The 72,089-nt window shown below is 47.3% G+C and overlaps 1 protein-coding gene across 5 annotated transcripts; it reads left to right on the forward strand.

Moving 5' to 3' along the window:
• Positions 1–35,735: 35,735 nt before the first annotated feature.
• LOC125510004 lies at positions 35,736–39,868 on the forward strand. 5 transcript variants are annotated; one of them, XR_007284436.1, is made up of 4 exons: positions 35,736–36,434; positions 37,041–37,216; positions 38,048–38,309; positions 39,554–39,868. XR_007284436.1 is itself a non-coding variant. In XM_048675088.1 (4 exons), exons 1-3 carry the CDS (start codon positions 36,081–36,083, stop codon positions 38,270–38,272), a joined length of 735 nt encoding a protein of 244 aa, XP_048531045.1. In that variant the 5' UTR covers positions 35,737–36,080; the 3' UTR covers positions 38,273–38,309; positions 39,528–39,868. The 5 variants fall into 5 exon arrangements, 4 of the variants coding, with proteins under 4 accessions (XP_048531045.1, XP_048531046.1, XP_048531044.1 ...); XM_048675088.1 differs by having other exon boundaries at positions 35,737–36,434; positions 37,041–37,196; positions 39,528–39,868; XM_048675089.1 differs by having other exon boundaries at positions 35,737–36,434; positions 37,041–37,196; positions 39,567–39,868.
• The last annotated feature ends 32,221 nt before the right edge of the window (positions 39,869–72,089 follow it).

A 72,089-nucleotide genomic window follows, 5' to 3' on the forward strand; every position in this document is an offset into this window, starting at 1 on the left:
AGATATAGTTGAATAGGTTGGATTACTCCTTCGTGGACCCCTTGTGGGTGAGTGTCGTTTTGTGGTTTGTTCCTCTATGGAATCTAGCAAACAAGATCCTTGTGATCTTAGATCCATCATGGATTGAAAACATCCATCAAAGTGGATGTAAGATTCTCTCAACTTCGCCTTTTTATTGTGCACTTGCATGTCTTTTATTTCCGTTGCCTATTACTCTAGACTTGCATCTGTAGAGTGTTTTATAGATTGTTAGAAAATCTTAAAATATGCTAATAAATTAAAACTTGGGAAAATAGTCAATTATTGTGTTTAGTAATCTATTCACCCCATCTAGACATACTTATCGATCCTACGGTCATCCTACATGAGTTTTAGTTTTGAGGTCCAAAAAGTGATGCAGAAGCCAACAATACACCAAATATTTTTGGCAGCAACCTTGGGACATGTTACTTCAATCCCAAGAGAAGCATTGGAAAGTTATAAGTCACATCTGTTTGGAATGTAGGAATATCATTAAATTCTACATGGTTCCTCACATTACCTTGATTGAAGAAAAAAAAATAACCCAGACTCTTTCACATTGCATCGATTGAAGCAACAAGTGGATGACCAAGAGCAAGCAAAATTTGTATTATCATTAGACAAAATGCTTCCAACGGTTGCTCAAGGTGCTATTAGAATAGGTTGCAACAACAACGAGATGACAAAGTGGTACTTAGCTAATGTGTCCTTAATTTAATTACTCCATGACCTCTTATTGTAGCTCAACTTTGTACCTCATTCCTCAATTACTTTGCCTTACATTCCTCAAGCAAGTGACTAGATAGAAACTTTTGCTTACACAAGGAATTATTTCTCATATGAACCACCATGACAACGCTAAGAAACGGTGGTGCCTAAAAACAACGGTGCAACGCGTTTCCTTGTAGTAATTTGTTGATATGACGAATCAGTAGAGGCATTCCTTCGGACTCGAGCCAACTACCATGGTAAATATGTGCACCACATGGCGCCAGCGCAACTGTGCCCAGGTACCCTAAACCAAATTAGTAAGGAATTTTCTTTAGGAGAGCTTAGATTATCCTCCGGTCTTCCCCCTCCACCCACGCAAAATTTTCTCTAGCTCCATCACTCACTGCTTGTATATCCTACAACTATAAAGGGATGAGTCGGTGACTCACTGTTGACATCATATTCGTGCACACACTTGAAAAGTGAAGATTATATTCATGCACACGTGTTTTCCTGCATGAGGAATTCTGATTAATTAATCGATACACATGATTAAGGCCTTCAGGGGGGATCTGAGATGGAGGCGACTGGGCGGGTGCTACGTCTTGAGCTTGCGTTGGTTTTCCCCGAAGAGGAAGGGATGATGCAGCAGAGTAGCATAAGTATTTCCCTCAGTTTTTGAGAACCAAGGTATCAATCCAGTAGGAGGCCACGCTCAAGTCCCTTGTACCTGCACAAAACGATAGTTACTCGCAACCAACGCGATTAGGGGTTGTCAATCCCTTCACGGTCACTTACGAGAGTGAGATCTGATAGATATAATATTTTTGGTATTTTTGGTATAAAGATGCAAAGTAAAAAGTAAAGGCAAAGTAAAAAAGCAAAGCAAGATTAAAATGATGGAGATTGATATGATGAGAATAGACCCGGTGGCCATAGGTTTCACTAGTGGCTTCTCTCAAGAGCATAATTATTCTACGGTGGGTGAACAAATTACTGTTGAGCAATTGACAGAATTCTGCATAGTTATGAGAATATCTAGGCATGATCATGTATATAGGCATCACGTGCGTGACAAGTAGACCGAAACGATTCTGCATCTACTACTATTACTCCACTCATCGACCGCTATCCAGCATGCATCTAGAGTATTAAGTTAAAAACAGAGTAACGCCTTAAGCAAGATGACATGATGTAGAGAGATAAATTCATGCAATATGAAATAAACCCCATCTTGTTATCCTCGATGGCAACGATGCAATACGTGCCTTGCTGCCCCTTCTGTCACTGGGAAAGGACACCGCAAGATCGAGCCCAAAGCTAAGCACTTCTCCCATGGCAAGAACTACCAATCTAGTTGGCCAAACCAAACGGATAATTCGAAGAGACTTGCAAAGATAACCAATCATACATAAAAGAATTCAGAGAAGATTCAAATATTATTCATAGATAGACTTGATCATAAACCCACAATTCATCGGTCTCAACAAACACACCGCAAAAAGAAGATTACATCGAATAGATCTCCACAAGAGACACTAGCACCCAAATCACACAAAGCATAAAACTCATGATCTTTAATTTTAATTTTAATAGTTGGTTCCCACTCATCATAGAGTTTTCTAGGGATGGAAACTTTTAACTCAAGTTTTTCTTCATAAGATTGCATCAAGGCATCAACAATATGTTCGGTGAAGGCTTTATTTTGACTATACGCATGTGAAGAATTTAGCACGGATTGCAACAAGGAAATACAATCAATTAAAGAACAACTTTCATAATTAAATTCCTTGAAATCCAATATAGTGGGTTTAGCAACATCTAGATTTTTATTTCTTTCAATCCCACTTTCATCAATTTCATCATTAAGATCTAAATACTCCGAATTTTTAGAACGCCTTCTAGGTAAAGGGAGATCATATTCAGTTTCATCAAGATTCATATTGCAAAACAAAGATTTAATAGGGGACACATCAATAACTTTTAGATCTTCATCTTGATTTTCATAGGAATTGGAGGAACACGCTTTAATAAAGGCATCTTGGAAGCACGCATCCTAGCGGTTCTTTCCTTGCACTCATCAATGGAAATTCTCATGGCTTTGAGAGACTCATTGATATCATGCTTAGGAGGAATAGATCTAATCTTTAAAGAATCAATCTCAAGAGAAATTCTATCAACGTTTCTAGCCAAATCATCAACTTTAAGCAATTTCTCTTCAAGCAAAGCATTAAAATTCTTTTGTGAATTCATAAACTCTTTAACACTATTCTCAAATTCAGAGGGCATCTTATTATAATTTCCATAAGAGTTGTTGTAGGAATTCCCATAATTATTAGAAGGATTACTAGGATATGGCCTAGGATTAAAATTCCCTCCATAAGCGTTGTTACCAAAATTATTTCTACCAACAAAATTCACATCCATAGATTCATTGTTATTCTCAATCAAAGTAGACAAAGGCATATCATTAGGATCAGAAGAAACACTCTTAGTGGCAAATAATTTCATAAGTTCATCCATCCTTCCACTCAACACATTGATTTCTTCTATCGCATGCACTTTTTTATTAGAAGATCTTTCAGTATGCCATTGAGAATAATTAACCACAATATTATCTAGGAGTTTAGTAGCATCTCCTAAAGTGATTTCCATAAAAGTGCCTCCCGCGGCCGAATCTAAAAGATTTCTAGAAGCAAAATTCAATCCGACATAATTTTTTTGTGTAATCATCCACAAATTCAAACCGTGAGTAGGGCAATTACGTATCATTAATTTCATTCTCTCCCAAGCTTGTGCAACATGTTCATGATCAAGTTGTCTAAAATTCATAATATCGTTTCTAAGAGAGATGATCTTAGCGGGAGGGAAATACTTAGAGATAAAAGCATCTTTGCACTTGTTCCATGAATCAATACTATTTTTAGGCAAAGACGAAAACCAAGCTTTAGCACGATCTCTAAGCGAAAAAGGAAATAGCTTCAATTTAACGACATCATTGTTGACATCTTTTTTCTTTTGCATATCACATAAATCAACGAAGCTATTCAGATGAGTAGCGGCATCTTCACTAGGAAGGCCGGCGAATTGATCTTTCATAACAAGATTCAACAAAGCAGTATTGATTTCACAAGATTCAGCATCGGTAAGAGGAGCAATCGGAGTGCTAAGGAAATCATTATTATTGGTATTGGTGAAGTCACACAATTTGGTAGTATCTTGAGCCATCGCAGTTGTTAGTACCGCTGAGCCTGGTTATGAGGACCGGGGGGAAGAACCTAGTAAACCAAAGCGCAAGTGGAAACGGAAGATTTATCCCGATTCTGCAGTTCGTAGGAGTGCTAGGATTCGGACTACTAAAAAATTTCATGATGAATTATGAAAGGAATCTTTTGGAATAGCAGAGCTCTGAAAGACTTGGCTAAAAGAAGGTTTCTTGCTGAGGCATCTCTGGAGCAGCGTTTAGATTTTATTGCTCTATCGGAAACTGGTCGAGAAAACTTTGCGCCCCAGTTTCTTACCTCTCTTGCGGGCGGTGTTGATTTCGATTGACATTGTCTTCCTCCGCGAGGAAGATCGGGTGGAATCTTGCTTGGTGTGAGATGCGATTCGCTAGAAGTCCGAAGTGTAGTGATGGGCGACTTCGCGGTTAAGTTTCGAGTCAGGTCTAAAGCCGATGGTTTCAACTGGGCTTTGGTGGCGGTATATGGTGCTGCACAGCCCGAGCTTAAACCGGAGTTTCCGGCGGACCTTGTTCGAATCCGTGGGTCCGAGCAGCTTCCAATTTTAGTTGGGGGTGATTTCAATATCATTAGGAGGAGAGAGGAGAAGAATAATGATAATTTTGACGGCAGGTGGTCATTTATGTTCAATACCATTATTGAAAGCTTGGATCTGAGGGAGATAGAGCTTTCTGGTAGAAAGTTTACCTGGGCTAATGCTATTGCAAACCCGACATATGAAAAGCTTGATCGAGTTCTCGCGAGCGTTGAGTGGGAACAGAAGTTCCCTCTCGTAACGGTACAAGCCCTCTCGCGTGGAATATCCGATCACACACCCTTGTTCGTGGACTCAGGGGAGCCGAACCACGTGGGAAACAAAAATACCTTTTCCTTCGAGATGGCCTGGTTCGAACGCGAAGGTTTCTTGGACCTGATTGCCAGGGAATGGGCTAAGGGTGTAGGAGGTAGGACTTCTGTCGAGCGTTGGCAGAATAAGATTAGGTATTTGAGAAGTTTCCTACGGGGGTGGGCTAAGCACCTTAGTGGGGTGTATAAGATTGAAAAGGACAGACTCCTTTCTCTTATTCAGACCCTAGACTTAAAGGCTGAATCCACGATTTTGCAGCCAGCGGAGCTTCAGGTTAAAACTGAGGCGGAGAAGAGGTTGAAAGAACTTCTCCGCGAAGAAGAATTGAAGTGGGCATTGCGGGCTAAGGTCCGCAAAGTGGTCCAAGGGGATGCGAATACTCAATTCTTTCACTTGATTGCTAATGGTAAGCACAGAAAGAAGAGGATCTTTCAGCTTGAACAAGATGAAGGAACTATTTTAGGACAGGACAACCTAAAAACTTATATAACCGAGTATTACAAGCAGTTATTTGGATCTCCGGAGGATAGTTGTGTGTCTCTCGATGAGTCCAAGACTGAGGATGTGCCTCAACTATCAGCCGCTAATAATGATAATCTGGTTGCCCCGTTCTCAGAGAAGGAGGTGTTTGATGCTATTGCACAGATGAAAAACAATAAGGCTCCCAGACCGGATGGATTCCCGGTCGAGTTTTACAAAAAGTGCTGGCACATTATTAAGGGGGATTTGTTACCTATGTTTCATGATCTATTCTCTGGACAGCTTCACTTATTTCACTTGAATTTTGGAACAGTCACACTGCTTCCTAAGAAAACGGATGCTGTGAGAATAGAGCAGTTCAGGCCGATCTGCCTTCTCAATGTTAGTTTCAAAATCTTCACCAAGGTCGGGACTAATAGGCTCACACAGATAGCGCATTCTGTGGTGCAACAATCCCAAACTGCTTCCATGCCGGACAGAAACATCCTTGAAGGAGTGGTCGTCCTTCATGAAACGCTCCATGAAATCCATTCAAAAAAATTAGATGGAGTAGTTTTTAAGGTGGATTTTGAGAAAGCGTACGATAAATGGCCATTCCTCCAACAGGCATTGCGTATGAAAGGTTTTGATGAAGCCTGGCGCCGCCAGGTTGAATCGTTTACGCAAAAAGGGAGTGTTGGAATTAAAGTGAATGACGATATTGGTCATTACTTCCAGACACATAAAGGCCTAAGACAAGGAGATCCGATGTCCCCTATCCTGTTTAACATTGTGGTTGATATGTTAGCAATTTTGATAGGAAGGGCTAAGGAGAATGGTCAAGTAGGTGGATTGGTACCTCATCTTGTTGATGGAGGTGTATCCATCCTGCAGTACGCTGATGATACAATCATCTTTATGGAGCATGACTTGGCCAAGGCGAGAAATATGAAGCTGGTGTTATGCCTTTTCGAACAATTGACCGGGTTAAAGATTAACTTTCACAAGAGCGAGTTGTTCTGCTTTGGTAGAGCCAAGGATGAACAAGAGGCTTATCGGCAATTGTTTGGGTGCGATTTGGGGGCTTTACCTTTCTCTTACCTAGGTATACCAATCCACCACCGTAAGCTGACAAACAGAGAATGGAAGTGCATCAAAGACCGATTTGAAAAGAAACCGAGTTGCTGGAAGGGCAAGCTCATGTCATACGGAGGCCGATTAATTCTGATAAATTCGGTGCTCACGAGTATGCCTATGTTTCTCTTGTCGTTCTTTGAAGTCCCAGTTGGAGTCAGGAAAAGACTGGACTTTTATCGATCGCGTTTCTTTTGGCAGGGTGATGAACTAAAAAGAAAATACCGGCTAGCTAAATGGGATATCATCTGTAGACCGAAAGACCAAGGGGGGCTTGGTATTGAGAATCTTGAAGTTAAGAATAGATGCCTTCTCAGTAAGTGGCTGTGGAAGTTGTCTAGTGAGACTGATGCCACGTGGGCGCAAATCCTTCGTAGCAAGTACCTTCAGACCAAAACTTTGTCCCAGGTGACAGTCAGGCCGACCGACTCGCCTTTCTGGAAAGGACTGATGAAAGTCAAACAATCCTTGTTTAATAGGACAAACTTTATTATTGGCAACGGTGCTAGTACACGTTTCTGGGAGGATACTTGGCTCGGAGAGACACCCTTGGCCATTCAATACCCGTCATTATATCGTATTGTTCAACGACGTGAGGTGTTCGTTGCAACGGTATTTCAATCTATCCCCCTTAATATTCAGTTCAGACGGTCGCTAGCGGGCAATCGTTGGAAAGAATGACTCCGTCTAGTTAGGAGACTGATGGAGGTTCAGCTTTCTCAACAACGCGATGAATTACGCTGGAAGCTTACTAGGTCTGGAGTATTCACAGTTAAATCAATGTATATTGATGTTATCAATTCGAGCTTCATTCCTACCTCCAAGCATGTTTGGGCTGTCAAAGTTTCATTGAAAATAAAAGTGTTTATGTGGTTTGTCCATAAGCAAATTATTTTAACCAAGGACAACCTGATAAAGCGTAATTGGACAGGACCTACTAGGTGTAGTTTCTGTGATCCGGATGAGACGATCAAGCACCTTTTTCTTGATTGCCCGTTAGCCAAAGTTCTTTGGCGGACGGTCCACATTGCTTTTAATATTACTTCACCGAATTCTGTCAACACGTTATTTGGGACATGGCTTAATGGAATTGAGCCTCACTTAGCGAGACATATTCGTGTTGGAGTATGCGCTTTGCCGTGGATTATCTGGAATTGCAGAAATGATTTGGTTTTTAACAGAACATCACGTATTCATTTTTTGCAGGTTATTTTCCGAGCCACGGCATTGATCCGTTCGTGGTCGCTACTCACTCCGATGGAGGCGAGGGAGCATTTGGTTACTGGATCTGTCCGTTGAGAGATGTTAGCTTGGGATATCTTCAACCGGTTTGGATGGCGGTCATGTAATAGGATAGGCAATTAGTTTACCTATCTCTCTTTAGCCAGCCGGTTGTGCCGTCCTTTATTTGGCTAGTTTGTGTTTCTAGCCCATTTTGGCTCTGTGTGAGCTTTTTTTCACTTTTTCCAGTTGAAGACTTTGTGACCTTGTTGGAACCTTTTTATCTGGTTAATAAGATGGCCGTATGCATCGCTCTGATGCAGAGGCCGGGGAGATCCCGTTTTAAAAAAAACACATGATTAAGGAGAAAAAAGGATAATCTCCTCAAGAAGAATGGAAGAAAAATCGGATAATTAATCATGTCGAACAGAAACTTGTGACCAAAACTTGAGCTCATCCACTGTTTTTGGGCCAACAACTAGCAATTACTCCAAAGTGAAACGCCAGAGTGATCACCAACTGAATGCTCAAGGGATTATTATTTTGGCTAGACAAGGCCATCGTGGGCGCTTGACCTGCAGGGACCAAAACACCACATATATAGATGTGCGCCTAGATCCCTGCCGTGAGCTCGTACCGTCGTACTACTACCAGCTACACCAGTGCAGCTCACCCATGATTGATCTGCCCGGCCCCAAAATCCACACGCAACGGTTAAAACAAGAACCGGAGCCGGGAAAATCAAGGGTAACCTCACCGCGCGTGTCCGGCATGCACACCGTGAGCCGCCCTCGACAGTCATCATGGCGCCAACAGTACGGCCCTGGGTTCAAATCGAATTATTCCGTCTCCAGGACTAGTAAACAAGCACACTGGCCGAATGTTTTGATTTATCAAGCGCGAATAATGGCTCCGTGGAAAATGCTTTTGGTACGTGCCTGATGAAAAGCAGCTCAGGGGAAATTGTTAGTACTCCACTTGTACCGGTGCTGTGTCAAAAAAGTCAAGAAAAGAAATTCGGACAGTTGAGCCCGGAGACGCTCATGAGTGTGGCTTTAATCAGCGGCCCCTACCTGTTTCCCCTCAAACTGCTACGCTGCTAGATGGAATTAACAGTCTAGTCTAGTCTAGTAGCTTTTCATCTGGCCTCACTTTGCTTCCCCGGAAATGGCCGAGGGAGGGTTTGTTTTTTGTTTGTTCCTTACAATAACAAGCGGCCAAATGACATCTTTTGTCTTATAGATAGAAAAATCTAGGAAGACATGTCACCACTATTATCAAGTGCCGAATGTCGTCCAGTCATTAGATCCTGTGGGAAATTAACAAAGATATTACTTACTATATTTGGGGAAAATACGTGTGCACGTATAATTGGTCGTCCACTCTTAGTTTGTGATGTCCATGTTGGAGTATGATGGGACCATATTTGAACCCTGGCTGAACTCAATTATTAAGCGTGAGCGATCATGCATGATAGTGGTCTTTTTCATTGCTCTTGTCTCACCTACTACTACTCAAGTAAACTAACTATAGCATAATTGTAGCGCATAATTAAGTGAACTAGTAGTACTAGTTAATTTGTGTGGCATACAATCTATCTGAACTTATATTTAGCTATGTAGCAATGTCAACACAATCAGTATTCAGTAAACACCTCACTCATCCCCCGGGCCCCCTCTACCATGATCTCCAACCTGCATAATTACATGCACTCGCCTGCCAGATATGCGAATCTATTTCGTCCAAATTTACTAAAATAACTTGGCCGCACGCTGAATAAACAAATGGAGGATTTATCTGTGTGCTTTTGTAAGGCGTCAGCAGCTTTTGCAGCTCGTGATGACCAAGCTAAACTAATCTAATACTAGCGGGCGCAAAGAGTCGGCAACCAAACCGGGCAGGCACGTATAGATGCGGCGGTATATACTCCTACACTGACTTTTGGGTAGGAATTGTGGGTGCACTGCACAATCAGGGGTGGACGGACGGGACTGCGACATGGATCATTGCGGCCCCTCGTCGTCTCGACTTTCTAGTGGGGTTGCCGCCCACTTCAGTTCAGTTCAGTTCAGAGTTTCTCCTCGGTCTGTTTACTTTGTACTGTAGCTGATTCTGCGACTGTCAGGTTATTTTTCTTCTGGGGAACGTAGACGAGTACGTACTGGAAACTGCGAGACATGCAGGCGTGGGCAATCAGTTGAAATTGCGGAAACCCACTCAGAAAGAAGAAGAAATGTGGAAACGTGGGGACATGGTGACAGAGACCGCCGCTGCTGGTCCGAGGTCTGAATCCTCTGTATGAGGATGCCACCCCCTTTTGGGACGGCAATGATGCCTGCACGCCGCCGGTGTCCGCGGCGTGCGCACCGCACCGCACTAAACTACAGCCTCTCTCCCTTGCCGACGCCCGTGGATGCTCGCTCGCTCACCGGCGGTCACCGGAGCGGCGAGGACAAGGTTTCCCTGTCAGGTCTCAGTGACAGTGCGCTGATGGTCCTAGTGTTAGTGCACTGACCGGGTCCCGTTACACACGTTCGTTCAGGGACGGCTAAGCAGATGAGTGACGGCATCGAGGTTTGGCGAGCAGCAAAGTCGACGAGTTAACATCTGCTTATACCGACGGCAGCAGAGACACAGACGCACAGTTATCCAAGGAATCTCCCTGTTTCTGTCTCGCTTTCGTCCTCTGCTGCTCTTCTTTTCATGCTTTGTGGCCATCCATCCACCTGACCCGGAGAAGCTTGAGACCAACGTCTCGTTCTCTTTTGCCGACGCAGGGGCATTAGTCGAGTCGTACCGGCGCCGCCTAGTTTAGTTGACTGGTTAATGAGGTGTTGTTGCCTTCAATCAACGGTAGCTTGGCTGATGCAACAGACAGTCAGACACTCTGGATAAGCAAGCCCTTGTTTATTCCTCATGAGAAAACAAGCCGGTGCTTGAAAACTTTCCTAGTAGCTTCGACGCCTTTGGACGCAATATTGTGTGTGTGTGTCTCCATGGTGACGCAGGAGATTGGATGGTAGCGAGAGCAGAGAGACCACTGGTCCTTACATGCGCGAGAGACATGGAGTACATAGCAGGTGCTACATGATCGAAAACAAAGCCAAGAAAGATGAGTTGCTGTCAGGTGTGCGTGTGCGTCCGTGTGACTGACGCCAACTCCACCGCGTGACCCCAAACGGACGTCCGTTTTGTCCGGATTCTGTCCGTTTAGGTAGCGATTTGGGGTCGTGTCCGGGCGTGTCCTAGGATGCGGTGGCCGTGCGCCCAGCGCGCGGCTGCATCCATTTGCCCCATCCTGTCCGCGTCTATTTAAAAAACCAGTAGCAACGTTTCAAATGCCAAGCCTAGTTCAGGCCAGTGGCCCCGGTTCATCACGCCGGCAACAGAGCCAGCGGCCTACATGTCCATCGCCGGCATCAGCCAGCGGCCGGCAACACAACCAGCCTCCAAAATGATTAGTTGTCCTCGCCAGCAACACAGCCGGCCACCAAAATGAATGTTTTCTCGCCGGCACACAGCCAGCGGCCCAGCGGGCGGGCGACACCCATGCCAGCCTCCAAAAAGAACGGCCACGGCCGATCGGACGACCTAGTTCAGGCCTTCGGCTTCGAGCATCTCCTTCTGCTTGGCCTCGAACCAGGCCCTTGTCTTGTCGCTCATCTTCGACAAGTCCATGCTCATGATCGCAAGGGCCACCTCCTTCGCTTTGGTGGCGGCGTTCGTGGCCTCGATGTCGAACTGCCTCTGCTTGGCCTTGACGTTGTCGGCCTCGATGTCGAGCTGCCTTTGCCGGGCCGCCTCCTTCATGTCGATCTTCCTCCTCTTGGCCGCCTCCTCCATCTCAAGCTTCTTTGTTTGAAGGTCTAGGTATTGCTTCATTTGCTCCTCCTTGCTTTGCCGCTTCTTCTCGTCCCTCACATCCTTTTGGGACATCATGCCATGCAAAGTGTCATGCAATGCCATGGATGAGGCATCACGTATGTCATCAACCTTGGAGTTGGTCTTGCCCCTCGGCCTCTTCAAGGCCTCGCCATCTCCACCTCCGGCGTACTTGGCCGTCTTTAGTCCTCTCTTCCTTTGTAATTCACGGTATTGGTCCTTGAACTTAGGGCAATTGTTGATAATCGTCCAACAATGCGTAAGAGTGAATGGCTTGTCATTGTGCCGGGCCTTGAATGCCTCCAAAGATTGAAATGCCTAAATCACATGATCAACAACAAGTGAACACGCAAACATATACACGGCCAAAGTGTCATGGCCGTAGCAAAGAAAGGGCTAGGAAGAGGAGAGCATACCATGTCCCCAACGCCGAGACCACTCACGGGCCGTGCTTCAACGCTCTCTAATGCGGTGCAATACTTATTGCACTCTTGTTGGATGAACAACCATCTCTTTTGAATCGAGTCGATGCCATGGTTGCTTGTAAATTGGTAGGGCTCAAACATCTTCCTTTCATGGAATGTTTTGTGGACTCTCGTCCAAAAAACAATGCCCTTTTGTTGCGCGCCGGTCCTTGGATCTTGGCTAATCTCCATCCAAGCTTGGCAAATCAACTTGTCCTCATCTTGTGTGTATGAACCCGTGCGAATGCTCTTCCTCTTCTTTTGTGCTTCCGCTCTTTGGGTGAGCTCGTCGATGAACAATGGCTCGCCACTAATATCAACGTCATTGCCTTCTTCTTCATCACCTTCGACATAGATGTCATCGTCTTCATGCCACGAGTCACCATGGTCGTAGTCAGCATGGTTGTCGGCCTCTTCATCGGGCACGTACTCGGCGCGGCCATCCTGACTTTGGGTCTCCTCGGGGTCGTAGGCACGGCCATGCCCACTCTCGAAGATCACGTCCTTCATGTACTGGCTGTAGAAAGGGTCGTCGACCGTTGGCGTTGGGGTTGGCATTCTGTCAAACAAGACGCGCGGGGGGGGGGGCATGGTGCCCGTGAACGGTGCCCGTGCCTGCTTTCTTTGCATCTCGACGGACGGCCCCCCGCCGCTGCTGTACCCAGGCGTGACGTTGAGGTCGATGACGGTCGCGGGGCGCGGTGTGGACGGCGCGAACAAGCCCACGTCCGGCGACGCCGAGAAACGGGTCTGGCCGTTGTGCCTTGGCGGAGGAAAGCCGGGCGACATGGGTGCGGTGCGCGACGTCGGCGACTGGCAGTGCGTAGGCCGGGCGACCGACGAGCCTGTGCTCGCCGGGCCAACGACCGCTGCAGGGAACCCGGCCGGACGGCCCATGCCGCCAAGCATGAGGATGGCGTGCGCTTTGTTGACGAGGTCCTCCTTCTCGTCGGCAGCGGCCTTGCGCCGCGCGGCCTCTAGCTCCTCGCGGCCTCCAGCTCCTCGCGTTGGGCGGCGAACTTGGCCGCGGCGGCATTGACCTTGACGGCCGCTCTCCGTTCCCTCCTCTTCGCCGATTCCGCGTCCAACTTGGCAATCTCCTTCGTCGTGCACTCCGACCGCGGCTTCCTTGGCGCTTTCTTCTTCACCTTTGTGGACGGGTCGACGGCCAGGCCGCCGGAATTCGGCGGGGCGTCGGCCATGGCCGGGGGAGAGAGGGGCGGCGGGAGGGACGTGGAAGGGTTTGGGGGAAATGGCGGCAAATGGGCGTGGGTGGGTTTTGGTTTCTCCCACCGACAGGCGGGCCAGGGGAGGACAAGCGTGCGCGTCCCGCCCGTCCGCGCGCTGTCCGTTTCACCCCAAAACCGGCGCAAACTTGGGCCGGGGATGGGTCGAAAGCGGACACAAAGCGGACAAAAGTCCGTTTGCGTCCGCGCACTGGGCCATCTCGTTTGTCCGTTTTACCCCAAACGGACGGGGGCAGACAGGATAGGGTCACGCGGTGGAGTTGGCCTGACGTGAGGGGTTGATGGATGGATGGCGTGGTGGGCGGCCAGATGAGATGTCGTCGGCATCGCTGTCGCCCAGAGCCAGAGCCTTTTCCTTTGCCGCGGCAGCATTTGTATCTGGATCTTGTTGCACAAGAACGGCATGATTTCCATCGTAAACATCACACTGGTTCGCCGTTTTTTTACGGTTCAAACCTGAGAGCTTTTTCTGTTTGATTTGTGACTAACTTTGTCAAAGATTGCCACACATATGGTTAGGCAAATTTGACCAACTTAGATGAGTGTTTGGTTTAAGCCACACTAGGGCCTTACATGGCATACACACAAAAAGTGTGACAAAATTCCCTTAGACTTGCCAACTTGTGACTCTCATTTTGATGAAATAACCTTAGGCAAGCCTGGTAAAAATGTGTGGCGAAGTGTGACAATGCAATACCTAAAACCAAAAAGCCCCAAAAGAGCTCCTGGCATTATCAACCGAAAGGCTTGTGAGCAGGAAAGGGGTCTAGTATCGGTCCAACTTTCGGTAACCATCAGCAAGCAAACATGCTTAGCACAAAGATGGACCGGAACATTGGCTGACCTGTGTACATGTTGAATACAAAAGGAATCAAAAGATAAAGCTACCTCTCCAACTTCTACTAGTATCGGTGCCACAACAGAACGACTGCTATGATGAGATTTCCGGAGGTTCACCACCTCCAGGCAGTCTGTCTCCATTATCGCACATGAGAAACCGCATAACGAAGCATATGACACCATCTCGTAGAGCTAGCGTCTCGCCAATAAAAGGATCGGTAACCCCAAAGTGAGGTTTGCACCATGCACCCAACAAGCGAGCATCTGATCGAGCTACCCCTCCCGCTCCACACTTGTCCGACTCCATGCTCATCGCCGCATCAGTGTTAATCTGAACCATGCTCGGACCCGGAGGTCTCCAGCCATGGCCCGGAAGGACAGCCGCACAAGCACGCGGGATCTCCAACACGGCCAGATCTTCCTTGACGCGTCGAATTGTCGTTACCGGTCCAACATTTCACCATCGTGCATAAATTTGTTCCGTGAGTGCCAAATAGCCCACATGATAGTTATCATCTGTGACCGCTATACATATGAAAGCTGCTCATCACACAAAATGTCCCTCAACCAGGTGTCCGGATTAAGGCGTGGCCAACGGACCCCTAGCCATGAGTAGGCCTCCTCCCAAAAAAGTTTAGCATGTGAACAATGCACTAGGGCGTGCATTAGATCCTCCTCCATAGCTAAACAGACCTTGCATCTAGCAAGTTGTTGTATATGTCTTCGCCACAATGTGTGTTCATCTAGAAGAATTTTCCGAATGACTCTCCACCAAAACACACACACTTTTGGCAATACATTGAGCTTCCATAATCGCTTTCACATTTGTTCATCGATCTGTGAGGTGTTGGTAACCGCCCCTTCCTCTAGAGCAGCACGCTCTTTGCCAGTCACGAAAGCACGGTGCGCTGATTTAACAGAGTAGTTGCCATTTGTTTCATGGGCCCAAGCAAGCAAATCATCACCGCCCCCATTACGAAGTGGTATGTTGAGGATGGCATCAGCTTCAGGAGGGATAAACACACCCCGGATCAAATCGTATTTCCATGTCCAGTTATCTTCATCAATCAACTCACTAACAAGATGGAGCATAGTTCCTCCTAGCTGAACCGTCGGGCACAAAGTAGACAGACCCGAGATCCATCTATCGCCCCAAATAGAGATGGTGTCACCCGCACCAACACACTTTAGCAAACCCGTCTGGAGAGCTTCTTTACCTGCCACAATTGCGCGCCACACTATCGAGGAGGAGCGAGGCACTTTAGCATCCATGAATTCACCATCAGGGAAGTATCATCCCTTCATAAGACGTCCACACAAAGGGAATTAGGGTTTGGATGAACCTCCACCCGTTTTTCCCTAGCAGGGCCAAATTAAATAGTTCAAGATCACTAAATCCCGTTCCACCATGGATTTTTGGAGATGCGAGATTGTCCCATGATACACAATGCAAAGACCGTCTATCAAGAGAACCACTCCACCAGAACTTCGCCATGCTAGATATCAAGCTCTTGCAAACTTTCTTTATCAGGCGAAAGCAACTCATATTGAAATTTGGGATGGCTTGTATCACTGATTTCAAAAGAGTCTCTCTCCCTGCACAAGCTAGAAGTCGCCCTGCCCACCCGTACATCTTGCTCCTTGATCTCTACCCAATGTGATCAAACGTGCCACTGGTAATTCTCCCAACCGCTATTGGGAGGTGAAAGTGCAACTATTCCTAGGTGGTTTTGGTAATTCCTAACAACATATAGCTCATTGAGCTAATGCTATTTCAAGATTAATATCTCAAGAAAGCTCAATGATTGGCATGGCATGGATGAGAAAAGTGGACCCCTCAAAATGCTAAGGACAAAAGGATTGGCTCAAGCTCAAAGCTCAAGACTCTACATTTTCTATTTTAGTGATCCAAGATCACATTGAGTCTATAGGAAAAGCCAATACTATCAAGGAGGGATGAGGTGTTGCTTAATGAGGCTCTTGCTCAAAATGCTTAGTAATATGCTCCAAAACCCTCAACTACTTTCTCACATCCACATATGACCTAAACCAAAAGTCAAACTCGGCCCCACCGATTCTTTCTATCTGGCGCCACCGAGTTTCAAATGTCATAGCCACTGCCACAAACCCTAGGCAAATTGGTCTCACCGATAGGGATCTCAGTCTCACCGAGATGGTATTGTAATCTCTCTGTTTCCCTTCATAACATTTCGGTCTTACCGAGATGAGCGATCGGTCCCACCGAGATTGCAATGTAAACTCTCTTTTTTCCCTTCGTAACATTTCGGTCTCACCGAAATGAGCGATCGGTCCCATCGAGTTTACCTGACCAACTCTCTGGTTAGCTTATTACCAAAATCGGTCTCACCGAGTTTGTGTAATCGGTCTCACCGATATTACGTTATGCCCTAACCCTAATTAACCATATCGGTCCTACCGAGTTGCATCTCGGTCCCACCGAAAACCCTAACGGTCACTAGCTTTGCTGAATCGGTCCGACCGAGTTTAACTATTCGGTCCCACCGAGATTGGCAAGTTGTGTGTAACGGTTAGATTTTGTGTGGAGGCTATATATACCCCTCCACCACCTCTTCATTTGGGGAGAGAGCCACCAGAACAAACCTACACTTCCAACTTACTTTTTCTGAGAAAGAACCACCTACACTTGTGTTGAGGCCAAGATATTCCATTCTTACCATATGAATCTTGATCTCTAGCCTTACCCAAGTTGCTTTCCACTCAAATCTTCTTTCCACCAAATCCATATCATGTGAGAGAGAGTTGAGTGTTGGAGAGACTATCATTTGAAGCACAAGAGCAAGGAGTTCATCATCAACACACCATTTGTTACTTCTTGGAGAGTGGTGTCTCCTAGATTGGCTAGGTGTCACTTGGGAGCCTCTAACAAGATTGTGGAGTTGAACCAAGGAGTTTGTAAGGGCAAGGAGATCGCCTACTTCGTGAAGATCTACCGCTAGTGAGGCAAGTCCTTCATGGGCGACGACCATGGTGGGATAGACATGGTTGCTTCTTCGTGGACCCTTCGTGGGTGGAGCCCTCTGTGGACTCGCGCAACCGTTACCCTTCATGGGTTGAAGTCTCCATCAACGTGGATGTACGATAGCACCACCTATCGGAACCACGACAAAACATCCATGTCTCCTATTGCGTTTGAATCCTCCAAACCCTTCCCTTTACATTCTTGCAAGTTGCATGCTTTACTTTCCGCTGCTCATATACTCTTTGCATGCTTGCTTGAATTGTGTTAAGATTACTTGACTTGTCCAAAGTTGCTAAAATCTGTCAAGAACTAAAATTGGGAAAATGATAAGTTTTTATTTGGTCAAGTAGTCTAATCACCCCCCTCTAGACATACTTTCGATCCTACAGGAGGCCCAAGTATCTATCATTGAAAGCTTCTACCAGAACTCCACACACTTGTTTAGCTGCCGTCCTTCTACTCTCAAGTGTGTTGGGGGAGAAGAAAAACTGCACTCTTCTCACGGTTGACGGACTTACGCGGCTTGCCGCAGAAGCTCTATGCTACGCCGTCACATACACGACGCAACCGCTCAACCACGTACTGAGTACTACTACTACTACACCCTGTCCCTAATCCCATACAAACTAGAAAATGGGGAGAAACCACAACAAATAGGGCATGGAAGCAGCAGAGCTACGCAGAGGAAGCTACGGTATTGGCCTTTAGGCTAAGACATCTGATCGACGGGAGTAGTTGAAGTTGCTGCCCTAGCATCACCGATGGAGTTATTTTCGGCCAATTCCTCGATATGGTACTCTGGCTAGACGAGTAGATCGAAGATGGTTTACCCAGGTTCGGGCCCTCGGGATGGAGGTAAACCCTATTTCTTGCTCGTGCCATATTTGCTTAATGTGTAGGGGTATACAATGGTGATCAAGGAGTTGAGTATAAACTCAGGGTTATTCTCTTTATCAACTAGACTAGCCCTGACTTGTATAAACTCTAGTGTCAAGGGTTTACATGTTCCTAGCTGGTTAGGGTTACAGAGGAGTCGTCACGACCATCGGTTTCCTCGTCATATACTTCAAATCTTCCAGATCCTTCTCTCTTTTGGGCCCATAGGCCGAGACAACGGCCGAGGACATAAACCGACCTAGGGGGCCTCGAACTGGTCTTCGGTATGATGAGAAACACCTTGGCCGTAACACTCCCACATATTGTTGCCGTGGTCCAAGCTTATAGATAGGAGCGCATTGCTTTGCTTGTTTGGCATGCCCGAAGATTTTTGCAGCCGTACAACTTGAGTCCGGTTTTCGGTGCGCAGTTTGTGCTCATCACAACAAATGTGGTTAATATTCTTGGGCTGCATTCGCCCTTCGACTGCTTCCTTCTGGGCCAACCTGCCAAGCCTGAAGATCTATCAAATAAAGGGAGGAAACAGTCTAGTAAAAATTGGGTGCTCCTATTGTGCGTAGTGCGCGTCGGAAAACAGGGAAACACGCACCCTCGCCCTTGCTTTTTCCTTTTTTTTCTAGTTTTTTTATTCCTGTTTGAAATAATTTGGGATTATAAAAAATGTTCCTGAATTTTGAATATCGTTTCCAAATTTCAAAACATGTTTGTTGATTAAAAAACTTTCATGAGTTCAAAGCAATGTTAAAAAATGTTCGTGAATTTATAAGAAAAATGTTTGCGAATTAAAAAAATGTTCATGAATTTGTAAAGAAAATGTCCACCTATTCAAAAAATGTTCATGAGTTCATAAAAATGTTCAAGAAATCAAAAAATTGTGTATTAAAAAAATGTTTGGAAATTTTTAAAAATGTTCAAAAAGTGTAAAAATGTTTGTGAATTTAAAATTTGTTCCCGAATTTCCAAAAAAAGTCCAGAGTAGAATAGTAACTCAACGCAGGAAAGTAACAGCAGAGGGCGCTGAAAGTAACAACAGAGGACATACTGGCTCGACCCCAGCGCGACACGCGCGAGCTCCAGTGTTCAAATCCCACGGGTGCCATTTTTGTCGCAACATCTTTTATTCGCAAACAATGGTCGTTGCGTGATTTAATATAAAGTAAGGGAGTTTTCTGTGAAAGAACATGACACGTCGGTCCCTGCCAAGCGGGCCCCGCTGGTCAGTTTCCCTGTCAAAATGCGTTTAAACGCGGATCAGCTTGATTTGTTGCCGCCTGGCCCAGACATTGACTTGTAAAAAAAAAGAAAGAGAGTCCCAATTGTGGTACCAACATGCAATTACGATACGTGTGCTCACACACTAGCTGCTGTCCTTGTCTCAAAAAAAAAAAAAACTAGCTGCTGTCCTGGTTAAGCTAAGCGTAAGCTAGGTCCTCCGGCTCCGTGACAGGTCCGTCGCACTCGAATGGTGGTGAGCAACTTCAACAAATTTTTTCTGAGACAAACTCCGAAGCTTTTTATTCCGACGTCACAATGTTTACAGGGACGAAAGAGAGACCGTCCGGCTGTCCCAACCAAACTTGTCGGCCAGCCGGAAGTGATAATGCATGCTTCGCGAGCTTGTGAGCTTCGATATTCGAGCTCCTAAATTCGTGAGAAATATTACAGACTTGGAAAGATAGTGTATGCTCTATTATTTCATGTATGATCGCACCATACTCTGTCGGGTTCTTCTCTTGGATATCTTGTACCACCACCTTCGCATCGGAGGCCACCTGGATGTTTGCCACGTTCAAATCATCAGCTAGAGCTAGAGCCTCCCTGATCGCCATGCATTCAAGAGTCGCAGGTTCTGATATACCTCTGAAGACCACTGCCAAGGCTCCCAAGAAGTGTTCGCCTGGATCTCTAGAAATCGCTGCTACAACTCCATGTCCTCTTCCTCTCCCCACTGCAGCATCAACATTAAACTTTGCGAGCCCTCCAGGTGGAGCGATCCAACCTGGTCGTCGTGGCGCAGGTCTTGCACTCTGCGTCGATTTGATGGACTGCAGTGCGTTGAGTTCATTCACGTATGAGTGTACAAATGCTTGAACAGAAGACGGGCTTTGATAGATATGCTCATAAGTAGCCTTGCGGCGTGCTCCCCACAGTGCCCACAGAGTGACCACAAAGTTTGTAAACTCATCATGAGATAGCGCCTTTTGCATGAAGAAAAGCCACCTCTTCGGATCCGGTTCCTCGTTTCTGTTCAGCACATCAATTATATGTTCAGAAGACAGCGCCCATGTGCTTCGAGAAACAGTGCAGTTTAACAGCGCGTGTCTCCAAGTGTCTTCGGCTCCGCATAGGCAACACGCGGCCGAATCCGCCATGTTTCGGTGATGCAAAAGTGCAGCTGTCGGAGTGGTACGCCTAGCAAATCTCCATAGGAAGACCTTGAGCTTCGATGGTACCTTGATTCCCCAAAGTTTTGTCCAACCATCGCCATCTGCGTGTGTGTGAGAAGACCCATCTTGTTCATATAACCAAGCTTCAAGACTTAATTTCCTCTGCTGAATCATCCTATAGGCGGTTCTCACCGAGAATATCCCCCGCCTATCTTCACTCCATGCCCAAAAGTCGTCAATCTGTCTGGTACAAAGAGGGATCTACAAAATTGCCTCCGCATCAATTGGTATAAAGGTTGACCGAACTAGCTGTTCGTTCCACGAGGATGTAGCGTGGTTGATTAGTTCTGAAACTCTCTATGGCGGATGTTGGATAAGAGATGTGATCGATCTCTTCATAAGTGAGCGAGGTAGCCAATTGTCAAACCATATGTCGGTAGTTTCACCGTTGCCAATTCTCCTTACTAGTCCTTGCACCATAATGTCTCTCCCGTCCAGAATAGCCCGCCAGATCTGTGATGGATGGTGGCCCAACTCTACTTCAAACAAAGATATATCTGGGAAATAAACACTCTTGAGAATGCGTGCGCTCAAGGATGTAGGGTGTTGGAGCAGAAGCCATGCCTGTTTGGATAGTAGTGCCAAGTTAAAAATTTCCAAGTCCCTAAAGCCAAGGCCACCAAGATGTTTAGGCTTCATCATCTCGTCCCAGGATACCCAGCTTGGCTTACACTTCCCCTGCTTACCCCCCCCCCCACCAAAACTGCCTGATCAAGGAAGTGACACTCTCACATAAACCCCTTGGCAGGCGGAAACATGACATAGAAAACACCGGTATCGACTGCGCAACTGACTTGATAAGCACTTCCTTTCCCGCAGCTGACAATATTTTTTCCATCCAGCCTCTGATCTTTTCCCATACTCGGTCTCTCAAGTATCTGAAAGTGCCATTCATTGAGTGCCCAACATCCGTAGGCATCCCCAAATACCTGTCGCTGCGGGATTCATTCTGGACATCCAAAGTGGTTTTGATGCTTTCTCTCATACCGTGCGGACAGCCTCTACTGAAGAAGATAGATGATTTCTCGTGATTTATGCGTTGTCCTGAAGCCAAACAGTAGCGGTCCAACAAGTTTGATACTGCAACAGCCCCTTCAACACTCGATTTAAACATCAGCAGGCTATCATCAGCGAAAAGGAGATGGTTCACGACGGGTGCCGTGGGAGCCACCTTGATCCCTTCTAGCTGAGACGACGAAGAACTGGATTTCAGTAGGCACGAAAGGCCCTCTGCTGCGATTAAAAAGAGGTATGGGGATATTGGATCTCCCTGCCGAATTCCTCTAGACGGATAAAAGGTGTCAAGTCTCTCACCATTAAAAAATACTGAGAATGATACTGACCGCACCATGTTCATAATGATTTGTACCCATGCTGGAGCAAAACCCAGCTTGATCATTATCGCCTGCAAGTAGTCCCACTCTAGTCTGTCGTATGCTTTCATCATATCGAGCTTTAGGGCACAAAAACTATTAACCTTGGCTTTGCCGCGCTTCATAAAGTGGAGACACTCATAAGCACTGATGATGTTATCTGTAATATGTCTTCCAGGCACAAAGGCCGACTGCTCGTCTGAAATAATCTCTGGGAGAACCTGCTTCAACCTGTTTGCAATCACCTTGGACGCGATCTTGTATAACACATTGCATAAGCTAATCGGCCGGAATTGAGTTAGCACAGCTGGATTCATTACCTTAGGGATGAGAGCCAAAACAATATCATTAATACTTTCTGCACTCTCCTCTCCCGAATTATCCTTAGCACAACCTCCGTCACATCGGCGCCACATAACTCCCAATGATGTTGATACAAATGAGCTGGAAAACCATCGGGGCCGGGCGCTTTGGTTGGAAACATCTGAAAGAGGGTTGTCTTAACTTCTTCCTCCCTGTACGGTGCAACGAGAAGATCGTTCATCTCTCTTGAGACCTTAGTTGGTACACAATTGAGAACCGTTTCCATGTTGCTAACTCCCTCCGAAGTATAAAGAGATTTATAGAAATCGTGTACCATTGCTTTGAGTTCCTCCAGGTCATCAGTCAGAGTCCCTAGAGAGTTTTGCAGGGCCTTAATCATATTTTTCTTCCTCCTAATGCTTGCTCTCAAGTGAAAGAACTTCGTGTTCCTGTCACCCGCCGTGAGCCACTCAACCCTTGACCGTGCCTCCATAAGATTTCCTTTCGATGATAAAGCTCTATTAGATTTTCATTAATCTTCAGCTCAACATGAGAAGGTGCAGTTCTGCATGGGTCCGCCCGAAGTTTCTCCAACTCCCCTTTTAACCTTTTAATTTCTTTCCGCACATTGCCAAAGGTCTCATTATTCCAGCGCCCCAAATCAAGTGATATCGCCTGTAGCTTAGCTCGTAAGCCTTCTGCTCCATTACTAACTCCGCCTCCCGCCCATGCAGATGTAATAGTATCGCTCCAGGTTTCATGCCCTTCCCACATGACTTCATACTTGAAGGGTTTCTGCTGCCGACTACTTTGTCGATCTCTATTCAGGCGCATTAAAATTGGACAGTGATCAGAAGTCGCCGCCGTCAAGTGTGTCAAATCGGCTAATGGAAATCTTGCTCGCCAATCACCACTGACTAGCGCGCGATCCAGTCGGACCCTAGTGTAGGATCCTCCCCTTACCTTCTTTTCAAAAGTCCAAAAACGGCCATTATAGCCTATGTCCAGGAACATGCACACGTCTACTACCTCCCGAAAACTCTGTATCTGTGCGTTGCTCCGTTGTCCCACTCCCTCATGCTCCTCGGGATGCAAAACTTCATTGAAATCACCAAGGCAAAGCCAGGGGAGGTTGCAAGAAGAGCTAATGTTTTTCAGGGTGTCCCACATTTTGTAACGTAAGTGGGTTTGTGCTTCGCCATACACTACCGTGGCTCTCCAAGGATCAACCCCCTCCTCCACAATAGAGCAATCTATATGGTAATCTGAATAGCCAAGAATTTCAACTTTTATTTCATTGTTCCAAAAAATACCAATACCTCCACTTCTACCTCGACTGTCAATTGCAAAACTATTGTCATAACCAAAAGTGCCAGCTAGTGATTCTACCCTCGAGCCTTCTATCTGAGTTTCAACGATACATAAGAGGGTAGGGGTAAATTTGTTCGCAAACTCGCGAACCTCTCGAACTGTCGCGGCTTTACCCATGCCCCGACAGTTCCAACATAGAACACTCATTGGACCCGGCGGTGCTCCTCGAAGGAGCCTGCCAAATTCTTCACAGTTGATGCTGGCACGTCTGAGTCTTCTCCCGCCTTCTTGGTTCTCTTCAGGTCCCTATGTGGTGGGGGGCTGGCTGCTGTTATACCTGCAGGCACAATCGCAAGTGAGTTAGCATCTGCAGGTGCCATTTCTGAATTCTGGCGAGGCATGGGGTGTTTGGCTCCCAGCTCGGCTCCCACGTTCCTCTTCCTGCTCCAGTCCTCCATCTCTGCGTCGCTAGCCGCCTTGCTTGGGTCATAATCCTGGGCTGTTCCATGCACCTGTCTCTCTGTCATAACATCTCTGCCCTCCTCAAATCGGCCTCTTGAGCGCTCCCCAGCACGACCACCTCTGCGGACACCTCGCTGGCTACGGCCTTCTCCCGGGCCCCTTCCATTGCGCATGACCCACTTAGCTCGGAGATCCTTGAACACAAGGGCTGACGGAGGGTGAACACCACTGACGTGTTCCTTAAACTGGTGACCAAGCATACCACATACAGCACACCAGTCGGGAAGCCTCTCGTACTTGACTCTGTATATCTGTCTCTTCCCCTCCCTAATCATAGAGACCGCATTCTTTAGAGGGTTGTTGACGTTGATTCTAACCCACACTCAGTGGAAGTTGCCGACAAAGTCATGTGAGTTAGGTTCAGAGAGGAGAACCTCTCCCACTTTTGCTGCCAAAGGAGCCACTAGATGGGCATACAACTCTGGTACATCATGGATTTGGATCCATATATTGATTGTCTCAAGTTTCACAGTGGACGGCTTTGTTATCCCATCATATGGCAGCAGAATCACCGCATCTCCCCTGAAATTCCATGGGCCGTCGTTCATAACTCTCTCCCAGTCACCTAAGCAAGTGAATGTGACCGTATACAAGTTGTCCTCCAGAGGCTTGAACCTGGCCTCCTGCGCAGTATCCCATGCCGATCTCATGTTTCTGAAAAACCAAGGCTGGCCATAGGTTTTTGAGGTGTTAACCCTAGCTAGGGCTACCCATCTTGGCCCCTCCGGCAGCGCAGATTGCTCATCGAAGACCACGTCGTCCAGGTCCTCCTCCTTCAATCCCAACTCCTTCATCAACTGCTCGACATCACTGATCCCGGAGGAACTAGCTCCGGAATTCTCCATGGAAACTCTCACCTGAAGAACATATCGGGTAACTTGATGGGGACCCCTAGTTTCCGCTGGCCCCTTCCTCGCCATGGGTGAGACGACAGCCCTGAGAGGCCGCCCCCTCCTTGCCGTGTCGAGAACGGGGTTTGATCGGTGGTAGGGAAAAAAGCTCGACGGCGGCAAAGATCGCCCCGGGAGAATTCGGCGAAACCCTAACTAGAGGGAAAATCTCGACAACAACTTCAACAAATAGACGGGGCACAGAAACAGCAGGCTTCTAAGTTCTGACAGGCCGGAGCAGCTGAAGCTGCTGCGTGCAGCATCACCGCCGGTGGACGTTGGTAATTTGGGAAAGCCTATGTATATGTAATTTGGGCTTTTGCATTGACTTTGGCGTCAAGGTGGATTATGGAGTATATCTACTTGGTTGAAACATGTTTTCACCTAGGGGCGGAGCCAGGGGGACGAGCAGGGGCCTGCCCCCCCAACGATCGATAATTTTAGTAGCAGCGACGAGTAATTACCAACGAGATTAGATCAATATATGTACTCGCCCCCCTATACTCGAATTCTGGCTCCGCCACTGTTTTCACCTTGAGATTAATCGGAAATAAGAGCGAAAATTCTATAAACCTCATGCCTACATTGTGTGGAAACAACAAACTGAAAGAGTGTGTGCTTCAGGTGACGAAGGGTAGAAGTTGAACAGAAAAGAACCTTGCTGCGTGTTCGTTCATGCACCAACCATGCATGCAACTCATCTGCTTGGCATGCATACCAAAACACAAAGTGAGTGAGAGCTCTTTGTCATGAACTTGACGATGACCGATGCCTACATAAATCCTTGCCCTGGGCCTTTCTCCATCGTCCACTCGGTAGAGGTCGAAAGTGGATATATGTCTGGTATATCACACGTCGCAACAATTATGTGAGATATTGGAGATAAACTAACCAGAACAATGCCGATAAATCTCTCGGTCGATTGCTGTAGGGATGAAAACAAGGGTGGAGACTGACCGCTGCTGTGAAGTCCGCTATCAAGTGAATCAAGGGTTTGCTCCCGACATCCATATTTGTACCCTATAAGTGTTCAAAAATAGTGTCTTTTGCCAAAATGATGCTCTTTGGGCCGAGAGTAGTCATCTCTTGTATTTCTTTCACAATGTGTAAATATTCAGAATCATCCCCCTTTCCTGGTAACCTTTCAACTCGCTTCTCTCTTTCCCTTCCTCTGTGCTTGTAGTAATCGGAGGCTGTTGCAATACTTGGCAATGGTTATTTCCGTTGAGGAATTAATGAAAAGGGGTTACCCGGTTGATTTTTTTTGTTGATTGCCAATCTCTGGTTAAAATTATAAACTTATAATCAACGCATTATCATGAGACTCTAACAAAGAGCAAAAAGTCCACCACCTATAGAGCAACTCTATCAGATAGCACAAAGAACTTGAACGAGAAGAGAAGGGAAGAAAGAATCTCCATGGAAGCGGATTAGGAGCCCTCGGGTGCTCCACCCCCGTATATTCAAAAATAATTTAGTAATAAAAAAGGTCAAAAGATTCCGGAACTTTTTGGAATCAAATATGACCAGGCATCGTACCTATATAAAAAGTTTGGCTAAGGAATGATTCCTGTTGATTTCAGGGCAAAAAACACAAATTTATGACGACAATATAGCATGAATAGTACTTGTTTATAGACTCATTTGGCAAATCTTTGACCCCGGATACAGTGAAAGTCATTCTCTGTTTAATCTTTTTTGTACGAGTGCAATACTTGGTCATGTTTGATTCCATAAAAGGTTCTGCGGTTTTTTTTGACTTTTTTTGAATTGCTAAATTATTTTTGAATATAGGGGGCATGGCACCCGACACGTCATGGTCAATACTACACAAGCAGTGACGAGGGCAAAGTGATTCTCTCATGCATCCTTCATCCTCCTACCAAGTGTTTGCTTCCTATCACAAAGTGGAACGTCACGGGTTGGTTCCGTCCCCAGAACCCATTCCCGCGTTTGGATCATTGAAGGAATTAGAACCAATCGATTCGAGAGAATGGCATATTCCATGTTTATACTGTTTTGACTGGTCTCTCCAAATCGGACGGACCATGCGAAACCGCCCGCCTCCCTCGCCTCTCCCTCAAATCCGTCACCGGCCTGCCTGCTCTTGTTCAACCGGCGCCCGTCACCGAAAAGCACCGCCATTCCAACGAGCTCCTTCCCCATCATCGTAGCCCTTTACACCTCCTCGGCCTCCTCTCTAGCGCATGCATGCCTCTCCATGCAACTATCGTTTGTGAACTTCCGCGCCCCGGCCACCCGAACTCTGGATACCGCATGCCTGGCATGCCGCCGCCTAAGCCAATGGGACATAGGTCTCACTTCTCGTCTCCATTGCAGCTGTCTGGCGGGTACTCGCTCGACCAGGTGCTCCTGCTCTCCCATACACAACTCCCCGCCTGATCCGCTCGAGCCAGCGGGGAACGGCCGAGGTGGGGATGCCTCCCATGTGGAGGCACGTGATGCCCGCAATGGATTCGTCGAGGAACACGAGGCAGACGAGGTGGTGGCGGGAGAAGGAGACATAGCCAGAGGAAGACTGCGAAGCTGAGGCCAGAGACGTCCTACGCGAGGGACGCGGCTCACACTCCTCATCGTCTGTGACGCCCGGATAATTAGGCTACAGTAATTCCATGCTAATGATGCCACGTCACCTCGGTTATTGTTGTTAATCTCGCGTTAGTTCGAAACCGATTCAAATTCAAATTTGAATTAAAGTTAAACGATAAAAGTTTTCAAACGTTAAAACTAAAATGTTCATCATGTGGAAAATATTCATTTGTGAATATTTGTGGTGAACCAACATTTTTTAAATAAATGTTTAGATGCCCTCAACTATCCGAAACTGTGGCAAACAACCCCAAATTTTATCATTTCTATTGAAACAAAATTCCAAATGAATTCAAATATCTCTCAAACTTTTTGTGGCAGTGCCTAAAAATGTAACACCAATTTTGGACCAAGTTCCATATTTTGCAAAAATCATTTGATGGCTTAGTTAAATACAAAGAGTGCATATTAAATGAAAAGGCATAAAATATAAAAGTTTTAGAAAGGAAAATAGGTTGAGGAACTGCTACTGCTGCACTGGGCCCTGGTGGCCACAGTGCAGACCCAGCCCACCAGGAGCTATCCTCCTCCTCCCTCTTCACATGGGGTAGTGGCATGCATCCGAACCACCATGGCCGCGGCTGTGGATGCGTGGCGACCATCCCGCGGTTCCCTGTCGCGCATAAGGGCAGCCCCTGCCCCTATCTCCCTCCCTGAAACCCTAGACCACCCCACTCTTCCTCTCGCCTGCTCTCTCTCTTGATTTCGGCGGCGCCCGAAACCTCCGACGCCATGGCCAACCCCGTCCACGCGACCACCGCCGCCCCCGCGTGCTTGGAGCTTGACCAAGAGCTTCGTTCGCCTCCACTGCATCGTCCACGAGCACGGTCCCGAGCCAGGACTCCTCCAAGCCTCACCATCATCTTCTTCTTCCCGTCTGCACCGCCATAGACCTTGCCTCGATTCGCCGCCTCCCGAGCTTCGCCGGCTTCCCCGACACGCCCACAAGCTCCACTGTGAGGCCCTCCTCTGATCCCCCATTTCCCCCCTCGTTTCCGTCGCCATAGTTGCCCGTACTTGCCGAGGCCGCCGTGCTTGGAGCTCCGCCTCCGAGCTCCGCTCGTTGTACCCCTGGTCATGCTCACCGCGTCTCCGTCGTGCCCCGCCTCACGCTCGCGTGCCCGCGCATGGCCCTGCCGCTGCTACTGTACATGCGCGCGCTCAATCCCATGCATGCGCCCTCGCCCCACTGCCCGCTACGTTCGCGCGCCTCCTCCCCTGTCTGCTGCTCGCGCTGCCCGGTTTCTCGTGCTGCTACAGCCGCTGGCGATCGCTCCGCCTGCGCGCATGCGCCGGCCGCGCCCTGTCCTGGGCCCGCGCCTCCCTCGCTTGCCACCACCGTCATCAGCTTCTTCCCATCCCCACACGCGAGCTCCGCCACCGCCGCTTGCTCGCACGACCGCTTCTCTGCCGTCGTCGCGGTCGCGCTCGCCGTCGTTGATTTCGGCCGCCCCGGTACGAACCGCGGGCACCAACCGTCTCTCGTCGCCGCGGGCTTTCGAACGACCCTAACCACACGTCCGGCACCGCCACCCCGCGTGCCCGCGTCTTCAGTCCCCTCCGCCTCCGCCCATCACCAGTGCCGTTCCCGGCCACCCCCATCCTCTCGCGGTCGCGTCCGTCGCCGTCCCCGGCGGCCCCCACGAGCCACCCCGCGCGCGCCCTAACCCCCGTCAGCTTCCTGGCCGTGCGCCGGTGTGCGCCGTGCCACTTCCTGGCTCATGCCACTGGCTCTCTGCCAAGGGCTGCCGTGCTCACTCGCGTGCGTGCCCAGCCGGCTGGGCTCTGCCCAGTAAGGCCGACCCCTATTTGGACTTAGATTAGGATTAGTTAGTTTCTAATTAGCTTAATAACAAATGACATGTGGGACCACTGCTAATTTAAAATAGATAATTAGAACCTGTTAAAAATTTAGTGTATGACAAAGGGTCCCACTGGACCGTTGACTAGTCAAACGAGGACCAGTCAACTGCTGACTGGACAGTTGACTAGCCCCACCTGTCAACCTCATTTACACTTTGGCTGGGTACACTTTTGGGTATCCTTATCCATTTAGCTATTTACTCAATTATTAAACGAATCCAGGAAATCCTAGAATATAATTAAAACTTTTAAAATTCATAGAAATTAATCCATAGCTCGGATGGGAAAACTTTGTACATGAAAGTTGCTCAGAACGACGAGACAGATCCGAATACGCATCCCGTTCGTCGACCACACATCCCTAGCATAGCAAACTCGCAACTTCCCCCCTTCGGTTCATATGTCCGAAACCGCGAAACACCGGGAATACTTTCCCGGATGCTTTCCCCTTTCGTCGGTAGCATCTAGTACTGCGTTAGGTCACCCCTAGCACCGCGTATTGCCATGTTATGCTTTGTGATGTTTTGTTTGCTCTGTTATTTATTGTGTTCCCCCTCGTTACTTCTTTCCGGTAGACCCCGAGACCGTTGCCGGTACACCTGTGATCGACTACATTGACGACAAACCCTCCTTCTTGCTAGAGCAACCAGGCAAGCCCCCCCCCCCTTGATCACCAGATATCGCCTATTCTTCTCTACTGCTTGCATTAGAGTAGTGTAGCATGTTACTGCTTTTCGTTAATCCTATTCTGTTGCATAGCCTGTCATTGTTGCTACAACTATTGATACCTTACCTGCAATCCTAAATGCTTAGTATAGGATGCTAGATTATCATCAGTGGCCCTACATTCTTGTCAGTCTGCCATGCTATACTATCGGGCCGTGATCACGTCGGGTGTTGATCACGGGTATATACTATACATACATGTTATACATGTTGTGACTAAAGTCGGGTCGGCTCGTTGAGTACCCGCAAGTGATTTCGATGTTGGGGGTTGAAGGGGCAGGTGGTTCCACCCAGGTAGTGGTGGGCCTAGGTTCCCGACGGCCCCCGACTGTTACTTTGAGGCGGAGCGACAGGGCAGGCGGAGACCACCTAGGTGAGAGGTGGGCCTGGCCCAGGTCGGCGTCCGCGATTATGTCAAAATAACACGTTTAACGAGATCTGGGTATTTGATCTGAGTCTGGCCACTGGCTTATACGCACTAACCAACTACGCTGGAACAATTATGGGCACTCGACGTCGTGGTATTAGCCGAAGCCTTCGTGACATCAGCGACTGAGCGGCGCACGCCGGGTTGGACCGCGTAACGCAACTTCCTTCGTAATGGAGGTTGCTAGGTCTGCTCTCCGGCCGCCCTCGCAATGTGCAGGTGTGCAATGGGCGATGGGCCCAGACCCCTGCGCCATAGGATTTAGACCGGTGTGCTGACCTCTCTGTTGTGCCTAGGTAGGGTTGCGACGTGTTGATCTTCCGAGGCCGGGCATGACCCAGAAAAGTGTGTCCGGACAAAGGGGATCAAGCATGTTGGGAAGTGTGGTGCACCCCTGCAGGGAAGTTAATCTATTCGAATAGCCGTGATCTTCGGTAACAGGACGACTTGGAGTTGTACCTTGACCTTATCACAACTAGAACCAGATACTTAATAAAACACACCATTCCAAGTGCCAGATACAACCGGTGATCACTCTCTCACAGGGCGACGAGGAGAGGATCGCCGGGTAGGATTATGCTATGCGATGATACTTGGTTAACTTATCATCTACTCTCTTCTTCTACTGCAAGATGGAGGCTACAAGAAGCATAGTCTTTGATAGGACTAGCTATCCCCCTCTTATTCTGGCATTCTGCAGTTTAGTCCACCGATATTGCCCCTTTACACGGATACCCATGCATGTGTAGTGTAGATCCTTGCTCGCGAGTACTTTGGATGAGTACTCACGGTTGCTTTTCTCCCTCTTTCCACCCTTTCCATTTCTTCCTGGTTGTCGCAACCAGATGCTGGAGCCCAGGAGCCAGACGCCACCGTCGACGACGACTCCTACTACACCGGAGGTGCCTACTACTATGTTCAGGCCGCTGACGACGCCCAGGAGTAGTGTAGGAGGATCCCAGGCGGGAGGCCTACGCCTCTTTCGATCTGTATCCCAGTTTGTGCTAGCCTTCTTAAGGCAAACTTGTTTAACTTATGTCTGTACTCAGATATTATTGCTTCCGCCGACTCTTGTGTATTTGAGCTTATGTATTCGAGCCCTCGAGGCCCCTGGCTTGTAATATAAAGCTTGTATTATTTTAATTTGTGTCTAGAGTTGTTTTGTGATATCTTCCCGTGAGTCCTTGATCTTGGTCGTACACATTTGCGTGCATGATTAGTGTATGAACAAATCGGGGGCGTCTCAAGTTGGTATCAGAGCCAACTGCCTATAGGAATCCCCCTTCCACAATCCTTGGCCGAAGTTGAGTCTAGTCAATGAAAGCTGTTTTACTAACATGGCTGTGCGTCCCATGGGCCCACATCGCCATTGGGTGGTATTAGAATCTTTTACTCCTCGTCTATACTCTGGGATCACTACAAGAAATATGTCAACTAGTGACCTTCTGTCAGTGACCCTGAAAGAATTGGTCATAGATCTATGACCATTTGAGACCAATTGGTCAAAAGCTGTTCGGGGGGCTCCAAACCCTAAACCATTGCGACCATTTTGGTCAGAAAGGTCGTAATTTCCTTACACGAAATGGTCATAAAGCAGACAACACTAGTCCGCTGCCTTATTTCTAGCTGATCATGACCAATATAGATGGTCATAACCTTGTAAATTGTGGTGGATTGGTATGACTTGGCGCCACCTCATCAGTTTTGCCTATGTGTCATGTCCATGTGTCAATTTTTGCCCTAGGTTGTGAAGCAACCTATATTTCTGTCATTCCCAAAATTTCCAAAAGAATCTCATAAATTCTTTGGGTCATATCTTCATCAAATATGTAAAAATCCTTCCTTGCCTAGTTCAAAACTAATTCAACAATATTCATTTTCCTATTCTGTTCACAAAAACACTTTATGAAGGAAGTGCTATTTATATATTCTTGATTGCCCTCGGAATTTTTGGGCACTCTTTCCTATCCAAATCATTACCGCATGACAAAATCCAGCTCCATTTTCCTAGCAAATCTTCCTCGGCAAATTTGCAAAGTTTTTGTCCACCTAGAAGCATTGTGAAGGAAGTACCTTTTTATATATCTAAATGACATGAAATTTATACAGTTCCTTCATATGCCCAAATTATCACCCTCCTCCAAATTTCAGCTCAGTAAAATCATCTATGTCAGCCCAGGTTCAATTTATATTTTATGGCCAAATTGGCACGTTGCAAAGCAAGTGTTATCTAGACCCCTCCTATTACCCTCAAACTTTTTGCGCACTCTTCCATACCCAAATCATTGCCACATGATAATATTCAGCTCAATTTTCCTAGTAAATCTTTCTCAGGAAATTTCCAAAGTTTCTACCTCGGGAGAAGCTTTGTGAAGTAAGTACTAGCTAGGATTACCGAAATGATCTGAAAATTTACCAGCACATGACCATACCTATGTAACTTACCTACACCAATTTTTAGCTCATTTCATTTATCCAATCTCTCTCACTAGTTTTCCCAAGTTTCTGTCCATAGAAGAGCATTGTGAAGGAAGTACTACTTTGGCATGTTCAAATGGTATCAGTTTTCCACAATGCTTTCCTATGCCCAAATAACCATCCTCCACCAAATTTCAGCTCAATCCATTCATTATTTTGAGCCTAGCTTCAACATTCATATTTTTGTCCAGCGTGGTACTTTGCAAAGCAAGTACCACCTAGGATCCTCCTTTTGAGCTAAAAATTTGTGAAGACATTCTCCTTAGTAGATGATCACCCTCAGCCAAAACTCATGCCCATTGGCCATGTGCATTTCCCGTAACGCTAATCAAACGCTTGGCTGCTAATTCATCTTTGAGCATAGGTCAGTCTCCTCGTGAGATTTTTCTGTTGTAATTTTCTTCCTAGCACCTACCTGGGGACTGCCCAACCCACTAGACATGCCTAGGCCTCCCAGAACGCATGTCAATGCCAAGCTCACGCGATGACCACACGGTGGGCATGCGAGTTTACACGCTTTGGAGTTGGGGCCCTGGGCCACATCCAAACCTCGACGTATCGCCACCAAACCATGTATTTATGATTAAATAGATACTTATGTAACTAGAAATGATTTTTTGAAAAAATAAAGAGCAAACAATAAGGTAGATGCAGTTCAAAATTGACCCGCTTCCTACTGAATCGGCAGAAATTTGTCTTTTTCACAAGTGGTGGATCAAAACTTTTGACACCAAACCATTTTGTCAATTATGCATTAAATATGGCCTAATATTTTATAAAAATGATTTGGTCCAATTTTGCAACAAATATATGGTAGGTCCTTCACAAAAAGAACTCAATTCGGGCACTCGGAAAATGGAAAATGAATTTTCCGTGCAAAGAAAATAAAAAGTCCCTTAGGCAACATTGTTTGGAATTCCAATATGCACCCTTGTGTACAATATGAGATCATTTGAACAAACTATGCCATGAATGTGGCCATAAGATTGATCATTTGGCTTGAAAGCCATGAATCTTCACACATGATAGCTCATTTCTGAGAACACTTTTTAAAAATAATTGTCGTATTACAAGTTTATTATTTTTCCTGGTAACTTTGCCACATATAATGACACAATGCGAAGGTTTTCCAATTTTTTGATTTTTTTTTGAATTTTTTATATCCGTTTCAAAATGCGGTCAAAACAGCGGGAATGACCGTTCCTAGCTAGTGGTTGAATCTTGGAATTTTTTTGATGTTTCTCTGATTAAATAGATACTTATGTACCCATAAATGATTTTTGGAAAAAATAAAGAGCAAACTACAAGACAGCTACAGTTCAAATTTGACACGCTTCCAACTGAATCGGCGGAAATTTGTCTTTTTCACGAGAGGTGGATCAAAATTTTTTACACCCAACCATTTTGTCAATTGTGCATTAAATATGTCCTAGTATTTTATAAAATTGATTTGGTCCAATTTTTCAATAATTATTTGGGAGGTCCTTCACAAAGAAACCTTCTTTTGGGCACTCGAAAAATGGAAAATGGTTTTTTCGTCCAAAGAAAATGAAAACTTCCTTAGGCAACATTGTTTGCCATTCCAATATGCACCCTTGTGCACAATATGAGATCATTTGAACAAACTATGCCATGAATGTGGCCATAAGATTGATCATTTGGCTTGAAAGCAACTGATCTCCACGCGTGATAGCTCGTTTTTGAGAACACTTTTTAAAAATAATTTCCGTATTACAAGTTTGTTATTTTTCCTCGGAACTTGACCACATATAAGGACACAATGCGAAGGTTTCCCAATTTTTTGATTTTTTTGAATTTTTTATGCCCGTTTCAAAATGCGGTCAAAACGGCGGGAATGACCGTTCCTAGCTAGTGGTTGAATCTTGCAATTTTTTTGGTGTTTCTCTGATTAAATAGATACTTATGTACCTAGAAATGATTTTTGGAAAAAATAAAGAGCAAACTATAAGGCGGCAACAGTTCAAATTTGACCCGCTTCCAGCTGAATCGGCGAAAATTTGTCTTTTTCATGAGAGGTGGATGAAAACTTTTTACACCCAACCATTTGGTCAATTGTGCATTAAACATGGCCTAGTATTTTAGAAAAATGATTTGGTCCAATTTTGCAAAAATTATTTGGGAGGTCCTTCACAAAAAACCTCCTTTTGGGCACTCGAAAAATGGAAAATGGTTTTTTCATCCAAAGAAAATGAAAACTTCCTTAGGCAACATTATTTGCCATTCCAAGATGCATCCTCGTAGACATATAACCACACAATGCGAAGGTTTTTCATTTTTTTGTGAATTTCCTATGCCGATTTCAAAATGTGATCAAATTTGCCCGCATGACCCTTTTTAGTTAGGTGGTTAATAATGCAAAACTATTGGTTTGTCTATGATGAAATAGCTACTTTTGTATCTAAAATGATTTTTTTAGAAAATAAATAGCAAACTATAAGATACCTGTAGTTCAAATTTGACTCGTTTCTTGCCGAGTTGGCTGTTTCTCAAGATACCTAGAAAGATCGAAAATGCAATCAAATTGATGATCATCCATGAAAGGTCGTCTAACTTAAGTGAAAATTTTAGTGATGCCATTTTGCAAAATATTTTTGGTAGGTGCCTCACAAACCTCCCTTGTTTTTAACACTAAGAAGAGTAATTTTTAATAGCTCATTTTCGAACCAATCAGGATGCAGCACACGGATCACCCCACTGTATTCGATCTGAGCCGTCCGCCTCCTACTGATCCAGCGTCTCTCCCTTTCTCCCTCGACCCCCTCCTTCCCGAGAAACCCTAGGTCAAGCGTTGCCGTCTCCATCTCCCCGATCCAGACCCCTCCCCCGCCGCCCCTCTCCTCGATCCAGATACCTCCTCCTCCGATGCCCTCCCCTCCGCTCCATCCTCCCCCTCATCGACCGCGCGCACGTCCCACACATCGACCGCACCCTCCCACCCACACATCGCCGCCGCCACCCACCATCCCGCCTGACCTCGCCGGCGCCACCCCCCGCCTCGTCTGACCTCGTCGCCGTTCGCCGCTCCCGGTCTCTTCCCCCCCACACCCGCCGCCCCCTCCCTCTCCTCCTCCCATCAGAAGAGAAGAGGGATCTCGCGCGGATCACACCACGGCGTCGATCTGGACTTCCGTCTGCACGAGGGGATGCGTGGAGCAGGAGGGGTGGCTATGGTGCTCGCATCGGGCTCCGGCAGCGGCGCCGGGGGGAGCGACTTCTTCGTTATGGTGATAGGCTCCGACTTTGCGGTGGACGCTGGCGCGGCGCTCCTCGCCTCCCCTGTCGACCGCAAGGAGTTGCACAACTGCGTCCACGACCTCGGCGACGACTTCTCCGACCTCGAGGAGCTCCAGGTGGTCCGCGTGCAGGGCGTGGACAGATCCGACCGGCCCGTCGTCCGTGTCGTCGGCAAGTTCTTCCCCGGTGCGCCAAACCCCCTCCCGTTGCTTTCCGTCCTATCCTCATCCTGGGATTTATCGGGTGGTGGTTGGGGATTGCTGGTGCGCGTCATTCCATGAATTCTTTGCTGTTAGCTCATAGCTGCATTCCTTGAGTTGGTATGAAGTGGAAAATGCATGCTATACTTAGGATTTTAGCATATCTATGTCTCAGCAATTAGCTAATTCTACTTTGTTGGAGATGCACCTTTCATGATTGTTCATCTGGATAGTAATCTGCTTTGTCTGTGGCTTCTTTGCTAGTGGTACCATGCCCTATTGGTCTAGTTTCAGGTTTCATGACAGATTCATTTTGTACTACTTATTTCTCATAATCAGTTGGCAACATACCATTTTGTAAGGAAGCTAGCACAACAGTTTGTATGTTACTTCTTTGCTGGTACTGGATGATTCCTTTCCATGTCATATTGGTCTGACTTCCCGTTGGATAACCAACTCACTCTCCTGCCGTGCTCGCTGCTGCTATTTAGATTGAGAGAGAGGGGTGCTGATTAGTGTAGTTTGTGATTGAGAGAATGATTGCTGCTGCTATTTGTGCTTACTGATTGATTATACACTGATTGACATGCTGCTATTTCTACTTGTTGATGTTATTGTTGCCATCCGACGCATATTGTTGTGATCCATAGCTTACTGCCTTGCCTGCAGGTGTCGTGCTGGCGACCGGGTTCGGAGCACTTGGATCGAAGGTGGCTGAGCACTGGTACGAGGTCTACAAGGTGGACAAGCAGGGGGCCAACCTCTGGTTCATCTACTTGTGGGAGGACAAGGTGTCTTCTGGCTCTGAATGTTAGGATGGTCAATGTAATAGTCCAGTCTATAGTGTAAGGTTTTGGATTGGAAACTCAGTGTGAAGTTTGGCTCTTAGGCTTGCTTTTGCTGCCATTTTTTTATTGATGAATGCATTACCTTTTCCTGATTGATCCAAAATGTCATCTTATCTCTAGCGCAATGGGAGTTAAAATGTTTGTTCAGACAATATAGTTTATGTTATGATAATCATTGTATTGTTTGTACTATGGAATTTTCATTCTGTAATGGGACTGAAGTTTAGCTCTTTGGCTTGCTTTTTCTGTGCCCTAGAGACGAATACAGCGGCCCTAGAATAATACCTGCCGCTTTATTAGCACTTCCAAGTAAGCGCCGCTCTCACTGTTGCCATCTACAAGTTGATGAGTGTATAGCAGCATCATGTGTAATTAGGAGTAGGACATGGTCCTCTTGCTTGTGCTACACAAGGATTTGTACTGCATTGCTGCTGAAACTGCTGAAACATGATGCTGCGATTGCCATTTTTTTGTCTTAATGCCCATCTGTTGTTATTTGCTTGGGGTGTTTTTCATTAAAATACAAATAGTGGTTGTTCTGAAATTCAAGCTATTGAAGAATGATGATAAAATACTTTTTTAAACAGTGGGCTGTGGCTTAGTGTAATTGATGTACTAGTGCACTGCTTGGCGTAAAATTATAGCAGTACACTTAGATATGCAATGAAATGCTTCTAGTATCTTACACATGTATATTTGACATGAATGTGTATTGCTTGGCTTAAAGTTGCAGCAACCATGTTTTCTGAATAACTATAGTTGCTTTCAAAATCTGCAATTTATTGGTGATGTTACCTTATTATTTGCTCTCTTTAATTGTTTTTGTAGGTCCATGACATCTCGCTGAACCACTACACCTGGCTTGCTCGCCGGCGCGCGCGCGTGTGCTTCGATGCGCGGCGCTTCGTCGAGCTGGCCGGACCGCGGCAATCCCCGGAGCTGGAGCGGGAGGAGGCAACGAGATGCTGTTGCTGCGGTTGCGTCCTCGGAGGCAGCAGCTGCCCCTCGCCGACCTTACCAACCTTCGGCGTCTGCCATGAGCTCCGCACATGACCCCTTCTACATCATCCGGGAGGAGATCCAGGGCTTGGTAATCCCCCCATCCCCATCCGCCCTTCCTCCCCTGCGCCCCTTTCTCTTCCTCTAGTTGCAAATTTTCATATGATGCAACTGTTTATTTGGCTGCGCTGTGTCTTACTGCCAGCTGAAAACTGCTTCTGTATTTTCTACTCCAGTACTATGGCTGAGGCAGTCACCAGCTTGGTAGGTAGTACTAGCTGCAAAAAATTTATAGGCTTAGTTGCTGTATTGGTTCTGTTGTTGTATGGGGATATATGCATAGATATGTAACATGTGGGTTCCAAGCATGCTTCCGAGAAAAACTAAAATTATATATCCAATTTAAAAGTTGTACATCTGCCGTTCTTGTGGAATGCAAGTTATTTAGGTACTAAGAGTGTGCAGGGCAGGTCATCAAGTGCACGGCTGCTAGTTTGCTTACTAGCTCTGTTCTATTGGGATATGTATATGTATGTGTGGATTTTAAGCATGGTTCCTATAGATGTGATAAGTGCATACCATTGCAACTCCTCTTTGTCTGGTATTATAAGGCCATTTGATTGAATGCCTGAAGTCAATGTGCTTCTAAGTCTCATGTAGTTTCAGAAACAGATGCATTTATCCATTTCTTTGTCTGCTCTTGTGAGCTCTTCCCATTAGGAAACTTGGCTAGCTGCCCATATCATTTGATGAACTATACTATTATCCACTGCTTTTAATCAGCTGATGATGCATATTCAGTTTGGCTGATTTTGTTACATACATACATACATGGCTTTGTTTTGGTCTGGCAACTCAACTGTGATGCCATTGCTGCTGCTCTGTAGAACTTCTGTATGTTTAGAGCATGCATCCTAATTGTCAATCTCGAGAATGCACTTATGTATGTTTTTGATGTCAAACACTTATGCATGACTAATTGTTAAGTTGATACAATTTCTTTAGTAGACAAGCTTGGAAACTTAGACTACAGACTGTTAAATTGCTACTGATTTAGACTACAGAATTTTTAATCTTAGACTACTGGTTTATCTATGTCTCATATAATGGATTTGACCTGTACCATGCATTAGACATGTGTTGATACAATCATATAGCTTATCTGATCAAACAATCTGTTCATGTTATCTTTACCTGCTGCTCTTATACCTTACCAAGACAAAAATAATTCTAACTAGTAGTTTTTTGTTCAGATTCTATATTTATTACTGCTGACATATTGTCATGATTTACTTTTTGTATTGAATAGATCTTTCTGATATTCACATGTTTTAGCGATCAACCATAGCTCTTTCATCAAAGGTGCATGGTGTAACCGAGGACAAGCACTTCATGTCCAACCAAGGTGCATGGTGCTTGCAATTGACGAACAGGAGGTCTATGAAATTTAAAGTTCAAAGCCGGATAGCCCTACTTAGCAAAGAGTCGTCTCTTTTGTTTGACTGTAATAGACTGTAAATATTGTTATATTGTAATAGTAGGCATATTTGGGTTGTAATAGACTATGTACAGATTGTTGTAGACTTAGTTAGTGTTATTTGATGAACTACATTTGTACTGTTCTGTTTGAAATATTGATTATGTATGTGATTTGAAAATGTGTGGAATGGAAACCTGACTTGTGGGACCCACTTATGAGAATAATCTGAGCAATTTTGAATTTTCTGTCAAGTGGGCCTAATGTGTGAGAAGATGACAAATGGGACCAGCCCCAAAATATAATGGCCCAAACAATGTTAAAAGGCCCCGGCCCAGAAATAATTAAAATGCTGAAATGGGCTTGGCCTATGTAACTGGCAGGAAAAAAATACATTTAAAAGGCTGAATTGTTGGGCTAGGCCCATGTAGAAAATCGAATTGGACCGGGCTGATTCTTGTGGCACATCAGATTGCCACGTCGGATGCTTATGTGGCCTGGGGAGGCTGCTAGTGACCAAAACAAAACAATAGGCATATTTTGGTCGTAAACGTCTATGACCTTCTCATAGAGAAGGTCGTTAATTTCAGTTTATGACCGCCAGCTTTTGACCTTCTGTTTTTGGTCACAAAAAGGTCGCAAATGAAAAACAATGACCTTTCAGTGACCAATAGTCAAGGTCACAAGTTGACATATTTCTTGTAGTGGATTCTGATCTCTCTTCTATTCAGGTTAAAATGAATTACTAACTCTAACTCTAGGTTCTCGTAACTACTTCTTCCCGGAGGGCCCCTTATCACAGATGATCGCCTCCTGCACCGGAAGATTACGAAGATACTCCACGATGTTCTCTCAAGACTTTGTGCTATCACTTTTGCACTTCCCTTCCATCGATAAACCCCTATGGATAATAACATACACTTTCCATTCATACAATCATTCCCCGTTGATTTTGTTATTACAAGATACCCCGAAATTCTCTCTATTGTTCCGAGAATACTTTGTGCATACTGCCTTACAGTTCTTTGCCACGAGATTACCCCTACGGATAATTCCTTGCACTTATCGAATATCCGCTCATCCCCAATTGATTCATGTATTTCACATAAGACTTCGAAATACCATTCGACCTTTCGAAAATCCTCAACAGCCTATTGCTCTTGAAATTCTTGCTTTCTTGCATTAGGATTAATCCCATAAGTCTGGTAATCTTATTGTCATCCTTTGTCATTATCATTTTGAGTCCATTGATTCAATGTGTTGCGAATGCACGCAATCCTCAATCGGACCCTAGAACTCATCCTTCCGCCTCAAACGTCATTTTTAACATGAGCTGGATCTCGCCCAATCAAATTGCCATCAATTGTACCTGACGGTGTCCTGGACTAGGGGGTACTCATCACATCGTCTCCCGATCAGTTGGATTGGGCCGAGGACCCCCATGGCTGCATACTCATGGGCCAGTTCGGACAGTTGCCGCATACAAGGAAGATTCCACAAGACTTGGCGATCAAGACAAGGACTCCACCCCACCGGTGTATTCGGCTAGGACTCTTGTTATCCTAGGCCTCTGGTGCATTATATAAACCGAGGCCAGGCTAGTCGATAGATTATATACAACAATCATACCATAGGCTAGCTTTTAGGGTTTAGCCTCTCCGATCTCGTGGTAGATCAACTCTTGTAATACTCATATCATCAATATCAATCAAGCAGGACATAGGGTTTTACCTCCATCAAGAGGGCCCGAACCTGGGTAAAACATCGTGTCCCCTGCCTCCTGTTACCATCCGCCTTAGACGCATAGTTCGGGACCCCCTACCCGAGATCCGCCGGTTTTAACACCGACATTGGTGCTTTCATTGAGAGTTCCGCTGTGTGATCGACAAAAGGATCGATGACTCGCCTGCAGATCAACTGCAACTTCGGCATCTTCGTCACCAGTTCGACTGGTCACCTTGGTTCGACCAAGAACTGCGCCCCGTGTTCGGACAAGGGCCTTCATCAAACATCAACTCCGATCTCTATCAAGATCACGGAGGAATCATCCATGGAGCTCGGGGGCTCAACGTCAACATTGCCCTCAAGCGACCGTGCTGTTTTTCTGGACAGCGAACTCGTATCTGTCGCCACCATCTCCTCGAGTATCGCTTTGACGATCGCTTTGGTGGAATTGTGCAGAATTGAGTCTACAACAACCCTGGAAAATTTCGTCGAGTTCCGATGGAGGAATCTCTGGCAATCCACAATATACCGGAGCCCTGTCAAATCTGGACGGGAATCTGGATGAGTTTAGGGCGTGGTGTCCAACTTCTAGCTCGGACGTCCTTTGAAGATCCAACCGTTGATCGGCTGCAGAATTCCTATATCTACCGTCTCTCAAAATTTCATCTCGATCCGACCGTCCAAACTCCGGGAACCTTCTGATTAGTGCATCACTTTTCGGATCTGTTTTCTGCGTGAAAACGAATCCGACCCGAGTTCGTCTTTTTTATGAACGGGATTTCGGACATCCCTTTTGAAGGAAGTTTTGTATGGGGTATTGTGTTTTGTTCCCGATCACATCCCACTAACTTTAAGATCTTTTGAACATGATCTTCAACATCATGCTGGTGTCAAACCAGTCCGGCAATATTACTCCACAGCTGCCGACCTGCGCTAGACACGTCGTCACTTTGTTGAGCCGAGCTCAACTTCTTCGGATCATCATCTCGGCAAGCCGAACAAGAGTACGACATCGCGAAGGATAAATCATCACCAACATCGCCGCCCCACGGATTACACGAAGCGGGCATACCGGCATCGCCGCACGGTCGCTTCATCAAGCCGGCATCGACCACGTCACGACCTGCATCGACAGGGCCGCACTATTGCTTCTTCAAACTGGTGTCCATCACACCGACCTACTTCGACTCATCGGCTGACATCGAGGCTTCGACATCTCGGCTGGACCGGGGGCTTCGCCATCTCTTCATCAACCTACTCCGGACACTTCGGCGTCACTAGCCGACCAGCTCCGTCACGTTAGCTGGGCCGAGGGCTTTGCCTTGGCGAGCCAACCTTTGCCAGCATTGCCATGCCGTCGTTTTATCGCCCATCAGGCAATGGGTGTGCGGAGCGAGTCCCAATTTTGGGAATCACCTTCCTTCAGATTGCTACAACAAATAAACCAGGTGCTATTAATCCCAGTATTTTTTGCTTGTTTGGGTTCATTTTTCCCAAGGAATTATTACTCTGGTTTGTCCATCATATGTACACAGGTCTATCAAATGATGGCCGCATTAACGACAGTCGCATGGTGGTTCGGTCAGTTTCTGTACATAGTCCGGCGAACGCCGCATTCGGAGCTCGGACCGACCTGCGAATTCAGGCTTTGCCACGCCTTTACCGCATCACGCCGACGCCCTGCATCGACATTGACTTCGGTGCCAGGCCATATTTATTTTATTACTCACTTTGCATAAATTATTTATTATGCAACGATTTTTTTAATTATCATTATTACTATTATCTCCGGTTTGTACTATTTTTTGTGCACAGGAAAATGATCCGGGGACTTCGGTGTCACTCTGCCGGTCCGCATTGACCGTGCTATGTCACCACTTCGGCGTGTCGATCTCTCCGCTCCGTCACCTCGGGACCGGCTTGGGGGATGGAACCTTGCCCCGCATCAAGCTCGGACCACGTCATCAATACCGAACACATTAACCAGCTAAGTCGCTTTCATGCTCAAAGCTTTAATTTCTAACCTGTGTTCGGTTCAACCAAGCATTATACTTTTTTGGAAAAAAGTTGCTTGTAAATTTTTTTCCTTGTCCAAACTTTGTTTGTGACACATAAATTCAAATACCCAATTCATTTGGGGGCTTCCTTCATGAAGCTTTTCCCCTTGCATATGATTATAATTGTACGGCTTCGTTCCTTGTTCGTGTATTACGCCACAATATGCACCATATTGACTTAAGCGATTTGCAAGCTGCGTTGCCTCGCTCCTGTGTTTACCCCTACGTTCCCGATTGTTCGGCTAGGGAGTAAAGGGAGCACCTCTGCGATTGTCACGATCGGGTCATCCGAGCCGGACCTCAGACTGGGTGAAGCCGAAAGCTAGCGCTCTTATAGTTTTCAATGATGGTCGACACACAATCGAACTCATGAGTACAAAAAATCTATTGCACAAGTCTCATAATAACAATGAGCACCGAAGAAAGGTATCGGTGGGGGTACTATTTTCTTCGAAGATGCTTCTTACACTTCGCAGTAATATAGCATAAGTTCCCTGAGCGCGCTTTGTCTGTTACAACCTTATGGCCTGATTGCCTGGTTATTGGAAACACCGTCGATATTCTCAACAGATGGAGTACATAACACTTTTCGGTCCTTGACCGAAGAGGGAGAAGCCGACGGTCGGTTAAGACGCGTTTAAAGTTTGGTTGAACATAGATATGATATAAGTACTTCGGTACATGCAATCATTCTTTTACCCAAGTCACTTGTGGGCTCTTAAATTTATATGAGCCGTTTTACGATAAGTGTTCTTCTTCTTAGTCGTTGCAAAGTTTTTATTATTATTATTATTATTATTATTATTATTATTATTATTATTATCTATCACTCCTTTTTTCGACACGAGCGTGTGGTCACTAGCCGGGGAGCCTAATTTCTCTCTCAAAGCTGCTAGAGTTTAGTTTGCTAAACTGGCCTAATGAGAAGTACTCCGCCCTCGGGATAGGAGGTTGAAGCCGTAGTCTGACCCGCTTGAAGTCTTGAGATAGGAGGTATCATGTTAAAGCACGACAGAAGCACTTCTTTTGCTAAGGCCAATTTGCGGATTGGCACCGAACACTTGATCTTGTTCGGACGTCAAGTTTTTACTGACTTTTTTGGTTTTCCAAGCTTTTGGCATTTTAAAACTATTTGTGTGTTTTCAGCACAAGCCTTGCAGTGCAACGCCGGACACCTTTAGAGATTCGGCAAAAACATTCGCGGATATTGCTATATATGCATCGGTTCGAATTGTGTCTTCGGTCAATAGTTGGGTTGCCCGGCTCCTGCGCTTGCCTCCTACGTTCCGCTTTGTTCGGCTAGGCGTGCAAAGGGAGAACCACTGCGATTGTGCTTCCAGCTCACATGGTTAAGCACCTCAGTGGAGAAAGCCGAAAACTGACTGTCACAATAAGCGTAAACTGGTCAGCAATCCGATGACTGTGTTAAATAACGGGCCATTCATAACAATGGCCGAAGTGTTTACAGCTCGACCTCGACTGTCGCCGAACACTACCGGGGGCTATTAACTGGCCTCTCAAACTAAATCCTCGATACTTTGCTCTTACATCAGAGCTGAGGTTTCATGATCATGCTTAGCATGACAACCCAAAGAAAGGAACCGATAGCGGGACTATTTTCTTTGGAAGACATTTGTTATGTTAAACAGTAATATAACATATCTCTCTGCGTACCTTTGTTTATAAAACCGCATGGCCAGATTGCCTTGTTTGTCGTAAACCTTTGCCCTCATAAAGGCTTTATAAAGTAGGACAAACACTCCTCGGCTACTGGCCAAGGAGGTGGAAGCCGATGGTCGGTCAACAAAGTTTTGTACAATGCGGATCCGAGCATTAATGACGTAAAGTACTTAGATGCATAGAGTCATTACACATAATTTGTGATTTTACTATGGATATCGATTCTTAATTCGGCCACCCTTGCCCGCATTAAGGCTCGGGGGCTACTGGGCTTCGGGCTTATTATTTACAAATATTAAAGGGGCACATCGATCCCCTGATCTGGTGTTGCCACCCGACCAGTGTCTTGGGGGCTACTGCATTGCCTGTTCAATGCAGAAAATTTTAAGTGCAATACAGTTGCCGAGGAGATTTTGATCCACAGGTTGGTCGGCCGCACCCAACCTGAGTCTCGAGGACTAAGCACGCCGCTTTTTGTGTCCCGAAGTATTCTGCTGAGCTAGGACTTGATCCTCAGGCCGATTTTGCAAATCAACCTGAGTCTCAGCGGCTACTGGGATCAGCGGTCTTACATCATCCTTCAGGTGCATCTCCGGTTTTAGACCGATACACACCTTGAGGGCTACTGGCCATATATTTCGGCAGAGAATAAATTGCAATAATAAAAAATACTAACAAAAAATCGGCCCACTGTTGGGGTGGTGCACCACCTCAGAAGCAGACCGGCATAAAGCTCGGGCGCTAGTGGCTGGCTCCATAGAGGGCATTTCCGGCATTAATCTCGGCTAAACTCCTTCAACTTTTTTGAACCAAGGTGATATGACACCTCGGATATAGTCCGGCGTTGGAGCTGGGACACTGTCCGGCGTTGGAGCACGGATATAGTCCGACGTTGGAGCTCGGATACGGTCCGGCGTTGGAGCTCAGATACATTCCAGCGTTGGAGCTTGGAAGCGGTCCGGCATTGGTGCTCGGCCGCAAAAGATACCTTGAATGCAGTCCGGCGTTAGAGCTCAGACGCAAGAGGACACTGCCTCCCGGGAACAACTTCAAACCCAAGGTGTGGCATAGAAATAACCAGGCATTGGTAAAGGCCGGAAACTTAAAGGGGCTCCTCGGATACCCGACGTGTAAACTCGCCGAATGCATTTCGGTGATCCTCAAGATCGAAGATGAGAAGATTTGTTGAACCAGTTTTCAAGACCGTCAACTGAAGATGAAGAACAGTTCGGAAGAATCAAGGAGCGTCCCTAACTTGAAGACCGGTTCAGGGGGCTACTGACGGAGTCCTGGACTAGGGGGTACTCATCACATTGTCTCGCGATCAGTTGGATTAGGCCGAGGACCCCCATGGCCGCATACTCATGGGCCAGTTCGGACAGTTGCCACATACAAGGAAGATTCCACAAGACTTGGCGATCAAGACAAGGACTCCACCCCACCAGCGTATTCGGCTAGGACTCTTGTTATCCTAGGCCTCTGGTGCATTATATAAACCGAGGCCAGGCTAGTCGATAGATTATATACAACAATCATACCATAGGCTAGCTTTTAGGGTTTAGCCTCTCCGATCTCATGGTAGATCAACTCTTGTAATACTCATATCATCAATATCAATCAAGCAGGACGCAGGGTTTTACCTCCATCAAGAGGGCCCGAACCTGGGTAAAACATCGTGTCCCCTGCCTCCTGTTACCATCCGCCTTAGACGCACAGTTCGGGACCCCCTACCCGAGATCCGCCGGTTTTGACACTGACAGTACCCCTAAGCCTGGTCAGCTTATCCATCCTTAATCAGAGTGTTTGCTTCTGATCCCTTGATTTGGAAATCTTAATTCTTTTGCAATTGAGCTTTGAGTTAGTTAGTTGTTTCTATAATCTGACCTTCTTGCATTCTTTCTTCCTCTGGTTGAGTACCGATGCTCACATCAGATCCCTTGTGGACCACCAGACCCTTTGTCGGATTTTATCCGACCGTGTCCTTCATATTGAATAACCGTGTGAGCCTTTCCATGGGTATATAATGCCTTTGGTAAATTGTATCCTCTGCTTTGTGAACCATGCTCTACTTTCGAGCTTGTATTATTTACTCCGAAGTTTGTGGTATATGTTCGTAATATGCCCTGATGTGTTGAACCTATGCCTTCCCTAATCCGTGTGAACCCGAAAGATTTCACGGGTCATACTTATCTGGTATTGCACCAGGTAAAAATTTCAACAACTAATGTTATTTTCGAAATATGAGAGGTGAATGAAAGGTTATACGTTGAACAAGTGGGATTCGACCTTGAACCCTGTGTTCATGCCCATGGAACCGATGTATACCTTATCACGGAAGCTTCTATTAAAATAATTATCCGCTTGTTATAAGTTCATCTTGTATCCGTGGACGTGGTTCCGACCATGTTTCTCCTTGATTCCATTTCTCGTGCAAGTTTGAGCCCTTGTCTTCTACAGAGCATTACCCTAGTCCAACCTCTACTTTGATCTGTCGTCGAGTATTACCCCCCTGGTATCTCGAGATTATCATGGAACCGCATAACTTCTTATGAGTTCTTCATCAAGAGCTGCATTCTCATTGATTCCAATTTTTCACGGGCTCTGAGTTATTAAACACTCAAAGACACCAATAACTGACTCAAGTCCGCACCGTGATTAATCAGCACTTGGTAACCTTCATTACTTACGAGTTTGAACTCGATCACGTCATTCCTAGCCTGCTTGACTATATCCTTGTCATGCCGATTTTAACTGTGCTACCTGGTCCTTCTTCCCGGAGCAAAAATTTCAATGGAGAGCTAATCTTACGTCGATCTTCCTTGTCATATCAATTGTCCTTGAACAACAAGCTTGATTTCAAGTTTGTGTCGTACCTATGGTTTCAAGAACTTTTCGCTTCATCATTCTGTTGACTTGATGTCATCGCCGATCGGTTACATCTTCTTGAAACCTCTCGACAAATGTGTCGTGATCATGATCAACATTTCGAGGTCTTCCAGGATATCGATTGAATTCATGATGAGAAATACCATCCTTGCCCCTTGATAATTTGGATTATCATCGACAACATTATCACATTCCCTCCAACACAAAACTTGTTCTTGTTTTGTGTTGTACCTTGAGTTCCTTGCTATCCAACTTATGTTATGTTCTACCGTGGAGTATTACCATATTTGATGTCAAGAATGTTGTGAGCATTGCTCCACCTCTTGAGAATTCTTGGTATAAGTGATACTTCAACATCACCATTCTTTTCTTGGTCCCCGTGTTGTTCCTAACAGGAATACCGACAAATGGACCAATAATTTTAAAGCTTCTAATAACCTTATTACTTTGAAGTTACTGGTCAACATTTCATTCTTAGACCATTGGTTATCGAATCGCCATTCTAACATTGTTTGTGCTACCTAAGTCCGTATTTCGGGTGCACCTTCAACCAATGTTTAATCATGTATGTTTCCCTCGAGCATACCTCATTATATCATTTGATTTGACAAAAGCTATCTCCTTGTTCACATAATTGTGGAAATCCATATTTTGGAAATCCCAATGAATTGTTGCTGAGTTCATCAGCCACCTCCTTGACCTCTCCTTGGTTAAATGATGAACTCATGATTCAGAACTTGCTTCCATAGTTCATTTCCCAGGAATCTTGCAACTCCATCCTGTCAAATTGTGTTGCACCACTTCCTTCTCAGGCATCATGAGTCTGAGGTATCCCGACACCAATTAGATCTGAATCCCGGTCAGATATGATGGTTGGGACATATTTCCAAGAGTTATAACATTGGTCTTTATATACCGGTAAGGTGATGTCATGCCTAGCACACCTGGCCGGAGGACCTATTGTTATAGTATCCTTTTTAGCAAGCTTAGCGACTCTTCCATGAGGAAATCGTAAGACTTATTTCATAAGTTGTTCCTGATGAATCCTTTGTGTATGCAAAGTCCGACCTTTGCTTGAAGACCATGTCAATGCTATCTCGAAGCATGTATGTGGTACTCCTATCATCAATAAGAACATTTGAAGCACAATGCTAAATTTTCCTTAACTATTATCCAAACACCTTTATATGGGTAATGCCATGAAATTTCTCTCCCCTTAACTAAAGGGTTTTCTAAATTATATCCTGCCACGGATATCATGCTCTGCTTGTCCTTGGGAAGGATATATCCCCGAAATATGTGTTTAAACACATTTTCCTTTCCATTGTTCTGTTTAATCTGATGATCACCTTTTCCTTTCCATTGTTCTGTTTAACCTTATTAGTGATCTATATGATCTAAGCAGTAATATTCTCCTGCTTATGTAAACACCATGGTGTACAACTCGGTCAGTAAGACCCTGTTACTATTGTTGATGATATTTCGGTAACCACCGATGGACGAGAACTTTGCCTATTGGTCCGCCTTGTTTCGACGAGCAGGAAAATGGTTCTCTTCATCCCTCGCCCTCGGTATCGATGTTGTTGCCGGCATAAATGATAGGCTATCCTCTGACATGCCTTCCTTACATGATCACGCAAGACGTCTCCGCCGTTCCTACTTTTAACCCACATGGTGGGCCCATAACCCACAGTTCCGCAGGATCGAAACCTAACTCTCGTGTACACCCCCTATTTCCAAAGTTATTCCCCATGCTTGGCTTCGTATGTAGACCATGAGCCACCCTCCTAGTGATCTATTCTGGTATCAGACGCAATACTTTCTCGCGTTGCTCTATACCCCTTCCACGCCTTGTTTCAGGCATCGAACAATTGCCTACCCACTTGAAACTTCTTATTTACCTTCTTACTTTTCTCTCGATATTTTCTTAAGTTTCAACTCGAGAGTTACTATCGATCACATTCGCTAAGTTATAAACCAGATAGCCACCTTGTAGACTTCCGTTCTTCCGGAGCTACCCCTTATCCTTTTCGTAAGTACGATGGAGTTCCCGGAGAAAGGATGCCGACTTCATCAGGATGACCTGAAGTGGAGAAATGAAGACATCAACGTGGTGGATCGACCTCTTTGAGAAGAGCAACGAAGACCGAGAAGAATCGTTAGAATTGCGTAACCTAGTCTTCCCCCCTTACTCTACCTCTTAAATCGCGGGACGAGATTTCTTGTAGTGGAGGAGAATTGTGACACCCGGATAATTATGCTACAGTAATTCCACGCTAATGATGCCACGTCACCTCGGTTACTGTTGTTAATCTCACGTTAGTTCGAAACCGATTCAAATTCAAGTTTGAATTAAAGTTAAACGATAAAAGTTTTCAAACGTTAAAACTAAAATGTTCATCATGTGGAAAATATTCATTTGTTAATATTTGTGGTGAACCAACATTTTTTAAATAAATGTTTAGATGCCCTCAACTATCCGAAACTATGGCAAACAACCCCAAATTTTATCATTTCTATTGAAACAAAATTCCAAATGAATTCAAATATCTCTCAAACTTTTTGTGGCAGTGCCTAAAAATGTAACACCAATTTTGGACCAAGTTCCATATTTTGCAAAAATCATTTGATGGCTTAGTTAAATACAAAGAGTGCATATTAAAAGAAAAAGCATAAAATAGAAAAGTTTTAGAAAGGAAAAGAGGTTGAGGAAATGCTACTGCTGCACTGGGCCCTAGTGGCCACAGTGCAGACCCAGCCCACCAGGAGCCATCCTCCTCCTCCCTGTTCACAGGGGGTGGTGGCATGCATCCGAACCACCATGGCCGCGGTTGTGGATGCGTGGCGACCATCCTGCGGTTCCCCGTCACGCATAAGGGCATCCCCTGCCCCTCTCTCCCTCCCCGAAACCCTAGACAACCCACTCTTCCTCTCGCCCGCTCTCTCTCTTGATTTCGGCGGCGCCCGAAACCTCCGACGCCATGGCCGACCCCGTCCACGTGACCACCGTCGCCCCCGCGTGCTTGGAGCTTGACCAAGAGCTTCGTTCGCCTCCACTGCATCGTCCACGAGCACGGTCCCGAGCCAGGACTCCTCCAAGCCTCGCCATCATCTTCTTCTTCCCATCTGCACCGCCACAGACCTCGCCTCGATTCGCCGCCTCCCGAGCTTCGCCGGCTTCCCCGACGCGCCCACAAGCTCCACTGTGAGGCCCTCCTCTGATTCCCCCTTTCCCCCTCATTTCCGTCGTCGTAGTCGCCCGTACTTGCCGAGGCCGCCGTGCTTGGAGCTCCGCCTCCGAGCTCCGCTCGTTGTACCCCTAGTCGTGCTCACCGCGTCTCTGTAGTGCCCCGCCTCACGCTCGCGCGCCCGCTCGTGGCCCTGCCGCTGCTGCTGCTGCACACAAGCACGCTGAATCCCCTGCCTGCGCCCTCGACCCACTGCCCGCTACATTTGCGCGCATCCTCCCCTGTCTGCTGGTCGCGCTGCCCTGTTTCTCGCGCTGCTACAGCCGCCGGCGACTGCTCCGCCTGCGCGCACGCGCCGGCCGCGCCCTGTCCTGGGCCCGTGCCTCCCCCGCTTGCCACCACCGCCAGCAGCTTCTTCCCATCCCCACACGCGAGCTCCGCCACCGCCTCTTGCTCGCACAGCCGCTTCTCTGCAGCCGCGGCGGTCGCGCTCGCCGCTGTCGATTTCGGCCGCCCCGGCATGAACCGCGAGCACCAACCGTCTCTCCTCGCCGTAGGCTTTCGAACGACCCTAACCACGCGTCCGGCACCAACGCCCCGCGCGCCCGCGGCTCCGGTCCCCTCTGCCTCCGCCCGTCACCAACGCCGTTCCCGGCCACCCCCATCCTCTCGCGGCCGCGTCCGCTACCGTCCCCGGCGGCGCCGATGAGCCACCCCGCGCGCGCCCTAACCCCCCGTCCGCTCCCTGGCCGTGTGCCACACCACTTCCTGGCTCATTACGCTGGCTCTCTGCCAAGGGCTGTCGTGCTCGCTCGCATGCGTGCCCGGCCGGCTGGGCTCTGCCCAGTAAGGCCGGCCCCTATTTGGACTTAGATTAGGATTAGTTAGTTTCTAATTAGCTTAATAACAAATGACATGTGGGACCATTGCTAATTTAAAATAGATAATTAGAACGTGTTAAAAATTTAGTGTATGACAAAGGGTCCCACTGGACCGTTGACTAGTCAAACGTGGACCAGTCAACTACTGACTGGACAGTTGACTGGCCCCACCTGTCAACCTCATTTACACTTTGGCTGGGTACACTTTTGGGTATCCTTATCCATTTAACTATTTACTCGAATTATTAAACGAATCCAGGAAATCCCAGAATATAATTAAAACTTTTAAAATTCATAGAAATTAATCCATAGCTCGGATGGAAAAACTTTGTACATGAAAGTTGCTCGGAACGACGAGATGAATCCGAATGCGCACCCCATTCGTCCGCCACACATCCCTAACATAGCAAACTCGCAACTTCCCCCCTCTGGTTCATATGTCCGGAAACCCGAAACACCGGGAATACTTTCCCGGATGCTTTCCCCTTTCGCCGGTAGCACCTAGTACTGCGTTAGGTCACCCCTAGCACCGCGTATTGCCATGTTATGCTTTGTGATGCTTTGTTTGCTCTGTTATTTATTGTGTCCCCCCTGTTACTTCTTTCCGGTAGACCCCGAGACCGCTGCCGGTACCCCTGTGATCGACTGCATCGACGACAAACCCTCCTTCTTGCCAGAGCAACCAGGCAAGCCCCCCCCTTGATCACCAGATATCACCTATTCTTCTCTACTGCTTGCATTAGAGTAGTGTAGCATGTTACTGCTTTCCGTTAATCCTATTCTGATGCATAGCCTGTCATTGTTGCTACAACTGTTGTTACCTTACCTGCAATCCTAAATGCTTAGTATAGGATGCTAGATTATCATTAGTGGCCCTACATTCTTGTCAGTCTGCCATGCTATACTATCGGGCCGTGATCACGTCGGGTGTTGATCACGGGTATATGCTATACATACATGCTATACATGTTGTGACTAAAGTCGGGTCGGCTCGTTGAGTACCCGCAAGTGATTTCGATGTTGGGGGTTGAAGGGGCAGGTGGTTCCACCCAGGTAGTGGTGGGCCTAGGTTCCTGACGGCCCCCGACTATTACTTTGAGGCGGAGCGACAGGGCAGGCGGAGACCACCTAGGTGAGAGGCGGGCCTGGCCCTGGTCGGCGTCCGCGGTTATGTCAAAATAACACGTTTAACGAGATCTTGGTATTTGATCTGAGTCTGGCCACTGGTTTATACGCACTAACCAACTACGCGGGAACAGTTATGGGCACTCGACGTCATGGTATCAGCCGAAGCCTTTATGGCGTCAGCGACTGAGCGGCGCGCGCCGGGTTGAACCGCGTAACGCAACTTCCTTTGTAATGGAGGTTGCTAGGTCTGCTCTCCGGCCGCCCTCGCAACGTGCAGGTGTGCAATGGGTGATGGGCCCAGACCCCTGCGCCATAGGATTTAGAACGGCGTGCTGACCTCTCTGTTGTGCCTAGGTAGGGTTGCGACGTGTTGATCTTCCGAGGCCGGGCATGACCCAGAAAAGTGTGTCCGGACAAAGGGGATCGAGCGTGTTGGGAAATGTGGTGCATCCCTGCAGGGAAGTTAATCTATTCGAATAGCCGTGATCTTCCGTAACAGGATGACTTGGAGTTACCTTGACCTTATGACAACTAGAACCGGATACTTAATAAAACACACCCTTCCAAGTGGCAGATACAACAGGTGATCGCTCTCTCACAGGGCGACGAGGAGAGGATCGCCGAGTAGGATTGTGCTATGCGATGATACTTGGTTAACTTACCATCTACTCGCTTCTTCTACTGCAAGATGGAGGCTTCCAGAAGCGTAGTCTTTGACAGGACTAGCTATCCCCCTCTTATTCTGGCATTCTGCAGTTCAGTCCACCGATATTGCCCCTTTACACAGATACCCATGCATGTGTAGTGTAGATCCTTGCTTGCGAGTACTTTGGATGAGTACTCACGGTTGCTTTTCTCCCTCTTTCCCCCCTTTCCATTTCTTCCTGGTTGTCACAACCAGATGCTGGAGCCCAGGAGCCAGGCGCCACCGTCTACGACGACTCCTACTACACCGGAGATGCCTACTACTACGTTCAGGCCGCTGACGACGACCAGGAGTAGTTTAGGAGGATCCCAGGCAGGAGGCCTGCGTCTCTTTCGATCTGTATCCCAGTTTGTGCTAGCCTTTTTAAGGCAAACTTGTTTAACTTATGTCTGTACTCAGATATTATTGCTTCCGCTGACTCTTGTGTATTTGAGCTTATGTATTCGAGCCCTCGAGGCCCCTGGCTTGTATTATTTTAATTTATGTCTAGAGTTGTGTTGTGATATCTTCCTGTGAGTCTTTGATCTTGGTCGTACACATTTGCGTGCATGATTAGTGTACGATCAAATCGGGGGCGTCTCATCGTCGCTCGTGACCCTTAACCTATATCGATGTGGCGTTCTTGCTCAAGTCCGACATTGATCAAATTTTGGCATTCTACCCCCAGAAACCGTTCCATCCTACGTAATTTTATTCTTGCCAAACATCAAGATGAAATCATTTTATTCCTTAGAAATGGAACGGTTCCATGGCATTCCACTTGATGCTGGAATCGAACACACCCTAAAGAGCCACCCACGGCGTAGCACACACCATGTCCACGATGGCGACAAAGTCGTCCCTTCAGGCTTCAGCCCAAGCAAGCCCTGCTATCCACCAACCCCTCCAACGACATCCGACTCAAGGCTATGGATTCGTCGTGCCCATTAAGGTGTTCGTGCCAACATGGCAGTCAGGTAGCCAATGTATTTTCTCAAATTTACATAGTAGCACCTCTATTTCTATGTTTAAGACCCTGATATGAGAGATACTTGCATTCCAGCCCTCAACTTATACATACTTCATATTGAAGTCCTTAAACCCCGTAGATTAGTTCTCAGACTTCCTGTTAAACTTATAAGCTTTCAGTCTTATTGGAAAATGTAGATTAGGCTCTTGGTTGTAATACAAATTTGCACAGGCGATTCTAAGGTCCTTCTGTCTTGCGGTTATATTATGTAAATGATTATGCCAGACCCCCTTTTTCTACAATTATGACGTGTTCAGTGTGTTCGCTTTATGCAGTTCCTATAAAATACAATTATTTACAATCAAGTTTGTTTTACCATTGAAAAATTTAATTTTCTTGTTAAATTAACTTTTAACATGCCTTAATTAGGCCCATAGTGCTTAATTCAAGCACAATTATCAGAAACAACTTTTGGATCCCGGGCTCCATGCAGCCATATTTTTTTTAAAAAAAAAATACAAAATCCTTATTTTAAAGTTTCAAAACATTCTGAAAAATTACACACGAACCTAAGGATGTATACTATCTTCGTAAATTTTCATGATGAAATACGTTGTGGTTCAAGCTACAAAAAAGGTGTTTCTAGCACATGCACTATTCACTATAAAATTCTCTGATTTTGTTTTTTTATACAGATCACAGAAAATCGTATTTGATCATTAAACTTTACAGAAATGCGGCATACATTTCAATGATCATGCATATTATTTTCAGGATTTTCTGAAACTTTAAAAATATGATTTTATTTTTTATTTTTCTAAACAACAAATGTTAGCGCCACAATTAGGGCGCATTCACCCATCAAATGAAGAGAGAGAGAAAAAACAATAAAATCATTGTTGTACGATGCGGTGATTTGTAGCTCATGTGTTTAGGGTTGATCCCTACAAATACTCATCATTATTACATGGCGATGTATGATATTTGGACATAGCACGAAAATGGGAGTGTGTGTGTAGTTCAGTGGTTCCCATTCATATATGCAGATTGGACAAAACTATATAATTTTGGCTTTTGGCTTGGCTTTAGCATGAAGGTCGATTATGGAGTATATGTTGATATTGATTGGAACTAAGACCGAAAATGCTATAAACCTCATGTCAAGATTGCGTGCTTCTAGAAACAACAAACGGAAAGAGTGTGTGCTTCAGGTGAAGAACAGAAGAAGGGTAAAAACTGAAAAGAAAAGAACATTGCTGCATGTTGGGTCATGCTCCAACCATGCATGCATGTAACTCATCTGTTTGGCATGCCTACCAAAACACAAAGTGAGTAAGAGCTACTCCTCTTTAGGTAATCTTGGCAACGAGCGGTGCCTATATAAATCTACACCACGTGCCTTTCTTGGTAGAGATAAAAAAATGAATATATATATGTCTGATATATCACACCACGCAACAATTCTATGAGCTATTGGAGATGAACAAACCACAATGATGTCGATTCATCATTTGGGTGATTCTCTCAGACTCGTCCATCCTGTACAAGGTGACAGAGCCATCCCTTCAACCCGGTTGAGCTGTCTTTGTGGAGCTGTGTTTTGCTAGCGGCGATTGCATGATGAATTGTTCTTTTGGAGTGACAACATAGATTTGGATGGGGCCAATGTAATTGTCAATTTGTTTTCTTATGCGGTGGTGTGAACATGTGATGGGGATTTGCACAAGTGGAGCATTGGGGGCACGGTGTGCTCTTGTTGTCTTGTTGCTTGTTTCGTTTGCAACACACAAAAACACATTTGTGAGGTTTTTGATCCGATTTTCATTATAAACAAGATTAATTCTTTTCTACCTATAAAGATTTGGGTTTTTACCATTTATGTCACTAGTTGTGTCCCACTACTCAGTTTTTTCATTGGAAGTTATAACTGCTAAAAAATGTCATCATTTCGTGTGTTGTTTACACAAAATGCCATTAAATATCTAAAAAATGCCATCATTCCATTAGATGTTTGCTCAAAAAAGCCATTAAACATCGTTATTGTCATGCCAAACCCGTTGACCATGTTATATGACAAAAATACCCCCAGACCCACATGTCAGCTCTCTCTATCTCATAATGTTAAGTGTGGCCTCACTTGTCAGGAGTAAGCAAGCGAATAATTTTAGAAGAAAATAAGAACCCTGTTGGTATCAAGTGAGACCCACACTTTATTGTAGTGAGATAGAGGAGATCTCACATATTGGTCCATAGGTATAAGTCCTCAATTTGGACGATTTTTTTTCAAATCCGTGAACTTTTATTCAGTTTTTTTGCTAACTATCTAGTCAATTCTTTTTCAAGTACATGAACTCTTTTCAATTTTTTGCAACTTTTTGATTGAAATTTTTTTATTCGTAAATTTTTTAGGAATCTGTGAACTTTTCTCAAGCCCGTGATTTTTTTCTTCGAAATGGATGAACTTTTTCCAAATCCGAAATTTTTTGTTCCAAATCGATCTTTTCCAAATCCATGAATATTTTTTCAAGATTGATGAACTTTTTTCAAATCCATAAACTTATTGGTCAAAATCAATGAACATATTTCAAACCCGAGAACCTTTTCACAAAATTGATGAAGTTTTTTTTCAAATCCGATGATTTTTTTCATAACCCATTTGGTGCCAAATTTCAATGATTTTTGACACTGTATGCATTTCCTAGGGTTTTCCCGGCGAAAAAACCCTAAAATAGTGGTCGGACGTGACACAACATGCGTTTGGTATCCAAATTCATTCAAATTTTGCGGGAGTGGTCCAATGGGCATACCCACTAACTGGCAGAGGTTGGGTAAATTTTATGAATGTACACCGGTACTTGCTGTAGAACAAAGGGATTTTGGTTAGGACGGAAGGGTTTGTCTGGTACAACTTCTTTTCTCACATCCACCGAACAGGTTCACAATTTTTCCACATGCTACAATCACCATGGCAGGCATCGGTGCCAAGTTTCAATGATTTTTTTATACTGTATGCATTTCTAGGGTTTTCTAGGCAAACCCCCCTAAAATAGTGGCCGCACGTGACACAACGTGCGTACGGTCTCCAAATTCGTTCAATTTTTGCATCGGGTGATCCAATGGGCATGCCCACTAGCTGGAAAAAGTTGGGTAAATTTTATGAATGTCCACCGGTACTTGTGGTAGAACGGAGGGTTTCGGTTAGGGCAGAAGGGTTCGTCTGGTACAACTTCTTTTCTCACATCCACGGAACGGGCTCAATTTTTTTTCCACACGCTACAATCACCATGGCAAGCATCGGTGCCAAGTTTCAATGATTTTTTACACTGTATGCATTTTCTAGGGTTTTTCTCAGCGAAAACCCACTACAATAGTTGCCGGAGGTGACGCAACGTGCGTCCGCTGTCCAAATTCGTTTAATTTTTGCATGGAGTGATCCAATGGGTATGCCCACTAGCTGGCAAAAGTTAGGTAAAATTTATGAATGTACACCGGTACTTGTTGTAGAACGGAGGGTTTCGGTTAGGGTGGAAGGGTTCGTCTGGTACAACTTCTTTTCTCACATCCACCGAATGGGCTCAATTTTTTCCACACGCTACAATCACCATGGCAAGCATCGGTGCCAAGTTTCAATAATTTTTTACATTGTATGCATTTTTTAGGGTTTTCTCGGCGAAAAAAATTAAAATAGTGGCCGGGCGTGATGCAACCTGTGTTCCGCCTTCAAATTTGTTCAAATTTTGCGTGGAGTGCTCCAATGGGCATGCCCATTAACTGGCAAAAAAATGTTGTGAACCTTATTTCTTTAATTTCATAATTCGCATCCGCTAAGCCAGCCCGTTGGCGCCGTTGGAGTTTTTTCAAAAAAAATCGTTGTTTGTGAAATATATTTTAATATATATATATTTAACTTTTTTAATAAATAAAATTCTAAATTTTAAAACCTAATATAAATACTTTGCAATTATTTTTGCATCTAAGTTGCATTCAAACATAACAAAATTTAATGAAACATTATGAAATTTCATTCAAACATATTTTACAAAATTTCGATGATCTCGCCCCCACCTTCGTCACCGTCGTCGCTACTCTGGGGTGGCAGCGACCTAGTCGATGTCGTCCCCCTCCTCCTCCTCCGATGCCACTGCCCCTGCCTCTAATGCGCCTGCCGCCTCCAACGCCACCGCTATCTGCGCGACCTCCCTCGCCGCCGCACGCCTCTGCCTGCGATGCCCGTAAGGCAATGAGGTAGCCGAGGGTGTCCTCGGGGTCGCCGTCTTCCCGGAGCACAACTTGCTCCAACGGGGAGGGGGGGGGGGCAGGGGTGCCGGGGCGCAGTGTTCGGCACACCTCGCCGGTTGACGCGGGGCCGACGAAGATCCTGTAGCCGCCCGCCGGAACTCGCCCATGACGGCCCAGTAGTTCTTGCCGTCCCGAAAGCGATGGCGGCCAACATTGTTCCACTGGCCGCCGATGTGGCGGCGATGCTCCTTCGGTGTTGCATCGGGGCCCCTCGTCGGATACCCGTCGGCGGTGATTTTGAACTCCTGCCGGAGACAGCAGATCGGCGGCACCGTGAGGCCGAAACGGATGAGCTCCTCTATATCAGGCGTGCCCAGGCTTGACGGCCAGGCACTGCCCACTGGAGGACTGCCGCTGTCGGAGTTGCTGCTCGCGCCGTTGGATGACATCGTCGCCGAAAGGGAGAGAGAAGAGAGCGGCGGCAGGGTGGAGGAGAAGCGGTCGGCGACAGGGGAAAGAAGAAGCGGGCGCCGGGTGCGTGGACGGCCGACGAGGAGACGGTGTTTATAACAGTGGAATGGCCCCATTTTCGAACACCTTTTTCATAATTCAAACATCCTTGGAATGGTCCCATTTTTTTCATAACCTTGTATTCAAGAATATATAAAAAACACCATATTCCACATAGGATGTGTGAGGTCTGCGCGCTTCAGTCTTCTGATTGTATTCTCAGTATTGTAGCTTCAGAGAACCCTGAACCTTTTGAATAATAAATTGCATGGACGTGGTTGACGTCAAAAAGAGCAACGATAACCTTGAGATCTACAAACAATAACTAATAGAATATTTCGTGCTTTAACCATCACTAGCCGTGGTGCAATCGAGTGGTAAGAGCATCTCCAGCCGTTAGCCCTCCAGGAGGCGCTAAAAATCGCCCCCTGGGGGCGCACCAGCGCAAACCGCGTGCTGGGGGCGTGATGTCCCCCAGTCGCGGCGCCCAAGTTCTTTTGAAAATTTTAATTTCGGCACAAACACGGCGCAAATTCAACCAAACTTCGGCGAGTTCGTACATATTTAAAATATTTTACGAAAAAGAAAAAAAACGCTACTAGGCTGCTCCTCGTCGTCTCCCTCGTCGCTCCTCGCCGCCCGCCGCCCTTACAGTTTTACATGCCGAGGAGGCGGTAGAACAGCGTGTAGTCGCCGCCGTCGTCGTCGTCGCCATCGCCGCCTCCTCCGCGGCCGTCGTCCCTGCTACAACCCTCCCCCGGTTGGCGCGGCGGGTTGGACGGTCCGGGGGTGTCCTCGTCGTCATCGTTGTCGAGGATCACGACGCCGCGCTCGTCCTCGCGCCCACGTTTGCGGGCGGCTACCTCCTCCAGGAGCGTCCGGTCACTGCGCTGCTCGTGAGGCATCAATGGAGGAGGCTGACCGGCGCGACAGCTTTGGCATTGATTCGCCGCGGGAAACGAGGGGATGAGGACAACGAAGCGGCGAGAAGAGAGACGACTCGCTGGCAAAGAGGGCCCACGGCTGTTTCATGCCAAAACAATTCGCCTGGCGCCCCCAGTGCGCTGGGTTCGAGTTGGGTCCGCCGGCACCAATTTCGGCCCGAGCCGGCGAAAAATGGGCCCTTGGGGGCGCGACTGGGCCGATTTTTCGGCGCTGGCGGCCGAGAAGTCGCCTGGGAGGCCTTGTTGGGGGCGCGGCTGGAGATGCTCTAAGCTCCCGTGATTACAAGGATGAGGTACCAACTTGGATTCTTGGTGCCTCTCTTTTTTCTCAAGATTTTTAGTTGCACGTTGAAATAACTAGTAGCGGCCTGGTGGGCCGGCCCAGTCCGCTGGCTCGGCCAAGGTCCATCGCAGGTGATGTATTTTCAGTTTTTCTAAAAAAAGTGATGTATTTTCAAAAATGACCATCCTACCTGTAGAGAATGATTTGGTGCATCGATAATTGATTGATCGTGCACTAGGCACATATATATAGGTACAAGGGGTGCGACCGGTGTCTTGTCGCCCAAGATACAAGTAAATACAGAGGGAGAGAGACACTACAGGTACGGCATACAAAATCCAGACCTACGTACATGTACACATGTTCAACACCCCCCCCCCCCCGCAGTCGAACGTCGCCGGTGACGCAGAGACTGGACCGAAAGCCCTCAAACGTCGAGGTGGGTAGTCCCTTCGTCATGACATCGGCGAACTGCTGATCGGTGGGCACATGGAGAACTCGAACACGACCAAGTGCGACGTGCTCCCTGACGAAGTGAATGTCGACCTCAATATGCTTTGTCCGTCGGTGATGGACAGGGTTGGCAGCGAGATACACCGCGGAGACCTTGTCGCAGTAAACAAGCGTCACCTTGGTAACCTCGCATAGCAACTCCTGAAGTAGCTGTCGTAGCCAAGAGCACTCCGCAACGGCATTGGCCACAGCCCTATACTCGGCCTCGGCACTCGATCGTGAGACCGTGGGTTGTCGTTTAGACGACCACGAAATCAGAGAGGGCGCAAGGTAGACGCAGTAGCCGGAAGTGGAGCGTCGAGTGTCGGGACACCCAGCCCAGTCGGCATCGGAGTAGGCGACAAGGCTGGTGTCAGGTGATGCCGTCAGGGTGAGACCCATAGCTGTGGTGCCACGTATGTACCGAAGGATACGTTTCACCAGAGCCCAATGAGTATCACGAGGAGCATGCATGTGAAGGCACACCTGCTGGACAGCGTACTGAATGTCCAGACGCGTTAGTGTGAGGTACTAAAGCGCACCGACGATGGAGCGGTAGAAGGGAGCATCGGACGCCGGAGATCCCTCGATGGCGGACACCTTAGCCTTCGTGTCGACAGGCGTAGGAGCAGGCTTGCAGTTAAGCATGCCCGCTCGCTCCAGAAGCTCGTAGGCGTAGTTCTGCTGATGCAAGAAGAAGCCAGTAGCCCGGCGCACAACCTCGATGCCGAGGAAGTAGTGGAGAGCCCCCAAATCCTTGAGGGCGAACTCAGTGCCGAGGCGATCTGTGATCTGCTGAAGGAGCGCTGGCGAGGATGCAGTCAGGATGATGTCGTCGACATACAGGAGAAGGTACGCGGTGGCGGGACCCTGGTGACAAACAAACAGGGAGGCATCGGACCGTGTGGATCGGAACCCCTGCTGCTGAAGGAAGGCTGCGATCCGCTGGTACCAGGCCCGAGGTGCCTGCTTCAACCCATAGAGAGAACGGGAGAGCACGCACACGTGGTCCGGATAGTCAGTGTCGACAAAACCAGTATGCTGCTGACAAAACACCTGCTCGTCGAGATGGCCATGCAAAAAAGCATTAGACACATCGAGCTGGTGAACTGGCCAAGCGCGAGAAACAGCAAGCTGGAGGACAGCGCGAATCGTGCCCGGTTTGACAACCGGGGCGAAGGTGTCGGTGAAGTCCACGTCGGCACGCTGGCGAAAGCCGCGCACCACCCAACGCGCCTTGTAGCGCTCGAGAGAGCCGTCGGGGCGAGTCTTGTGGCGGAAGACCCACTTGCCAGTGATCACATTGGCATGGGGAGGCCACGGGACAAGCTGCCACGTACGGTTGCGCTGCAGGGCGTCAAACTCCTCACGCATCGCAGCAAGCCAGTTCGGATCCCGAAGGGCTGCGCGAGCGGAGGTGGGGAGTGGAGACGGTGCCGAGGTAGATGCAGCACACGCGTACTCGTCAGACGTGTAGCGCGTGCTAGGACGAAGTGTCCCAGTCCGAGCCCGAGTGACCACACCAGTGAGGGGTGCAGCCGCGACGATGGGGGCGGCTGAGGGGCCGCAACGGGGGCCGCCAAGGGAGCCGCGGCGACAGGGGGCGGCCGAGGAGGCCGCAGTGACGGGGCCCGCCGAGGGGGCCACTGCGACAGGGGCCACCGAGGGGGCCGCGGTGGGGGTCGCGGCGACGGGGGCCGCCGGCGCGGGGAGCGCGGGCAGGGCCGAGCCCAGTGCGCGGCTGGTCGGTTCGCCAAAGGAGGAGGCAGGGGCGAACCGTGCCATGGGAGACGCCGAGGGTGACGGTACCTGCTGAAACGGGAACACCAACTCATCAAAGTACACATGCCGTGAAGTGAAAATGCGGCAAGACACTGGATCATAGCAGCGGTAACCTTTGGTGTTGGGAGGATAACCAAGGAAGATGCATGGAAGCGACCGGGGAGCGAGTTTGTGAGGAGCAGTGGACGCGGTGCTAGGATAACAGAGACACCCAAAAATGCGAAGACCATCATAAGATGGAACCGCACCGAAGAGAAGCTGGTGAGGAGTATAGTTCCAGCGCGAACGACACAGGCGAATGTTAATGAGAAGGCTGGCGGTCGTGAGCGCATCCGGCCAGAACCGAGGAGGCACGTAGGAGTGGAAGAGCAACATGCGGACACAGTCATTAAGGGTGCGAATGACGCGCTCGGCGCGACCATTCTGTTGTGAGACGTAGGGACAAGTGAGGCGAAAAATGGTGCCGTGTGACGCAAGAAGATTGTGGACGGCGACGTTGTCAAACTCCTTGCCGTTGTCAGTTTGCAAGGCGAGAATGGGACGACCGAACTGCGTGGTGATATATGAATAAAAACTGTGAGTGTGGCAAGAGCGTCGGACTTGCGACGAAGAGGAAATGTCCACACATAATGAGAAAAATCATCCAATATCACCAAATAGTATAGATAGCCCGTGTTGCTTGCAACCGGGGGGACGTCCAAATATCACTATGCAATAACTGAAACTGAAAGGTGAAAATGTTTGTAGACTTGCTAAAGGAAAGACGAACGTGCTTGCCAAGATGGCAAGCCTCACAAGTGTGGTTGTCAACCTTATTACATGAGAAAGAAAAACTCTGAAGAATCTGACGCATAACGATGGAGTTGGGGTGACCGAGGCGGGCGTGCCAAAGATTGACACTAGCGGCGAAGGCGGCGGGACGACGGGTGTGGTGGCGCCGGAGGGATGCACCGGGTAAAGCTCGTCCGGGCTGTCACATCGGTGGAGTACCATCCGTGTACGGGAGTCCTTCACAGAAAAGCCGATATCGTCAAATTCAACAGTTATAGGATTCTCACGAGCAAGACGACGAACAGAAACTAGATTAGTGACTAAGTTGGAAGACACGAGAACATTAGACATGTTAACGGGAGTAGAAGTAGAAGGAAACGACATATGACCGACATGTGTAATGGGTAGAGAGGAACCGTTACCAACAGTGATGTGAGTGGGAGTATGAATAGGAGTCTCAGACATGAGGTTACCGGGATGAGCAGTCATGTGAGCGGTGGCGCCCGAGTCCATGTACCAGTCACCACCGCCACCGTAGGAACTCGGTGACGGGGTGGAGTGCAGGGCGGCGAGAAGGGCCGGGTCCCATGGCGACGGCACCTGAGGAGGGTAAAACCCTTCGTAGGCCGGCACGGGGGTGGCGTGGAAGGCCGGCGCGGCACCGTAGCCGCTGTAGGAAGAGGCATTCTGTGCGGCGAAGAGGGCCTGGTGGCTCGCTGGACGAGGCCCAAGGATGCCCGGAGCGGGAGCCCGAGGGACCGGCATCGAGTACGCATGGACAATGCCGGTCCACGGGTTGGTGCCGACGTCCACGGAGGGTTGACCTGCTGCTGTTGTGGATGAGCCCCCCCCCCCCCCCCGCGCCTGTTGCTGCTTGCGGCCACCCCCGCGATGGTTGCCGCGGCGGCCGCCACCTGGCTGCTAGGGGGCAGCGGGAGGGGCGGGTGGCGCGGGCGATAGGGGGAAGTACTCCGGGGGCGCGGGGGGGGGGGGGCGGCGACTGCTGGCGCGGCGCTGGTGGGGCGGCCGGTGGTGGGGCGCCACGGGAGGTGCCGGCGGCGAGGGCGTGATGCTGCACGCGTTTCTTGACCTCCTTCATCCGGCGCTCCTCCAACAGCAAGTACGCCACAAACTTGGGGAAGGGGGGCTCCGGCATCAAGGTGAGGTTGGGGGCGGCGTTGCCGAAGTCCTTGTTGAGGCCGGCGGTGAGCATGCTGAGGAGGAGGTCGTCACCAACCTTGGCGCCAATGTCGCGGAGCTCATCCGCCAACGTGTTCAGGCGACGGCAGTAGTCATCAATGGATTGTTTATCCCGGTGACAGTCAAAAAATTCCTGCTGCAAAAAAACACGGCGCTGAAGCTTGTTGTCGGTGAAGAGGCCGTTCAGCTTGACCCACAAGGCGCGGGCGTCGTCGCCAGCGCTCACGACCGTGTGGAACATGTCCTTGGAGATGTTGTGAAGAACCACCGGATGATGGTGGCGTCGATCGCGGTCCACTCAGCGTCATCCACCATGGCGCGGGAGTCAACGGTGCCATCCACATGATCCACGAGGTTGTTCTTGCGGAAGAGCAGCGTGAAGTACGTCTTCCACGCGAAGTACGTGGAGTTGGAGGCGTCGAGGACGACAGGAACGCGTGCATGGACGTTGATGTCGCGAATTTCCGCAGGGTCAACGGCGAAGGGGTTGGAGTAGGTGGACGCGTTGGACGACATGGCGGCGAAGAGGTGGTGAAGGGGGCGGCACGACAGGAGGGCGGCGCGGCGAGGTGGATCGGGCGGCACGGCGGGAGGGCGCGCGCGGCGAGGTGGAGAGGGCGGCGCGGCGGGGAGGTGGGTAGCGGCGGTGGCGTGGGGCGGCGACAGAGTGCAGCGGCGGCGGCCCGAGGCGTCGGCGGCTAGGGCTAGGGTTAGCGGAAGCGGGGAGATCGACTTGCGATACATACCATGTAGAGAATGATTTGGTGCATCGATAATTGATTGATCGTGCACTAGGCACATATATATACGTACAAGGGGTGCGACCGGTGTCTTGCCCCTCAAGATACAAGTAAATACAGAGGGAGAGAGACACTACAGGTACGGTATACAAAACCCAGACCTACGTACATGTACATATGTTCGACACTATCCTTTATTATAAAGGGATATAGGCTAATCTTAGCCATTGATGTGTCTAGGGAGGGTTATACCGAAGCAGAAGTGGGTGAAGATTACCACCATGTACCGGGGATTTTTTTTGCATGAAGAACTCCAATTAATAAACCGATACCCATGATTAAGAAAAAAATGATAATTCCCGCAAAAAGAAAGGAACGAAAATCGGATAATCGTGTTGAGCAGAAATTACCTTGTCACCATACCTTCAACCCATCCACTTTTTGTGGTCCGACAAATAGCAAATACCCTGCACGACAAATAGCAAATACCCTGCAATGCCGTAGTGATCACCAACTGAATGCTTAAGAGATTATTTTGGCTAGACAAGGCCATCGTGGGCGCTTGACCTGCAGGGACCAAAACACCACATATAGATGTGCGCCTAGATCCCTGCCGTGAGCTCGTACCGTCGTACTACTACCAGCTACACCAGTGCAACCATGATTGATCCGCCCAGCCCCTGCACGAAGCAAACAAGAAGCCCCCGAGCATGGTGGCCTCACCGCGCGTGGCATGCACCAGCGGCATTCCACCCTGAGCCACGACATTCATCATGGCACGGACAGTGCGGCTCCCCTACTTAAATCAAATTATTCCGGCTCCAGGACGAAACAAAGCACACGGGCCGAATGTTTTGATTTAAGTGCGAATAATGGTTCTGTGAAAAAGGCTTTCGTACTACTACCTCCGTTCTGGTTTACCAGTCTTCCTCGTATTTTGAGTCATATTTCAATCATAAATTTAACTAATAAAATATTTGTTATACATAGAAAAAATAATATCATTGAAAAGTACATTCAAATGTGAATTCGACAATGTAATTTTTGATAACATGCATTAATATTTTGCTAGTCAAATATTTGGTTAACTTTAACTCAAAATACGACACGGACTAGTAAACCAGGAAGGAGGTAGTCCGTGGTGGAAAAGGAGGTCGGGGGGAAATTGCTAGCAGTACTGGGTGTTGTGTCAAAAAAAAGTCAACAAAAGAAATTCGGACAGTTCAGTTCAGAGACGCTCATGAGTGGCAGTGTTGCTCCCCCCTCCCCCCCCCCAATTGCTTGCAAATAAATCCCTAGTCTAATGTAGTGCTGATTAGCTTTTCAACTGGCCGGATTTGTTTGCCTCTCCAGAAATGGCTGGGGGGGGGGGGGGGGGGGGGGGGTGTTCCTCGGTGCTTACAATAACAAGAGGCCAAATGCCACTTTTCTCTGATAGAAAATTCCACCAACTGCCGATTGTCGTCGAGTTAGATCCCGTAGAATTGCTTTATTAGAAAAGAAATGCATGTACATGTAGATTATAATCTGTCCACTCTTAGCTCCTAATTAGTGTCCATGTTAGTATATCATGGATTCATGGGAACATACTTGAACCCTGGCTCAATTATTAAGCGCGAATGATCATGCATGATAGTGGTCTTTTTCATTGCTCTTGTCAATGGCTTGTCTCACCTACTGCTTAGTAAACTAATTATAGCATATAATTATAGCACATAAGTGAATCACTACTACTTAATTTTTTTGTGTGGGTGCACTACTATGTGGCATACAATCTGTCTGAGCTTATATATATATAGCAACATCAACACAATCACACAACATCTCATTCACCCCCCTGGACTTGGACTGGACCCCCTTGGGCATGAACATGATCTCCAACCTACATAATCACATGCACCCGCCAGCCAGATGCGGGAATCTATTTCGTCCAAATTTAAAATAGCCTGGCCGCACGCTGAGTAAACAATGGGGAATTTATCTGTATGCTTTTGTAAAGCATTAGCAGCTTTCACAGTTCATGATGGCTGAGCTAAACTAAGGAGCATCGGCAAAGAGTTGGCAACCAAATCTGGCAGACACGTATGGATGCGACGGTATATACTCCTGCACTGTATTGTGCACTGACTTTTGGGTAGGAATTGTGGGTGCACAGTTTGACATGTACTACTCCACTACTACTAGAAAGAAATGGAGAGACGGGACATGCATCATTGAGAGCAGGGCCTAAGCAGCATCCCTCCTCGTTTCGAGTGGGGTTGGCGCCCACTTCAGTTCAGTTCAGCTCAGAGAGTCCCGTGTTCCTCCTCGGACTGCTTAACTGTGTACTCCCTCCGCAGCGAAATATAAGACCGTTTTTAGACTTTTTTTTTGAGATTTGGCAACCTTTATTAAACAATAATCATATCAGTTACAAGGAAGGGGAGTAAGAAATCAGGAGGTTTATCTCGCCACTCCCCAGAAAAATTTCCTCTGTAACTAGCCCGAGCAAGCCCATGCGCTGCCGCATTATCTTCCCGAGCACAATGAACAACAGTCACCCTGCCGAACGCAGTCAATAACTTTCGACAGTCATCAGTAACAACCGCCGCTGAAGCACGGTAATCTGATGGGTCAAGGATAGCTTGGACAATCTCTAGTGAGTCAGACTCTACTACCAGAGTTGAAATGCCCAGATTGTCAGCTAGGCGTAAGCCATCAAGTAGAGCAAGAGCATCCATGGATGGTGCATCCATAGCATGCTGTTTATAATAACAACATCCTGCAATAAAAGCGCCCGTACAATCCCGAATTACTGCTCCCGTTGCTCCTGATCCCTCATCAGCATGGTAACTTGCATCCACATTAAGCTTTAAGACCCCCATAGCAGACCTCTCCCACCTCACTATTCTGTCCTTTACCCTTGGTTTCATAGCGAGAGCATTAGCAACGATGCCCCGTATACTCATTGCTGTACGGACCGGGGTGCCACACTTCTCGTCGTGGCTAATTTTCCGACGATCCCATCAAAGATACCAAGCTGCTACCATAATCATCTCAACTCCATTTGCAATCGGGATCCTTGCTTCTTCCTCAAGATCCGAACAGAGAAGCTTTTCTAAAATAACTGAACATGACCTCTCTTGTGCTACAGCATTTTCAATGGTAGGTTTCAAACCGAGTTCCTCCCACACCTTCTTGGATCTGTCACATGTAAATAACATATGGCGGAGATCCTCAGGGGTAGTTCGACAAACTGGGCATATTACAGGGGACTTCATATGACGATCTGTTAATGTGCAGTAGCACGGAACGATCTCATGTAACACCCGCCAGTTGAACACATGTACTTTAGGAGGGACAGTTCTTCCCCAAAGAGACTTCCACACAGGATGTGGATCAATTCTGCCTCCTCCCGAGTCCAACCGAGCTCGTGTCCTATATTCATTTTTCCATGTAATATGATACGCTGAGCGGACAGTAAAGCAACCTGACTTCGAAAAATGCCATGAGATGAAGTCTGATTGTCCATGAGATGACAATGGAATTTGCAATATCCTCTCTGCATCAACCGGCCAGAAGTTTTCACGCACGAGCTGCTCATCCCAATTTCTAGAAATTGGATCAATCAAGTCCTCGACTTTCTGTAACAAACATAGCCCCCTAGGGGTCATTACCTTGCGGTCATGGCTTGTGGGTATCCACTGGTCAGACCAAATATCAATTGAAGCACCATTCCCTGGTCGCCAAATCGCCCCTAGCTTGAAGGTTTTCATACCCGCCATGATACTCTGCCAAGTATACGATGAACCTTTTTTCAAAGATGCATTCATCAAGTCCCCATCTGGATAATATTTCGCCCGTAGTACTTGGGCGCATAGAGAGTCTGGATCGGATAGTAGCCTCCAACACTGCTTCGCTAGCATAGCTTTGTTAAAACAATGTAAATCACGAAAGCCTATACCTCCCTCTTTCTTAGGAATGCACATCTTCTACCACGCCTTCCAGTGGATCTTCTTTTTTTCTTGCGTGTCACCCCACCAATATCTAGCAATAGCATCACAGATAGCCTTACAAATATTCTTCGGGATGTTAAAAACCGACATGGCATAAACCGGGATAGCCTGTGCCACCGCCTTCAAAAGAGTTTCTTTCCCGCTGATTGATAACATTTTTGAGATCCACCCATTAATAAGTGCACAAACTCTATCAACTAGATGTTGAAAACTGTCACTTCGGTCAATTCCAACTTTTGACGGTAACCCCAAGTACTTATCCGAAATCGCCTCTGAGACAATATTAAGTTGTGAACAAATATCCGCTCGCACTTCCACTGAAGTATTGGGACTGAAGAACATACTGGATTTTGCATCGCTAACCAGTTGTCCTGAGCTAGCACAGTACATGTTTAGAGCATTTCTGAGTGACGTGGCATTCAACGTATTCGCCCTCATCAGAATAAGGGAATCATCAGCAAATAACAAGTGTGAAACTAATGGTGCACTACATCAGACCGTTTTTAGACTTGTTTAGCCTAAAAAACGTCTTATATTTTGACACAGAGGTAGTTGTTTGTACTGTAGCTGCCTCTGCAACTGTCATCTGTTTAAATAGTTTCTCCAAAGGGGTCTCTTAAATCACCCGCAAACATTCTGTCATAATGTTAGGACGCATTTTGCCATCCAACAACATCGTGCATTAGTCCGTGGACTCGTTTTCCCCACAAACCCGAACAAACTAGGGGGTTTTATGCGAGTCCAGACCATCATCACATAGGACTGGAACCTCTGGGCCATCGAAAACCCTGTCCGGACCCGCGTCTCCATCTTTTCCTCTTTCTCTGCATCTGCTTCCTTGCTTGTCGACACCGTCTCTCTACCCCCCCCAGGGGCGGAGCCAGAGGGGACGAGCAGGGGCATGCCCCCCCCCCCCAACGATCGACAATTTTAGTAACAGCGACGAGTAATTACCAACAAGATTAGATCAATATATGTACTCGGCCCCCCTATACTCGAATCCTGGCTCCGCCACTGACCACCCCGGCCGCTTGTCATGCCCTTCTCAGAACTCCGTGACCTCCACTCTTACACCCATTCGCCATGACGCTTGTCCTACACCACCGGTTCACACCTCTCGTCCGTCCGCCGCGCATATACCATCCGCCCGCATCGGGGTCACCATGCCCGGCAAGTGTGGTGAAATGTCCATGCTAAATTCGTTGTTTCTTATTTAAAGCAATGCACTCAGACATGAAGTACACGTACTGAGTGCTGCCTCGAGTCGTCTCAGAAGATTTAATATGCTACATACTCCCTCCATTCCACAATGTAGTGCTTCCTCTATCCTCGTGCTTCAACTTTAACCGCAAATTTAACTACCAAGACCGATTGCGGCGGGAGCAAAAGTTATACCAGTGAATTCGTATTCGAAAGAAGTTTTCAATTATACAATTTTTTCTCTCGCCGCAGTCGGTTTCGTTGGTTAATTTTATGATCAAATTGGACCTCGAAAAACGCGGACGCGCTATATTTTGGAATGGAGGGAGTATCAATTTGAGCTCGCGGACTTTTTCTTTTAAACGGACTTTAAAACCTCGAGAGACGGATGTTTAGGAGACAGGGTGGCCGAGACTAGTTCACGGACAAATATAGTGCCTGTCTAGAGATGCTTTTCTACCAGCATTAGCTGCGATTGAAAAATGTGGAGACGTGGCGACATTCTGACAGGGACTGGTGCTGGTCCGAAGTGTTTTTGCCACCTCGTTTCGGGACGGCAATGATGCCTGCACGCCGCCGGTGTCCCCGGCGTGCGCACCGCACTAAACTACACCAAACCGTCAGCCTCCGTCCCTCGCACGCTCGCCGTCTGCTCTCTCTTGTTGCCGACGCCGGTGGGCGCTCGCTCGCTCGCTTGCTCACCGGCGGTCACCGGAGCGGCGAGGACGAGAAGGTTTCCCGGTGGCAGTGAACTGACAATGCTAGTGCACTGACCGGGTCCCATCCCATTACCTACACCAGGGACGGCTAAGCTGATGCTAATTTGAGGTTTGGTGAGCCGCAAAGTCGACGATGGAGTTCACAACGGACGCACAGTTGTCCAAGGAATCTCCCTGTTTCGCTTTGGTCCTCTGCTGTTCTTGCTTTGTGGCCATCCACCCGGCCCGGGGAAGCTTCAGACCAACGTCTCGTGCCCTTTTGCCGACGTAGGGGCAGACGGGCAGTGGTAGTACCGCCGCAGCTTTGTTTACTTGACTA

Source organism: Triticum urartu, chromosome 5 (genome assembly GCF_003073215.2).
Source record: "Triticum urartu cultivar G1812 chromosome 5, Tu2.1, whole genome shotgun sequence".
Lineage (NCBI taxonomy): Eukaryota > Viridiplantae > Streptophyta > Magnoliopsida > Poales > Poaceae > Triticum > Triticum urartu.

Bases quoted from the DNA above. Each gene is read 5' to 3' on its own strand.
- LOC125510004 (XM_048675088.1), top strand. From the start codon at position 36,081: ATGCGTGGAGCAGGAGGGGTGGCTATGGTGCTCGCATCGGGCTCCGGC. The intron at 36,435-37,040 runs GTGCGCGTCATT...CCTTGCCTGCAG, and splicing joins GTGGTGGTTGGGGATTGCTG to GTGTCGTGCTGGCGACCGGG. The intron at 37,197-38,047 runs GTAATAGTCCAG...TTGTTTTTGTAG, and splicing joins TGAATGTTAGGATGGTCAAT to GTCCATGACATCTCGCTGAA.